Source organism: Dryas octopetala, chromosome 2, assembly GCF_963921425.1.
Source record: "Dryas octopetala chromosome 2, drDryOcto1.1, whole genome shotgun sequence".
In the NCBI taxonomy this organism is placed as follows: Eukaryota; Viridiplantae; Streptophyta; class Magnoliopsida; order Rosales; family Rosaceae; genus Dryas; species Dryas octopetala.
The window spans coordinates 3,794,974-3,867,062 of NC_141367.1; the positions used below are offsets into that span (position 1 = coordinate 3,794,974).

General features: G+C 36.2%; 3 protein-coding genes across 3 annotated transcripts; all 3 read right to left on the reverse strand.

Moving 5' to 3' along the window:
• Positions 1-10,367: 10,367 nt before the first annotated feature.
• On the reverse strand, positions 10,368-13,644 carry SAG18 (senescence associated gene 18). The gene is made up of 7 exons (XM_086233190.1): positions 13,493-13,644; positions 12,517-12,616; positions 12,301-12,421; positions 12,063-12,184; positions 11,554-11,675; positions 11,301-11,460; positions 10,368-10,714 (listed from the first exon to the last, which is right to left on the reverse strand). The coding sequence occupies exons 1-7, from the start codon at positions 13,617-13,619 to the stop codon at positions 10,600-10,602; spliced, it is 867 nt and encodes a 288-aa protein (XP_086089316.1). The 5' UTR covers positions 13,620-13,644; the 3' UTR covers positions 10,368-10,599.
• A 10,901-nt stretch (positions 13,645-24,545) lies between these two features.
• On the reverse strand, positions 24,546-28,214 carry LOC147292566 (Leucine-rich repeat protein kinase family protein). Its single transcript, XM_086233689.1, has 2 exons — positions 25,839-28,214; positions 24,546-25,456 (listed from the first exon to the last, which is right to left on the reverse strand). The coding sequence occupies exons 1-2, from the start codon at positions 28,099-28,101 to the stop codon at positions 24,942-24,944; spliced, it is 2,778 nt and encodes a 925-aa protein (XP_086089815.1). The 5' UTR covers positions 28,102-28,214; the 3' UTR covers positions 24,546-24,941.
• Positions 28,215-29,390: 1,176 nt separating this feature from the next.
• On the reverse strand, positions 29,391-30,176 carry LOC147292567 (uncharacterized). Its single transcript, XM_086230883.1, has one exon. The coding sequence runs from the start codon at positions 30,174-30,176 to the stop codon at positions 29,391-29,393; it is 786 nt and encodes a 261-aa protein (XP_086087009.1).
• Between the last annotated feature and the right edge of the window lie 41,913 nt (positions 30,177-72,089).

The following is a 72,089-nucleotide window of genomic DNA, read 5'->3' on the forward strand; positions in this document are numbered from 1 at the left end:
TCAATAAAGAAATAGCAAAGGTCTGTCTTCAATGATAGTGATTACCTAAAAGATAAGAGAGTTACATAAACTAAAATGAAAAGACTAACAACAGAGTCGCTTTGAATATTCAGAGGAAAAGGGTTAGCCGCTTTGGGATATGTTTTTTGTTTTTTGTTTTTGTTTTTGGGAGGTTGATAATGCCTATATTCCTTCTGTAGCTTGATATTTATACCACCTTCTGAGGTTAGGGTTTGCCATGACCACATATGGATGGACTTCACGTGTAGGGCCCTTTTGATTTTCTTTTGAACCTCACATAATCTTGTACTATTGTCAGCTTTATGCATGCCACCTCTTGTCATTTCTCAGCTGGAATAGTAATATGATAGTGTCACTTTTCGGAACTTGTTCCCTTAGGTGATGTCATGAGATTCCTATGGTCGGCTTGTTAACTCCAGCCCACTTCGTTGAATGGCCAGCTTTGGCCAAAGAGGATGCTTTGGGCTGGGAGGATGTATTCTTTGGCCTTGAAGTCAGGGCTCTCTGTTGACTATTGATGACATGTCTCATAGCCTTTTTCCAGTTGGTAATTTTAAGGTTATCCCTTACAGTTATCATCCTTAGCACCATTAACGTTTTCAAAGGATTTGACATCTTGAAACCTAACAAGACTTGGAAAAATATATACATCGGTGTTGGAAGTTTGTAAATGGTATATATGTTGTGATGAAGAGGAGGAGAACTTCGGAAAAGGCACCACCGCACGGCGTGAATGTTGCCAATGGATATGGTGGTTTTAGGCCATAACATGCAGAACGTATAGAATAGTTTGCCGGAGGGAAGAAATTGGTTCTTAATTTTGAGCTAAACGAGAAGGTTTTGAGTATAACGCTTATATCTTATCATCATTTAATAACAAATTAATAATAAAATGGTATACAGACATTGTTGGTAGTCTATATATACCTTATCTATAATTTACTGTATAAATTTTGATAGTCATCGAATGTGAAGGTGTGAGATTTTATATGCTTTTAATAGATTGATTTTACTGTGAATATATATAGCATATCCATTAATCACGTACCTTCTCAACACCCCATCTATATATACTGTGAATGAATTCCATGGAATTTCTTTTTCTCTTTTCTACTGTCTATGTCTCATTTCAACCTTCATCTTCTCCACCCTCGCGGCTGAGGTTGCTGCCAGGCTGTCTGGGCCTCCTCTTTATATATATTCATTGACAAGCGAGTGAACCGGTTCGGAGACAAACCGGTTCATTTTGTAAAACCAATAGAAGCTGTTCGAGAGTAGCTAGCTACCGGTTAATTAATTGGTACATTCCAATTTTCTTACATTTTATTTTTGTGCCTATACTTGGGCACTTTACAATGTACCTTTTACATTACAACATAGACAACAATGGGACTCCTAACTTGGAAAGTACCATCATCCCACACCAGCAGAGACACTTTTGGATTTACCAATTGACCCTTTTATTTTGAGTGAAAAAGATTTGATATGAAGTCCTGCTGGGGCACCCAGTACATTAGCTTTATATGTGGAGTTTGGTGACCCAACAATTGTGGCAGTCCTATGAAAAACGCAACTAATGGATTCTAGATGCGAGGTGAAAAGCGCAAAAGAAGGATAGTTTAGGTCATTGACTGGTGTTCCATGATTAGATCCTGAGCAGCTACTATCGCCTGACGTTATAACTTGCATTAAGTTGGGACAGTAGCCCTGTGCACACAAAAATTTAATGTGGTCGTGTTGAACAAAATTTGTAAATAAATAATAAATATTACCCAACATAATTTCACCCAAATTCATTTATGGAAGGAGGGTTTTATTATTTTGGGTACGACCCATTCAAGATGGAGTGCATCTCTTAATTACAGTCCCTTGACTCAAGGGAATACCCTTTGATTCCAATTGCAATGAAACCGACAGATCATCTTGCAAGTGTTTGGATTTCCAATAGGTAAACGACCCATTGAAATAGAATTTATTTGTGATTGCGGTTGCACCTGTATTTTAGGCTGCCTACGTACCCACTGCAGGATCAAACCACACGTAGTTCCGAGGTTTTAGGATTTAAATGGGTGGATGACCCACTTAAAAGATTTGTGTAATTTGGGTAGGGTTTAGAGCCCTTGGATTTGATTTGAGAAATTAATTCAGGAACTTTTGTGTGTAAAACTAATTTCTGAAGGATTTGGGTGGATTTGATTTGGTGCGAAATTAATTCAAAGAAATTTATATGAATTAATTCCTAAGGGAATTTAGAAAAATTTTGTGAATGAGGTTGAGTGTGAATTTTACTCACATTGCCTACGTACCCATGATGGGATCAAACCGGACGTAGTTCGGTGAAAGAATTTGACTTGATTGGCTTTGTGCCATTTTTGGAGTTGAGTTTAGGATTTAGATTTGAGATATTTGGTTTTGTACCAATTTAAGAGAGATAATTTTGTACCATTTGAGAAAGGTGGTTTTGTACCAATTTGAGAGTTTAAATTTGGGGTTTGGATTTGGTTTCGGTTTTGTACCGATTGAGAGACTTGGTTTTATACCGATTGGAGAGTGTTGGTTTTGTACCAATTGAAGAATTTGGGATTTTGAGGAAAATGTGCCCATTAATATTTTTTTGTATCATTTATTTGTTAAATGATATATTCTTTTATAATGGGCTAACATGAATTTGAGAGAGTTGGATTTGATATGTGCCCACTATATTTTTTGTATCAATTATTTATTAATTGACACACTTTATTTATTAATGGGCAAAAATGAATTTGGTTATGTGCCCACTATAATTGTTTTGTATCAATTATTTATTAATTGATACATTTTATTTTTTTAATGGGCAAAAGAGAATTTGGGAGACCACCGGACTTTGTTTATTTTAAACCAATTTTTTTGTTAATGGGCATGTTAGATTTGACAACAAACCCTTTGAATTTGATTGCTCACTGTTTGATACTTGGCATATATATTTTTTTGTATTTCATTATATAAGCCAATTACAGTAGATGCAATTCAAATAAGAATTGGCCTCTACTTCCTTGTAGGCCCAGTTGGTGAGATTTTGGAGGTACATCTCCTTTGAGCATGCAAGTCCACTGGCTTTGATAACCAAAGATGATGGAAAGCAACCACATTCTTTTTTTTTCTTCCTGGAACCAAACTTAGAAAGCCCCACAATATGAACTTTATTGCTGCAACTTAAATTAAGGCCTTGGAATGATATATGTTGCTCTCTGACCGCATTGCAATACTTTGGTGAGTTGAATAGCAACTTAAATGCCACATGGCAGCAAGCCTTTGGGCCAATTCTCAGAATCTCAAAGTGCAGCAGCCCCATGTCTTTTGGGCTCTAAATTTAGCCTGCGTGAGCTCACATTAATCCATTACTCCCCCCTTTTTTATTTTTGCTGCACATCCCACCTATTAGACTTGGCAATATTGATCTTGTATTCTGCTCAGGATTGCAGCACCATAAAGAGATGGAAGTCAATTTATTTTTTTTACTTCTTTCCTCGTGTGGTGCAACCTCTGCGTGGCTGGTATGTTAGACTAGCAAGATAGTTTATGACCTTGCTTTTGTAGGCTAAAACCTTCATTTCTTTGGTTTGCAGGTACCTATCGCTTCTGCTTTGGACCATTTTAATCAGCAAACTAACTGCATTTTTTTGTAACTCAACGCACCATGGATTCGGCCCAACCCGTTCGGTGCTTGAGATATATGGATTCAGCAGAATCCTTTATGGTTTCAGCCGAAACCAATTTGGAGATGGATTCAGCCAAATCCTTTGATAAATTTTGGTGGTTTCAGCCGAAACCGATTGAGAGAAAATGGATTCAGCCGAATCCTTTGATGAATTTTTGTGGTTTCAGCCGAAACCGATTGAGAGAAAATGGATTCAGCCGAATCCTTTGGTAAACTTTATTGGGGTTTCAGCCGAAACCAAATATTGGAAGGAGCAATGAATAAAAGAAGTGTCATCTACCTAGCAGTGGCAAAGCTTTGGTGATGGCAGATAGACGTTCTTCTTCTTCCTGCAGCCTTTCGGTGTCTTCTCTCCTCTTTCTCTCCTCCCCTCTTTTCTGAATCCCTTATGCTCTATTTATAGAGTCCATGGGAAGTCCAAGTGATGAGATCAGATGGAGATGAGATAACTCTCTCCATTTAAATTTAAACTCATCAGATAAGAGATAATTAAGCTTTCAGATAAATCCACATTATCTCACTTTTCAATTTGTTTTCATTTGAAATTAATGTGGCACATGGCATATGGGGATCTTATCTCAACCTCAACCTTTGTATTTTTTTTTGAATTTTTTTACGGTTCAACAGATGCCCCCTCAAGCATCGTGCGTGGAACGGCTTTGCACGTGCGAGGCTTGAAATTTCTTCTTTTTTGAGATCCATTTATAAAGACACGCTTAAGGCTTCTTTGCAACTTGTCCATAACATAAATGGAAGACTTTGTAGTACACAGCAGTTTAATCACGTGCAGATACTATTGGTGGAGAAAAGTGAATTTTGAGATTTTACGGCTGCATCTAGCTTTTGAGGCTAAATTGCCTACGTACCCTTTTAAGGGATCAAGCCATACGTAGTTCACCCCTTTTGATTTGGGGAAGAAATTTTTTTTTTTTTTGTTGGTGGCTGCATCTAGTTTTTAAGACTAGATTGCCTACGTACCCCTTTGGAAGGATCAAGCCAGTCGTAGTTCAGAAGAGAGTTTTTTTTTTTTTTTTTTTTTTTTTTTTTTTTTTTTTTTTTGTGCCTTAATTTTTGCTTGAGCTGCCCTTTTGGATTTTTAGCTCAACAGGCCCTTTTTTTTTAAGCTCAACCCTAACTTTTGCTTGGACCGCCCTTTCGGGTTTTCAATCCAACGGGTTTGCTCTAACTTTTGCCTAGACCGCCCTTTCGGGTTTTCAGCCTAGCGAGCTCCTTTTTTTTTTTTTTTTTCTTTTTTTCTTTCTTTCTTTTTCTTTTGAAACATGTGGCTTTAAGTTAAATCCACCACTATCTCATTGTTGTCGATCATCTCTTGGATTATGTCCTTGAGAACGTTGCAATCCTTTGTAGAATGACCAGTAACTTGATGATACCGACAATATCCGGAGCTATTTGCCTTCTTGGCTTCATTCGGTCGTTTTGGCTCTGGAAGCTTGATAGCTTTGGCTTTGAGAAGCTCAAAGAATATTTCCTCGACATCCTCTTCGTCAAAGGTGAATTTGGCTTCTTTCCTTTCTTTGAGCATTAGCTCCCTTGGTTCCTCTTTTCCTTTGCCTCTATCAGACTTTTTGTCAATTTCAGCAAAGGTAGCCATTGACTCGGTCTCCTCCTCACTGTCCGTTGTCTCATGTCTTAAGTACACCTCTTGGGTCATGGTTTTCTGGCGCGCAATTTGTTTTTCAACGTTGCATGCCTTTGAGACTAATGCATCAAACGTTTGGGGTTCTCGAGCGCAGACAAATGACGCTATCTCAGGCAAGAGATTACTTGAACAAATTTGTACTGCAGATTGTTCACTTAATTTCTCTATGTATTGAACATTAAGGCTTCTCCATCTGGCAATGAACTCATTAACATTCTCATAGGGACCTTGCCTAGCTTCAGTCAAGTCAAGAAGTGTGACTTTTTTCTTGGCGTTGACAAATTGAGCTAGAAATGCTTTTTGCATGTCTTCCCATGTGTGAATGGAATGTGGTGGTAAATGAGTATACCAGGTGAAAGCTGATCCTTTGAGCGACTGAACAAATTGCCTTATGAGCAAGGCATCTGACCGTGAAGTCTCCCCACAAGCTGAATAGAAATGAGCTAGATGTTCAAGGGGAGAGCCGTTTATCCCATCAAACTTATCAAAGATTGGTTTATGATAATTTTTAGGGAATGGGCATGCATCGTAGTGGTCCGGGTAAGGTTTCAAATACCCAAGAATTGGTAGATTTTGGGACATCAAAGCTTTCTTGATTCCTTCAGCTACCAGTGACTCTATGTCCTTTTTAGTAAGCGGACATGTGGAACCCTGTCCTTTTTCCGATTTTCCACTATTGTTGACATTAGCCTTGGCTAATTTAGCAGTCAATCTTGCTATTTCTACATCATGTTCATCCTTCAATTTTTTCATTTCTGCCTCTTTTTCAGCAATCTTTCTTTGCAGTTCTTGATTTTGTTCCTCAATACTCATTGCGCTAATAACCATAACTGACATGTATTCGGACTTTACGTCCTCATTTGTCTTGGACACATGAGACTGGGTTGTTGATTTCTTTAGAGTTTCCTCTTCTTGAAAGAAAGACTCAGCGTTTCCATACAAAGGATTGGAAGACCATGCTGGGTCTTCATCTTCAAAGGTATCATTTGGGATCGACATATCCTCTGGGTACCCATATGACATCGCCCAAACCCATGCAGGAATGATGGGGACTAGGTGGGGTCTTGGCTCGACTTGGGACTCAAGAAATGCCCCCTTCATCGGGTCCACAAACTCGTTCATTGTTGACTGCCCCCATGGGTATGGTTCTTGAACATCTCTACCATGCCCCATGTGTGGGTCGGTAGAATGTGAACCAAAATCTTGTACTTGGGATTGGGCACTTGTGTCAATGATGTCTTTTTTGATGGGTGGTGGAAGTGTTGTTATAGCTTCCATTAATGCTTGTTGTGTAGATTTGAGGGTCTCGGCCTTTCGGCTTGTTGGAACCTCCTCTTCTTCTTTGCTGGAAATTATCATGGTTGACTCTGTAATGGTCAAGTTGATTGGTATAGACCCAATCAAAATTTGGGCAGTCTTGGTGACTATGTGACTTTTGGCCTTGCTGGCTTTGGCTGTGGTGGATGTTGCTCCAACAGCTACTTTTGAAATGGCTTTAGCAACCTCCACAGCACTAGCTTTTATGGCTTTCTTCCTTAGAGCTTTTGTCATCCGCTTCTTTGAAGTTTTGGTGGCGTTCTTTGATGAAGTCCTTACTTGTTGGGCCTTGGTGACCTTAGCTTTGACTCCAGCATTTAGCCTTGGAACGTTGCTTGAAAATGGTGCTTGATCGGTGACAAATGTGGTACGGTAACCAGCATGTTTCGAGCATCCGCTCTCTGTTTGAGAGGCTGAGAGCTCATGGAAGTAGATTGTGACTTGTGGTGCCATTTGATCTATCTCTCTGTCTCCTTTGACTTTCCTTGAAGGCAAATGCAATATAAAGGATTAGTTCCATTATATTGGAGATGAAAGGGAGAATGGGTCCCACCGGGCGTGCCAAAAATTATGTTGAACAAAATTTGTAAATAAATAATAAATATTACCCAACATAATTTCACCCAAATTCATTTATGGAAGGAGGGTTTTATTATTTTGGGTACGACCCATTCAAGATGGAGTGCATCTCTTAATTACAGTCCCTTGACTCAAGGGAATACCCTTTGATTCCAATTGCAATGAAACCGACAGATCATCTTGCAAGTGTTTGGATTTCCAATAGGTAAACGACCCATTGAAATAGAATTTATTTGTGATTGCGGTTGCACCTGTATTTTAGGCTGCCTATGTACCCACTGCAGGATCAAACCACACGTAGTTCCGAGGTTTTAGGATTTAAATGGGTGGATGACCCACTTAAAAGATTTGTGTAATTTGGGTAGGGTTTAGAGCCCTTGGATTTGATTTGAGAAATTAATTCAGGAACTTTTGTGTGTAAAACTAATTTCTGAAGGATTTGGGTGGATTTGATTTGGTGCGAAATTAATTCAAAGAAATTTATATGAATTAATTCCTAAGGGAATTTAGAAAAATTTTGTGAATGAGGTTGAGTGTGAATTTTACTCACATTGCCTACGTACCCATGATGGGATCAAACCGGACGTAGTTCGGTGAAAGAATTTGACTTGATTGGCTTTGTGCCATTTTTGGAGTTGAGTTTAGGATTTAGATTTGAGATATTTGGTTTTGTACCAATTTAAGAGAGATAATTTTGTACCATTTGAGAAAGGTGGTTTTGTACCAATTTGAGAGTTTAAATTTGGGGTTTGGATTTGGTTTCGGTTTTGTACCGATTGAGAGACTTGGTTTTATACCGATTGGAGAGTGTTGGTTTTGTACCAATTGAAGAATTTGGGATTTTGAGGAAAATGTGCCCATTAATATTTTTTTGTATCATTTATTTGTTAAATGATACATTCTTTTATAATGGGCTAACATGAATTTGAGAGAGTTGGATTTGATATGTGCCCACTATATTTTTTGTATCAATTATTTATTAATTGACACACTTTATTTATTAATGGGCAAAAATGAATTTGGTTATGTGCCCACTATAATTGTTTTGTATCAATTATTTATTAATTGATACATTTTATTTTTTTAATGGGCAAAAGAGAATTTGGGAGACCACCGGACTTTGTTTATTTTAAACCAATTTTTTTGTTAATGGGCATGTTAGATTTGACAACAAACCCTTTGAATTTGATTGCTCACTGTTTGATACTTGGCATATATATTTTTTTGTATTTCATTATATAAGCCAATTACAGTAGATGCAATTCAAATAAGAATTGGCCTCTACTTCCTTGTAGGCCCAGTTGGTGAGATTTTGGAGGTACATCTCCTTTGAGCATGCAAGTCCACTGGCTTTGATAACCAAAGATGATGGAAAGCAACCACATTCTTTTTTTTTCTTCCTGGAACCAAACTTAGAAAGCCCCACAATATGAACTTTATTGCTGCAACTTAAATTAAGGCCTTGGAATGATATATGTTGCTCTCTGACCGCATTGCAATACTTTGGTGAGTTGAATAGCAACTTAAATGCCACATGGCAGCAAGCCTTTGGGCCAATTCTCAGAATCTCAAAGTGCAGCAGCCCCATGTCTTTTGGGCTCTAAATTTAGCCTGCGTGAGCTCACATTAATCCATTACTCCCCCCTTTTTTATTTTTGCTGCACATCCCACCTATTAGACTTGGCAATATTGATCTTGTATTCTGCTCAGGATTGCAGCACCATAAAGAGATGGAAGTCAATTTATTTTTTTTACTTCTTTCCTCGTGTGGTGCAACCTCTGCGTGGCTGGTATGTTAGACTAGCAAGATAGTTTATGACCTTGCTTTTGTAGGCTAAAACCTTCATTTCTTTGGTTTGCAGGTACCTATCGCTTCTGCTTTGGACCATTTTAATCAGCAAACTAACTGCATTTTTTGTAACTCAACGCACCATGGATTCGGCCCAACCCGTTCGGTGCTTGAGATATATGGATTCAGCAGAATCCTTTATGGTTTCAGCCGAAACCAATTTGGAGATGGATTCAGCCGAATCCTTTGATAAATTTTGGTGGTTTCAGCCGAAACCGATTGAGAGAAAATGGATTCAGCCGAATCCTTTGATGAATTTTTGTGGTTTCAGCCGAAACCGATTGAGAGAAAATGGATTCAGCCGAATCCTTTGGTAAACTTTATTGGGGTTTCAGCCGAAACCAAATATTGGAAGGAGCAATGAATAAAAGAAGTGTCATCTACCTAGCAGTGGCAAAGCTTTGGTGATGGCAGATAGACGTTCTTCTTCTTCCTGCAGCCTTTCGGTGTCTTCTCTCCTCTTTCTCTCCTCCCCTCTTTTCTGAATCCCTTATGCTCTATTTATAGAGTCCATGGGAAGTCCAAGTGATGAGATCAGATGGAGATGAGATAACTCTCTCCATTTAAATTTAAACTCATCAGATAAGAGATAATTAAGCTTTCAGATAAATCCACATTATCTCACTTTTCAATTTGTTTTCATTTGAAATTAATGTGGCACATGGCATATGGGGATCTTATCTCAACCTCAACCTTTGTATTTTTTTTTGAATTTTTTTACGGTTCAACAGGTCGGCTGCATCAACATCATATACCAAACCAAGATATGGAGCCCTAGCAGCGTCTATATGGCCAGCTCCATATGCAAATTCGCCTTCGGGCTTAAGATTGGCACTCATAGGTTTAACTGCCAAAAAGGGTTACAAGTGGAAGATACATATGTTTAGGTTTGTTGCATTAGTTAGATAAGGTGATTAATGAATAGAGGTTAATATTCTCTTGTTAGATATGTGACATGTTATTATATAATTGTCCGACTGAATTATCAGCGATCCTAATTCCTATTCTAAAAATATCATAATTAGGGCAAGAGAATATTTCCCATATATAGTCTTACCAGTAGTGATAAGAGCCGACATGGTAGCAGCAGGGGACCATTTGGGGTGTAAAGATTTGATGTATGCGGCAACACCGGTAGCATGTGGGCAAGCCATTGATGTGCCGGAGACTATATTGTATTTTACTAATCTGAAGTCACCTAAAAATGATCATGACCACACCAAACAAGAACATTCACATGCCACTGAACATAATGGAAATCACATCCCCATAACCAAACTAAACGGGTTGTATGATTATTTTTGTATATTTACAATATGGCAAAAGTGTTTGTATCTGTGTAATTTTGGAGTAAAAACACGATTGATATGCCCTATCGAGTCGATGTCAATGAGGTCAGTGTTTGTCTTTTCCTTTTTTTTTTTTTTTTTTTTTATCATATTCTGTCCAAAACTAAAACAGAAAATATTAACCAAGTTATTGTGATTCCACAACTGGTACAGTCGAGTAGGTACAAGTGTAACTCTCTACCGAGCCATCATTCTTTCTATATTCTGTCCAGGAAATCTTCCATGTCTTGAGCAAACTTTGCCTGCATACATATAAGAGAGAGAGAGAGAGATTAGCACACTGCAAAGGCATTAGCTATAAGACTGCTTTTACAGCAAGGTTCAAAGGAGTGTGTAAGGTGGTGGCTAGCATATTAGTTCTATTTGAACCCAAGAAATTTACTCAGTTAACACACCACCCACCCCCCCCCCCCCCCCGGCGCCATAAGTGAAGTGGACCCCTCACATTAGAGAGAGAGAGAGAGAGATTAAAGTTTTACTACATATATGTAAAGAGAAGTCGCTTCTTAGACGAAAATCCTTGTCATTCAAACAGAAAGCCATGCCATTTGAATGACTATTCTACACCTTAAAGTAATAAACTCTGTCTAACCTATAAACAAAAACTTAAAAGAACCATGAAAGCCTCATTTTAACAGCTAGAGATCCTGTCTGATATGTACATATATGTATTATATGCATTCATGCTAAAGGATGTGTGAAAGTTCAAGTAATTTCATCATGAAGCTTCTTTTTAAGGAGATTCCATAAATCTATATGACAATGACAAAACACCATTTATGTTATAGTGTAAAAAAAAATATAATATAAAAGGGTAATAAGTAATACCTTTTTGTTTCAATAGTCCTCTTTGCAAGCATGAGTGTCAAGAAGACAGGTACCATTGCAGCGCACAAGTGCTTAAGGGTGTGCCCACTAACAATATGATAAGTCCAATTGTAGATCACTTTATCACCAGCCTCTTCTACCTTGGCTAAAAGATAAAATCCTGCAACAATGGGAAAAGTTCATACCCAACGTAGTGAAAACACTAGAGATTTTAGGAAATATCAAAGGAACCTATGTTATTAAAAACACAAACCTGCTGCCCAAAGCCAATATGCAGAATGAGTGTACATTGGAGGCAACAAGATAGCCATTAGAGGAATGGCAATGCAAGGAAGAAACTGGACCAGAGCATATGGACGGAGATCATCAAAGAACCTGCAGAAGGAAATTACAGCAATCATATTTGACAGAAAATGAGGTTTAGAAAAACAATGAAACCAGGTTTGTAGACTCCAGAATGTATGCTTATGGTTAACCTCAAAAAGCAATTTTAGCAAGGGATTGAAAAGTCAATAAGAATCTACATTTGAGACTGTTTCAAATCCTACAATGGCTTCACCAACAGCCTGTTACTCCCAAAATTCTATAATTCCAATTTCACTGCATGCAAAAGGGCATGCAAAATCCAAACTCATTTTCATATAGAAAACTAGTCACATACTTCATTAGCTACAATGGAGGAATCCCAGGTCCTCTACAATGGAAATAGAGCTTAAGCAAAATTAAACATTATCATAAAAAAGAATGAGGTAAAGCGCTTGCCTCCAATAGAATATGCTAATTATACCCGCCAGAACTAGAGGTATGATGGAAATTGTTCCCTTCCACTCATCAATCCTTTCAATGATAAAGATTGCAATGATGGATGTGAATGCAACTGTCATCTACAGTTATCATGAAGAAAGAAAAATAAATAGTCAATTAATGTAAAATCTGATATCTTAATAGTAGCTGATATTCTATCAAACAAAATCGCCTTTAATTGAATGATCAAACTCACAGGCAAGCGATCCCATACGAGTGTAGCGTCATTTGGCTTAAGATGGTAGTATGCAGATCCAAATGCAACAGCAGCCACCCCAATGTAAAAACATGTCCAACCCCAAAGCTCACCTTGCAAGCTGCCATTAAATATCAAATCATGACCATTAATTGTACAAAAAGAGCTTTTTATCATTCTAGGCATTGTAATCAACTGAAAGTACAGAACCACTACCTGAACTTAAAATAATCCCCATAATAGCAAAGGACAAGACCAATGAGACCAATAACCAGGAAAGGGAAATTTGAAACCACGTTGAGGGTATTGGGAATACCTGGAAATAAAAATGAGCCTGTCAGTTTTAATAAATGGATCCAGAAAAATAAATAAATAAAAAGCATTAAATTATGGTCAAACGAAAAGCATGGAACCACAAGAAACCTAACAAACATAGAATTAAGTTAAAGATGTATGTTTTCTCGAAACGCAAGTGAATCGCTAGCATTACCAGAGAGCCATAAACTAAACCATAATGGATAATCAATTATACTAAAAACTTTAATTGCCATGGAATCTACTAACTTATGAGAGAACCTAACCTACTGAACAAAATTCTACTAGAAATCACTATCAAATTTAAAGTTTTGAATCATAAACAAAATCTTGGTTTGACTCTAAGCTGTTCACTAAACCCTAATTGCACAATCAACTTATAAAAACAGTCAACATCTAAAATGGGCAAAAGCAAACTTACAGATGAAGCCCAATTTTCTGCCATCTCTCACAAATCTATGTTCTGTACCAAATTACTGGTACATCTCTTTATTCACATAGGCTCTAAACACATCATCAAATCTTTAGAAAATAACTGCGATTTTTAAACCAACAAATAAAAAGCAATCGCATACTTTAACTATCAAATCAAATATATATTTCACTAATTCCAGTACTTAATCACAAACCCATCTACTTCCACAAACTAATTTCACACCCAACCAGAGTTCTGACGCATTCAAAATAACCCAAGGAAACTCTCTATCTCTAAAAAGACTAAAAATAATTTTAAAAAAACATATGGGTTTTCAATTTCTGCACAAACTAGTCTTCGCAATCCCTAAAGCTTATCCCAAATTCTCAATGCATCTATAAAATGCGAAATGCAAACACACATATATTTATATACATACATATAGAGAGAGAGAGAGCTGACCCAAAAACTCGCGCTGGTCAGCGAAATCGTGGTAAGCTTGAGACTGAGGGATGGCAGGAGTAACGATCATCAAGACCACAAAGCAGAGGATGGCTACTCCCCAAGCGTACAGTGTCCTCTTCCTCATCTCCAATTCTCCCTGATTCTTTAACCAGTTTCCGAAAAGAAGAAAAGTACAGTTCGTACATGCCCATTAGAAAAGAAAAAAAATAAACAAACGATCCCCAAACTTTTATCAAAATTTCATTTTGACCCTCAAACTCTCATAGCACTCATTTTGGTCCCCTGATTTTTATAGAACTCATTTTGTTCCTCATATTTTGAGATGCGTTTGGTAGAGACATAGCCCAACATCCCTTTTCGTTAAAAAAGTGGTCACGTGGATTGCAAGACCACCAAGAAAAGCACGTTATGGTCACATGAAAGAATTCCACTAAATCATCTACCAGTTGGCTTTAAGTATTTTGGAATGATGGCATTTTGAAATTTTTTTTTTTTTGGTCGAATGTATTTTGGAACGATGGTATCAACCACCTGTTGGTGGTGGGGGATTTTTCAGGGTCTCAATTTTGCGTGGGATGAGGGTCACAGACAAAGTTCTTGTTGAATGTGATTCTTCTACTGCGGTTAAGCTTGTTACAAGTCCTATTGGGATTTGCATCCTGTTTTCAGTCTTATTAGTTCTTGCAGGGCTCTTCTTGGCAGGGATTGGAGTTGTTCTATTGTCCACATTCTCAGGGAAGCAAATTCTGCAGTTGATCACATGGCTGATTTGAGCGTTGGTCTTCCCCTATGTTTCCATTTGTCCAGTAATCCTCCTTCTTCTATTGTTACTATTTTTAGATAATGACCCCCTAGGTCTGGGTAGGGCTTGTGCTCGTGCTCTGCCTGTGTAGTTTTTGTTTTTGGGAGTTTAGGTCCATTATATTACCCAATATATATATATATATATATATATATATACACGAGGAGTGCTCTAAAACTAACTAGTTAGCAAGTTAATACGAAGCTAACCATACTTTTGGGACCACCACATAACTAATCTCATAATCCGAACCGTCAATTATTTAGGTCATACTTCAAAGATTATCATTACAAAAAATCAACTAAATCGGAAATTATTTAGTCATCTAATTGAAATCAAATAAATAGACGATCAGTGTTTTCGATAAAAACATATAAATAATTGTTATTATAATCATATGACTAAATGATTTCCGATTTTGGAGATTTTTTACAGAGATAATCTTTGAAGTAGGGTCTAAAAAATAGACGATTCAGATTTTGAGATTACATTGTGGAGTGGGCCCAACTTAGTGGTTAGCTTTGTATTAACTTACTAACTAGTTAGTTTTAGAGCATTCTTGTATATATATATGTATATATTTTTTAGAACACAATATTAGAACCCGTTGGGAATTCTATGAAATGTATTATGATATGCAGCTTTTGACTAACTTGAGGGCTTTATTTTCTACTTTTAGAATATGTTATTTACGCAATTTTAGTATAAGTGAAATATTCAAAAATTGCTTGCAATCTTAAAAGTGTACCAATGTATATTTAAGTAATTTTGGACATAAGAATATGTGTTTATAGTTAACTAATTTGGGCTACAGAAATTAAAAGCATAGTTATATATGTTATATTATATATATAATAGAATTGTACGACCTACTCCGTATTGTAGTTTGATGATTGAAATCATCTATTTTCTAAGTCTCAATTCAAGGATCATCTATGCAAAAAATTAAACAAATCGAAAATCATGTAATCATTTGATTAAATGCTCATCATTTCAAGTGTTTACAGAATTACCATATTTATCTATTTATTCAATTAATCACAATTAAATGTTTTAATGGTTTTTTATTTATCTAATTTTTTACAAGGATAATCATTATACAGAGACTTAGAAAATAGACGGCTTTATCATCAAATTACAATATAGAGTGAGTGACACAAGTGATACCTCATTATGTCAAAGATGAGGTATACCTCAACGGAATTGCTCTATATATATACTAGCTCCTTGATACACACTCCGCACTCATCAATTGGTTTTTCCATCGGCTAATAACTTATCTATTTGTAATAATATAGATGTTGTTTAGTTTAGTTTTTTTTTTTTTACTCAACAATAGACATATTTTTTAATATAAAATAAACAAATAAAAATTATAGAAATCAATGAGGGTATTATGAGTAAAATAAAATATTTATTGTTACTGTGATTTACTGCAGTTTTCAAAAGTATCTACAAACATGTTTTCTATTTTTGCTATGAGGAGTTGAGAATTGTGAGGAAAAACAGTTTTTAATTTTTTTACCAAACACCAAAACTGCTATAGGTGATTGAGAATTGTTATCCACGGTAACTTTTGGGTCATTCACTACAATTACAAATAGAATCTTAAGCCTTCTAAAAATACTGACAAACAAACCTTAAGTTTTTAACGGAGCCAATCGTCTTTTGCTTGTGTCATCAAAAGAAAGAAAGCCCATTTCCATTTAAGGCCTAGCTATTTGTTCTTTCAAGAGGCCTATTTGCTTATGGCTTTATGCTTCGGCATATCTTTTCCATAGCTGGCCCTTCAATCTTGTAGGCCTTGTGCGGGTGCACAGCCCACATCTGTCTAGAACTGGATCTTAGTGTGAGATTATTATTTCTTTTTAATGGAAAGAATGAGGGTTTAAACTTTCCACTCTGAAAAATATTACTGAATTAATAGTTAACTAATGTATGTTAGTTTGTAAGATTGCATAGATTTTTTTTTTTTTTTTCCATAAACCCCATAATTGAGGGATTCAATTATACAGGTATAAGTTTACTATTTTATTTATGTGTTATAACTTATAAGATATGATATATCCCACTTAAAGTAGCATTGTCTTCAACTAAATGTTTGTTGTACTCAGATTTCTTTGCAATGAAGTCATCTGTCATCACATTAGTCTCTCAAGTTTCGGTGAGATCTCCCATGTTGTCTGGACGGTGGATTAATCTTTTCGGTTCCAACATCATCACTGATCAAGATTAGAAAGTAATGCCCGAAGATTGTGCAAGCAGCTTAAAACAATATTATTTTCCACTAAAGATAACAATATTATTACAATAAACACCAGCCTTTAAGGATTATTGTCGGGAGAAAAAAAAAAAAATCAAGGTTGGTTATCACGTCGTGTCATTGTGTTTAGGTTTATGTGGTTTTGTTTTCGTGATTCTAACTCAATTAGTTTATGTAATAAGACCATATCACGATTCTAGAGTAAGAAAAAATTATATGTTACAAAGAGACGTATAATATATAAATATATGTTTAATTTTTTAATTTTGACAGATTTATTTTTTTATACTTTAATATAAATTTGTTAAACATTAAATATGTTTGTATGTCATACAATATTTGTTTAAGACAAGCTCATATACTAAGTTACTATATAACTCTATTTATTTATTAGTTATTGCTTTTTGATTGACCCATATATTTTGTGGGAAAAAAAAGGTTAAGACTGAGTTTTCATATTTCTAAATCAATTTATTGATCGTTCACTTCTTATAAAATAATAATTCACTATTTACAAATCATTAAAAATAGGGTTTTTTTTTTTCAAAGCTCATTGTGGAAAATACCATGATAGGCCGGCAACCTTCAAAGAATTGGTGAAAAGCCATTCGCTTTAATGAAAAAATGCGTTGGGCAGAGCCCAGTCCACGAAGAGTTTGTTCCCTGTGTTTTACAATGTTGCAACTATTAAACAATGACTATACTCACTGTGGAAAAACAACTATAAAAAAGGCAAAAACATGATACTTATAGTATTTTTTTTTTCTTATATAAACAAGTCAAAAGTTCTTAAATAACAACATAAAACACAAAAAATCACCATTGGAGTCACAACAACCCTTGCCATGTTAAAGTTACTGTTGAATAAGAACTATCGATGCAGAGTTATTGTCGAACAGTGGCTATCGTCACTATACAACGCCTCATGTACACTTAACACCTCTTTTTTTTTTTTTTTTGGTGTCAATTTGAGTGTCTTTTTTTAAGTTGAGTTTATTTATCATTAGGGGAACATTATTTGGAAACATTAGGTGGGTTTATTTAACATTAGAGGGTGTAAAATAAATAGAAAGTAAATTAGCAAAAAGCAAAAAAAACAAATTATAAATTTCACTCATAAACTCATGCAATTTTTTCCTAACGCCGTATGTAACTCTCACAGAGTTACACCCTAAACCCTAAACCCTAAACCCTGTTAATGAAAGGACTATGGTAGCGCTAGGTTCTTAGCATGGTTAGGTTTTCTTGTATATTACGTTTGTATTACTTTGGGCTCAAGTCAATCTCTTGTACATGTTTACTATAAATATCTCTTGTTTTGTAACAAAAATAAATTATAAAGTCTTTATAGGCTTATATTCTACAACATGCCCGATATTTTCCACAAATAGATTTTTTTTAAAAAAACATGGTGGGAATAATTTGGGTGTAAAAAAAATTTTCAATACATAAGAATTATCAGAGACAAATATATATATATATACATACTTTTATTAGGACGTCAGTTCTTTAGTTAAAGAATGAGCATGAGTATTTTTATGATATTGTTCCATTTTTAGGCTATTTTTGACAAAATTCAACATTTTAATGTATATGGTTCTATATTTTAAATTTTTAAGGTATGAAATTATTGTTCGAGGTATTTGTAGGTTTTAACTCATGAGTTAACTCTCAAGTTTAGGATAGTAACTCAAAACTCGAGAATTAAAATCTGAAATATAACCAAGAAATAAGAGCTCAAAACCATAAGAGTTAAAACTGAGGAACATATCTTGCTTAATGATTTATACCCTAAAGTATTAAACCCTGCTAAAAATAAGATCAAATGATGAAAAAAAAAAAAAAAAGCTATAAAATATATGGATAATTTTAGTTAAAGGACTCAAATTATATCTCATGTCTCTATTCAGGTCATGAATTTTACTTTGTGTCAATTGAGGACTGAAAGTTTCATTTTGTGTCAATTAAGGACCATGCTTTTTTTTTTTCTTTCAGTTTTTATCTCAACTTTGGTCAGACATTGGACCCATCAAACCTCTACCAAATTCAGCAAACTTATATTGAGTTTAAAGCTATGTATCTTCTCTTTACAACCATATAAAGATCACTCAAATCAAACATTTACAACTCTAGATAATCGGCCCCAAAATAAGGTACCCAAAATTGTCAAATCAAACCATTGAGAAAATATCTGGAAAACTTTACAGTTTCGGATACCCTAATTTGGGGCCGATTATTTGGAGTTGTAAGAGGTCCGATTTGGATGATCTTTATATGATTGTAAAGAGGAGATGTATAGCTTTAAACCTATTATAAGTTTGCTGAATTTGGTGACGGTTTGTTGGGTCCAATGTTAGACCAAAGTTGAAATAAAAACTATAAAAAAAAAAAACAAAAAAAACAGGGTCCTTAATTAACACAAAATGAAAGTTTCAGTCCTCAGTTGACACAAAGTAAAAGTCATGTCTTGAATAGAGACATGAGGTATTAAAAAACAGACGTCTTTCAGAAATAGAAAGAATGACTATATATATATATATATATATGAGTACTTTAAAACTAACTGGTTAGCAAGTTAATACGAAGCTAACCATGCTTTTGGGACCACCACATAACTAATCTCATAATCCGAACTTTCAATTATTTAGGTCATATTTCAAAGATCATCATTGCAAAAAATCAATTAAATCGGAAATCATTTAGTCATCTAATTTAGATCAAATAAATAGACGATCAGTGTTTTCGATAAAAACATATAAATAGTTGTTGTTATAATCAAATGATTAAATGACTTCCGATTTTGGAGATTTTTTATAAGGATGATCTTTGAAGTAAGGCCTAAAAAATAGACGGTTTGGATTTTGAAATTATATTGTGCAGTGGGTCCAATATGTTAGTTAGCTTTGTATGAACTTACTAACAAGTTAGTTTTAAAGCATTCTTTTGTATATATATATAGGAGTGCTCTAAAGCTAACCAATTTGCAAGTTAATACGAAATTAACTATGTTTTGGGCCTATTACATAACTAATCTCATAATCCGAACCGTCTATTTTTTAAGTTATATTTCAAAGATCATCATTATAAAAAATCAACTACATTAGAAATCATTTAATCATCTAATTGTGATAAAATAAATAGACGATCATTGTTTTCGATAAAAGCATATGAATAATTGTTATCATAATCAAATGACTAAATGACTTCTGATTCTGGAGATTTTTTATAGAGATGATCTTTGAAGTAGGGTCTCAAAAATAGATGGTTTGGATTTTGAGATTACATTGTGCAATGGGCCCAACAAGGTAGTTAGCTTTGTATTAACTTGCTAACCAGTTAATTTTAGAGCATTTTATATATATATATATATATAAGCTCCTTCTATTGAGGTATACCTCACCTTATTTATGTTAAGGTATACCCTATTAGGGCCCACACGAGTCGTTTTGCGTCGATCCGAACCGTTCATTTTTACATCTCCATTGATAGATCATCCTTGCAAAAAATTAGCCAAATCGGAAATCATTTGCCTATCTAACTTTGATCAAATAAATGAACGAATCAAATATTTTTTATGAAACCGTCCATTTGTTTTATCAAAGTTAGATAGACAAATGATTTTCGATTTGACTAATTTTTTGCAAGGATGATCTATCAATGAAGATGATCCTTGCCAACGGTTCGGATTGACACAAAACGACTCGTGTGGGCCCCAACAAGGTCATACCTCAACATAAATAAGTTGAGGTATATCTCAATAGAAGGAGTCTGTATATATATATATATATATGTGTGTGTGTGTGTGGCATAGGATCATGAGACATATATTTTGACAAACACTTTTACAAATGTTTTTGAGCCTTTAGATCTTAGAAGATCCAAGGGTCTAAAAAAGACTAATGTATAAGGTATTTATTCATTAAATGATATGACATCTTATGTGGAGTATAATTAATAAAAAATAATAATAATAAGAGAAACTGAAAAATAAAAATAAAAATCATAGCAGGTCCGTCACCATCATAGCAGCACATCATCGCCAGGTCCATCACCATAGCAGGCCACCACAAAATCGACACATGAACACCTTTGAACTCGAAGTGGACCGATCCTCAAAGGGGGAGGAATAAGAAGAAGAAGAAGAAGAAGAAGAAGAAAAAGGGGCAGGAAGAAGAAGGGAAAGGGGGAGGAAGAAGAATGGAGGAGGGAGAAGAAGATGCCAGGGTTTATAATAAAAAATTGGCATAAATTTAATTTAGAAACATAACTATATATGTTATTTCAAGGGGTCCACGAACTTTCAAATATTTCAAATATACACCTGATTTATTATGTAAATTGAAAAATGAAATTCCGTCCATCGATTTATTGAGAGATCAGTTAAATGTCAGCTTAGCTTTTGCTAACGGGGATTAATTGGCGACGTGGCACCAACTCAGCAATTTCTCGCCAAATGAGCAACACATGTCCACTTGACACGGGCCCACACACCCATCACCTCTTTCCCGCTCGTCGAACGCTCTCCTGATCATTTAGTCTCCAAAAAACATTACGTTTCCCCCAAATTCGAATATAAATCTCTCACTTGTGTTCAACGAGCGAGAAAGAGATGATGACTTTGTGGACCTGTGTCAGGGGTTAGGTGGACCTGTGTCGCTCATTTGGCGGGAAATGAGCGACACGGGTCCACCTAACCCCTGGCACGGGCCCACAAACTCTCACTCTCTCTATTATTATTAAATTGTGGGCCCATGTCGCTCATTTGGCGAGAAATGTTTGCTGAATAGCGCCACGTTGTCAAGTAATCCTGGTTAGCAAAAGTCAAGCTGTCATTTAACTGATCTCTCAACGAATCAATGGACAGAAATTCATTTTTCAATTTAGATAATAGATCGGGTGTATATTTGAAATATTTTAAAGTTCATGGACCCCGTTGAAATAGCTTATATAGTTATGTGTCTAAATTGAATTTATGCCTAAAAAATTCAACCCATTAAAAAAAACAGAAAATACCTAAAAAGAACATCAACAACAGATAGACCCCCTCCTTCCTCCCCCTTTCCCTTCTTCCTCCTCAAAACCCCTCTTTTCTCTGTTCTTTCTCCATCTTTCTCACTTCCCAGTGACGGAAAATCTGTCACAAAACACTCTTGGCGTTGGATGCTGAAGATGCCATTTGGATTCAGTCAACATCATGGTGGCCGACGACAATGGCGGACCGGCGATGATGTACTGGGTGATAGGGAGGGAGAAGGAGAAGGGTCTGATAGATCTCCCCCTCCCTTTTTTTTTTTTTTTTTTTTTAAGTTTCTCTTATTTTAAAATTTTATTTTATTTTTTGTATAAATTATACTCCACTTTAGATGCCGTATCATTTAATGAGTAGATACCTTATGCATCAGTCTTTTTTTAGACCTTTGAATTTTTAAGATCTAAAAGCTCAAAACATTTGTTAAAGTGTTTGTCAAAATATATATGCCACCTCCTCTCCTTCCCAAACAAGAGAGAAAAAAGAATAAAGTAAAAGTAAACGAGTAAGGTGTAAAGACCAAAGTTAATATTAAAGCCAACAAAGGTTGATACTTAAAATGAGACTTGTAGGCAAAATGTTTTTGGTACTTTTTAATGTCAAAATCTAGGTTTAGAATCGAGGGTGCTTTAATTAGAAACTTAAAATGAGAAATAAATTTAACTCAAATCTCAGCCGGTCCAAAAAATTAAGTAAAAACTCAAACTGTTCACGGAGCGCTCGATGGAACAGATGCATCTGCAACCTAACATGTATTTGAAAGCTGCATCTACAACATATAACTTGCATTTACAACCTAAAACATGACATCTGTAATCTAAAAAGATGCATCGGTAACTAAAAAAGACATCGGTAACCTAAAAAGATGCATCTGCAACCTACAAATATGCATCTGCAACCTAAAAATATGCAAATGCAAAATGAGCTTGAATTTAATTTTTTATTTGGCTGGATTTCTAGTTAAAAATCTTTCAATAACAAGACTTGAGAGTAATTTATTATATAATGAAATTGAAGACTTGGAGGGTTAATTTGATGGAGCTCCATGTTTTGCTTATTTTTCGGTGTTGATTTCATGTTTACATTTAAATATTAAATTTTATATTCAAATAGCTTAAATATGACTTAATTTTCTGAATTATACTATTCAAGCTAAAACTCATAACATATTTGAGCATCGCTTTATCCATTTCATTTAATTACCACCTGGAGATGGCCTTAGTTTTTGAACTCAAAACAACATAATTTTAGAAATAGCACAACATATACAAAAAGCAAAGATCACTAGAAAATCTTATTAGTTTCTTAACTTGGATCATGATGTTTCTTAAAAAATATAGGAGATTCCTAACTCAACTTTTTGTAAGTTTGGAAAGGCAAGCACTGCCAACGCCAAAATGGTTTTGTGGAGGAGCAAGTAAAGCAGTTGAACCCACATCTGTCGAATATGACATCGAATGGGTTTGCACATGATGCAACCTAATTTTAGTAACAGATCATTGTCCTTTTCTGTGCACGTACGTATTCTAAATTATCGTAACATTTTATCAAACTTGAGTAAGAATATAAGGCACCTTGTTTGGGTTATAAATGTGCTCATGTGATTTTTAGGTGTGAATTTAGTGATTCACCAATCTATCAATAATTTACAGCCACTGCAATTTAATTTGGAATTTCTACTATATTTTAGTTTTAGTCATCTATTACAAATTTAAGGGTTAATTATGAGTCCATAAATGCAATCTCATATACGCTAAAAAATGTGATTCATAATGGCAGTCTTGTGTTCCTTGCAGATCTCCTTGAATCATATTTCCCTTCAAGCAGGCCACCTAATTATATTCAGAACGCTCCTCTAAGAGGATCTCGGAATGCTTTGATATTTTAATACATATTTCGTTTTCACTAAATAAATTAAAAAAAGAAATATGAATCAATTACCTCTTTAGCTTACACTCTCATGTTTATAATATATGACTAAAATTAAAGGTTGAACAAAAACAAATTTAGAAAACAAACAAGTAATCCCAATTCTGAATTATATATCAATTTCTTAAAAAACCATACGCTAAGAGTCCAATTACAGGACCACATTGTTGAGATTCATCTCATTACACTCTCTCATAATTCAACTTGTTTCTTTTTTAAATACTCATTTAAAGTATCATCATATAAGAAATTAATCAAATTAAAAATTGTTTAGCCAATCACTGAGTTTGACTATTCATTTGATGACAATTAAATGACTTGATTAGTTAAAAATCTATTGAGTTTTGCATAAATGATCTTTTAAAGTAAACCTAACAAATAGACAGTGCGAATCATTCCCCCACATTCTCATTAAAGAATTCTCCTATATGCTAATACATCAACCATCTGGCTATGACGTTCAACCACAAAATCCTTGTCATTGTCATTACATATAAATAAGGAATAATCAACCAGATTGGTCTCTATATCCCCCCTCACGTCTCTAAATTTAACCATCACTTCACATGAAAAGAAAAGGAAAGATATGATATTTAATATAATGAAGTTAAGGTCCCTACAACATGTGCAGCACTACAAAAGTCATCTTCAAGTAAAACGTCCACTTTTCAAGCAACCTAACATAACATGCATCCTTCTAATCCTCTCCTTCCCATGTGCAATTACTTACACCTACAACCCCACCAAATTCACTATAAATTATAAAAGTACTATATACAAACATATATGCACAAGTAATCTCTCCAGCATATATCCAATCATCAACCTACCCCTTTATGTATTAACCAAAATCTTTTTCTTTTTTTTAATCATTGAATAATGCTGGTATAACTGGGATCCTAAGCAGCCCTGTTGTTACACAGCCTGTGGAATCGTTTAAAATCATTTAAGCAGATCAAGGAACCGTTTAAAATCATTTAAGCAGATCAAACGCAATGGATGAATTGTCGAAAGAACAAAGCAAATGTCATTCAAAGAGTCCACCCAACGGACATGATTCAAAGTAATAAACAAATAATACCTTTAATGAGTATTGTAAAAGAATATCATACAACTTTCTTTCATTTCTTTAATTTTTCTTTCTGATCATCATCACCAAATCAATCTGTTAGCTATCAAAGAATCAACAACAGAAAGTTTTTACAGGTTCATGCAAGCATGAGGTCTAGCTTGGATAAAGATCATGGAAAGAACAAGCAAAAACAATAAATACAAGAAATCTGTGATACACGGGTGATCCGCTCGGATCAAAACTGCTTGATGCATTACCTGTTTTCTCTTTTTTACTGGTACCCTCCTCACCCAACCTTTTTGGGTCTCTTTCTCTATGGTTTGGAAAGTGTTTTGATCTTTCATTATATTTTTATCGACAATCCATTGAATCGAATGAGTCAGCAAATCCGGAAGGTTTTGAGGGGATGCTTGATTGAGTTTGAGAGACAGACATATCATCAAACATCCTGGAAGTACCTTCATTGGCTTGCCATCTTTGCAATGCTTGAGGAAGGCTCATGTGCAGGTCAATGCCACTGTTTTCTTCTTCGTCATGGCAGGTAGGTTTCCAGTGCTCAACAAGAGGACCCAAGATGTTGACTGCATGACCCATGTCTGGTCTCTGGTATGGCTCCCGAGCAGTGCAGTGTCCCGCCAGCTCAGCAACTTTGTATATACTCTCCATTGTCTCCTCATCAGGGTCAATAGTTTGGTCAATAGCCTTTGGAATGTTTTCCTTGTTGACAAGGACTCTGCGGAACCATGAGACCAAATGAGCCCTTTCATCTGGCATGGTATCATCTAGGGCTTTTCTACCGCTCATCAGCTCCATCAACACCACTCCGAATGCATAAACATCTACTTTTGTTGTCACTCTGCCGGTAGCTGATTATAAAAACATAGATTCAATCACATCAATATTCTAGCATAACTACATAACTATCATAGAGCAAAGTGAATTCATAATTAATTCAAAGTGAAAAAAAAAGTTGACAAAGTTCTTACAAGGAAAAATTGACCAAGATAAGTTGCAAATTAAACCAAATGACATGTTATCCTTATTGAAGGATGAACTAAACCAAATTACGGCAATAGTAGCATCCATTCCTAGTGCATTCTAGTACAATAAATTATCAGTCCTCTTTTGGAGTTCTAAAATCTCGTTACAAAAAGGCTGATACATATGCATGCTTAAAGCTTAGGAAATGCCATAATTAATTCTTTCAATTAAGACATGAAAAGACAGAAATTGAAGGGTTTTTCTTACCTGCATATTCTGGTGCAAGATACCCAAATGTCCCTGCCAACCGTGTTTCAACAGAATACTTCCCGTCGGGGGCATTTTTAACCAAACCAAAGTCAGCAACCTTGGCCCTCATGTCATCCCCAAGAAGTATGTTTGAGGGCTTTAAATCTCTGTGAATGAAACTTTGTTGAGCTAAGCTGTGCAGATATTCGACTCCTCTTGCCACATCCAATGCTATTGTCACTCTCTGCTTCCAAGTAAGAGGAGGTACCCCATTCTCGCGCCAATCAAACAAGTGCTGTGTCAATGTCCCTTGTGGCATGTACTCGTATACCAGAAGCCTCTCATTGCCATTGATGCAGGATCCTAAAAGAGCAACCAGATGTCTATGCCTGACCTTAGTGAGGACTGCAATTTCTGCCTGAAACTCATTCAATCCTTTAGTTCCTACTGCCACAGATTCCATCCTTTTAACAGCAATTTTAGTCCCATCATGCAATTCACCTTTGTAAACAACTCCAAATCCGCCTCTACCCAATATATTATCCTCACTAAAGTTATTCGTCACTTGTCTAAGAACTTGGATAGAAATTGCAACATTTCCACCCTCAAAAACATGAACCTCACTGCGGTCACCACTGCTCTGGCTATGCAGATCACTTGCAACTCCGTTATACCCATTTGCACTACTCATCACATCACTCTTGGCAATTTCGATCCCAGTCATTGGATTATCCACCCTTCCGAATTTCCTATGCTTTTTACTAACATAACATTTGATGGACACAAACAATACCACCACAACGAAAATAATAACAGCAATAACTATACCAGCAATCATACCAGGTGACACCGGAGAACCATTCGCTCCCTGAGCTGGACTCCCACCAGGTGTAGTTGCATTCGAACCAGACCCGGACGGAGTCCCTCCACCTCCAGAGCTCGGAATTGGTTTTCCAAGCAAGAGGTTACCAGTGGTAGTTAACTTAACGGTAGATGCAAATTTCGGAATTTCCCCACTCAGATTGTTATTGGAAACATCAAAAAGCTGAAGCTGAGGCAAGCTTGTCAACCTATCCGGAATCACCCCCGTCAAGTTGTTATTACTCAACATCAAATTTTTCAGCGATGTCAGATTGGCAAATGCAGGCGAAATGGTCCCATTGAAATGCTTCTTCTCAAAATTCACTGTGATAACATTTCCCTGCGCATCACAAACAATGAAGCTCCAGCTTTGGCAAGCATTGTTTCCATCCCAAGAATCAGCCAGCAAAATTGGGTACCCCAAAGCCCCTGCAACCTCGAGCAAAGTAGTGACCTGAGCATCACAAGCTCCTACAGTGTCTTTACAAAAGCTATTAGTCCCAGCAAAAGTGGCTTTCACTTTGGGATCAAACACAGGCAGAGGACCCTGCAGCTTGTTGTTGTCCAGAGAAACGTTCTGCAAAGCAGTTGCGGACATCAAAGTGGCCGGCACAATACCCGAAAGCTGGTTATCACGAAGCTGAAGATCAAACAAAGTTTCACACTTTGAGAGGTCTGGAATCGGACCAGTGAACTGGTTCTTATGGAGCCAGACCTGGGACAACTGGGTCATGCTTGAAAGAACTTCAATGGTACCAGAAAACCCAACTAGCTGATTGTTAAGCCAGAGGTTTTGAATCCCAGATCCAGCAAAGCTATTGGGCAAAGGCCCAGTAAGATTATTGTAAGAAAGTCTCACATTCTGCAAGTTTGGGAACGAATCAAAGACATCAGGCAAAGACCCATATAAATTTGCATTACCTGCAGTCAAAGTGACCAAGCTTGAAGCTTGGGTGAGCTCAGTGGGGAAGGTCCAAGGGTCAAGGTTGATGTTTTGGCTGATGCTCAAGGTCTGCAAGCTGGTGAGTCCTTGGAAACACCCAGAAGGAATGGAAGTGAAATTGTTGGTGTCAATGAAGACTTCTTGGAGAGATGTGAGGTTGGCCAAGGCTGGGAAGGAGCCAGAAAGAGAGTTGCTTTGGAGTGAGAGGGTGGTGAGCAGAGAGAGAGAGTTGAGGTTTGGAGGGAGAGAGCCTGAGAGGGATTGAGAGGCTAAGTCTATGGAGGTGACTCTGTTGGAAGAGTCACATTTGACTCCTTCCCATTTGCAGTAGTCTGTGGTGGAGGACCAGCCGCTGGGTTTTGGCTTCAGGTTCTCCAGCAGCTTTGACATTACGGCTGAGTCGTCTGCTGTGGTGGTGGTGGTGGTGAGGAGGAGGAGGAGAGAGAAGGCTAGAAAGAGGGTTTTGAGCTTACCCATTTCTGGGTTTTTTTTTTTCTGGGTTTGAGAGAGAGAGATGGGTTTGTTTTTCTTTGGTTTTAGGAGTGAATGGCGGTTTTGTACAGACAACAAAGGGGAAGCAGGGGAAGGGTGCTTTTTGTTGGGGAATGAGCTGTGCTAGGGTGACAGAGTTGCTCACGCTAATCAAACATAGTCTTATTTTGCGGTGGATTCCGATTTTTTTTTCTGAACTTACGTTATGGATCGGACACTAAAAAAAAAATTAAAAATTAAAAAAAAAAAAAAATTACCATGACAAGTAAAATGATGACACCTAAAATTAACACTCTTAGTATTTTCCCTTCTTTTATGCATGAATATACAATTTTCTGTTTTTATAGAATTTTTTTTGTTCGGTTATGTATAGTTTGTTTGGAGAAAAATGCTAGCTACATTTCTTTTTTTACTTTTGTATTTGATTTTTTAAAAAATATTTTATTTTATAGTGTTGTCTTATAATAGAATTTTCTTTTATCATTCTTTAATGATCTCTGCTAAAAAATAAATTAAATTAAAACTCATTTGGTCATATACTATTAACAAATAAATAGACAATTTTGATAACAATTAGTTTAATGTATGTTTAATTGATAACTCTTACATGATGAAACTATTTCTAAATCAAGATTTTTTGTTTTGCTCTTAAAAACATTTGGAATTGAATACTAAAATTTATTCATTAAATAATGTAGTTTATTTATTTGAACCATTTTTAAATAATAAAATTTCTAAAAAATAAAATACTTGTACATTATTTTGTGAATATATATCATAACTCCAACATTTTTTTTTTGATAATAATAAGTTTGGCATTTATTCATGAAGTAAATCTTCATACAAAAGATCTGAGAGCCAAGGAGGCCCAGATACAGAGTCAAGCCAAACATTTGAAAGCAAAGAAGAGAAAGCATGTTTTGCCAGGGCGTGCGCCACTCTGTTGCCGTCACGTTGTCTAAATTGGCAGCGAGCCGCGGGGAAGCAGTTCATCAGTGTCTTGACATCTTCCACTAGCGCACCGTCTGCAGCCATACATGGGTCTTGGCTGTTGATGTCCTGCACCACCCCTTGAGCATCAAGTTCAAGGATTATATTCTGGAGGCCCAGGTCAGCAGCCAACTGTAACCCAGTCAATGCAGCCATGAGTTCTGTTGTACGGGCGGCGAGAGGAGCGAAAACCAGCTTTGTCGCCGCAAGTAGCAGGGCCCCCTCGCTGTCTCTGATGACCATTCCCAGCCCCCTTCGTTCCTCACCCCTTCCTGTGGCGCCATCTACATTAATTTTGATCCAGGCCAGTGGTGGTGGCTCCCAACGGCATAGAGGTTGTACCGACACAGTGGGGGGGGGGGGGGCGGGGCTAGGTTTGCAGTTTCATACTCAGTGGCAAGAGAGACCAGTCGTTCATAAACACTTTCAGGCCGCTCGTCTATCTGCTTGAACACCCATGCATTTCTTGAGTTCCATATTCCCCAGCATAGGTAGGCGAACAGAGTTTGTTCCTCCCTTGTAAGGACTGTCTGCGCATATTCCAGGAAGCTAATGAATCTCCCATCCATTCGTAGCCCAACAGCGGCACCGAAGGTGGAGAGAGCCCATATGCGTTGTGCACTGGGGCAGTTCCATATACTGTGAAGAACCGTTTCATAGGCAGAGTGGCAGCGGGGGCAGGCAGGGGATTGAATTAGCTTCCTTTTAAATAAACCCACCCCACATGGAAGTGCTTCAAGACAACACCTCCATAAGAATAATTTGATTTTGCTCGGGATTTTTAGCTGCCATATACCCTTCCAGAATCGATGGAGTGGTTGTCTCCTGGAGGTCTCGCCATCAAAGTTACCAGAGGATTTTCGATCAAGCCAGTAACCACTGCGGACACTGTATCGCCCATCCCTGGTATAATGCCAAAACAATCTATCGGGTTGTTGCAGTCTGCCGAGGGGAAGGCTGATGATTGCCTCCACCTCTTGTGGCCAGAAATGTTGCTGAAGCAGTGCTATGTTCCATAGCCCCGTTGAGGTGAGGAGATCCTTAACCCGTGTATCAGGAGGCAAGCTCATCGGGGATTGTGGGCATAAAAGTGGTAGGGGTGGGCAGCCATGCATCTTGATAAACTCTGATAGAGGTGCCATCACCCACCCTCCATCGCATGCCTTTGTGGAGCAGAGTGCATGCCCAATGTAGTGACCGCCAAACAAGAGATGGCTGGGTGCCTAGCCCAGCCGAGAGGATAGAACCGGTCGGATAATATTTGCTCTGCATGACTCGACTAACCAAAGAGAGTGGATTCAGCATGAGGCGCCAGCACTGTTTTGCAAGTAAAGCACGATTAAAGCACCCCCAGCTCTCTGAAACCCAGGCCCCCTTCCCATCTTGGTTGGCAGAGCTTGTCCCATCTAACCCAATAGATACCACGAGTCAACTTCTCTTTTCCCCACCAGAACCGAGCAATAAGAGAAGTAATAGTTTTTTGGACCCCGTTCGGCATTCGAAAAATACTCATGTAATATGTAGGAATCGCCTGTAGGACTGCCTTAATAAGAACCTCTTTCCCGGCCCGTGAGAGGAAGCGTTCTTTCCATCCTTGAACCCGTTGCCAAACCCGATCTTGTACTATTTTAAATAGCTTCTTTTTTTCCCGTCCAGCCACAGTAGGAAGGCCTAAGTATTTTTCGTGGCAGGCGACGATAGGCACATGTAGACATTGTGAGATGATCACTTTAATTAGATGATCCGCATTTGGGCTGAAACATACAGCCGACTTCTCATAGTTGACCTTTTGTCCCGATATTTCTTCATAAGCATGGAGGATGTCCCTGATCGCAAGGCAGGCTTCAACAGTGGCCTCAAGAAAAAGTATGCTGTCATCCGCATAAAAGAGGTGGGTTATAGGAGGGGCATTCGTAGCAACTCGGACACCCGTAATTCTTGCATTGTGTTCGGCTTGGTGAATTGCCAAACTCAGACTCTCCCCGCAAAAAAGGAAAAGGTATGGCGAGAGTGGGCACCCTTGTCTCAGACCTCGCTTCGGGGTGATAAGACCCAGCGGGTTGCCTCGCCACAGGACTGAAAATGACACCGTTGTAAGACAATCCATAACCCGGTTAATCCACTGCTCATGAAAGCCCAGTTTTCGTAGAACCGCCTCTAAAAAGTTCCATTCCACTCGGTCATATGCTTTTGCCATATCAAGTTTAATGGCCATTTTCAGAGTGGCATTCACTCGTGTATGCTTGATGGCATGGGTGGTTTCGAATGCAGCGATCACATTATCCAAAATCTGTCTACCTGGAACAAAAGCACTTTGATTCTCAGAGATAACATGGGGTAGCCAAACTTTAAGTCTGTTTGCGAGTGCCTTGGCAACTAGTTTGTAAAGGACTGTGCAAAGGCTGATGGGCCGGAATTCAGTGACCCGCTTGGGCTCATCAAGTTTGGGGATTAAAGCTATCAATGTGTGATTGACATCCCGAACACTCGCATCGCCATTGAGGATACGCAAGCAGAAAGTGGAGATGTCGTCACCAACAATATGCCAATAGCGTTGGTAAAAAAGAGCCGGCATTCCGTCAATCCCTGGGGCCTTGGTGGGGTACATTTGCTTAAGTGCCATTTCAATATCTGTTTTCGAGTATGGAAGTATAAGCTGGCGGTTCATTTCAGCAGTGACTTTCGGTTCAATCAATCCCAGAAATCGTTCCATATCAATACCACCTGTAGAAGTGAATAGAGTGGAAAAATAATTACAAAACATAGTACCAATCACATTCGAGTCCGTAACCCAGTTGTTCCGATCATCCAGCAGTCCCATTACTGAATTTTTTCTCCCCCGTGCCTGGGCCTGTGCATGGAAGTATCTGGTATTTTTATCTCCCTCGGTAAGCCAAGTAATCCTCGACCGTTGTCTCCAGTAAGTCTCATCCCCAGCTATCAAGGTGTCCAGTTGTTGTTCAACTCTCATTTGTTTTTGGAAAGAGCCCTCGTGCAGTGGTTGTGCCTTGATGTGTCTCAGTTCAGTTCGAAGGCGGTTGATAGCTTTTTTCCGGGTCCCATAAAACCGTTGACTCCAAGTAGAGAGGTGCCCAGCGCATTGTTTGATTCCATCCATCACCGACTGCCTCTGCCGAGTCGCCCAACTCCAAGTGTCCGAGATAACTCCAACATTATTGCTGAAAGAGAAAACATAGAGAATTGGTTACTAGAATTACAAATGCATCAGTGAGATTAATTGATTTAGTCATCCAATTAATTAACTGATCCCTTATTCCCTTATTAATAAAGTAAACTTGTAACAGAGATTGGACATTATTTAATAATCCAATTATTTGTTAGATATAACTATAATTATCAAAACAATATTCCGTTCAGATAAAAAAAAAAGGGCTGCTATTTGCACATCCCTAAATTTTTTTTTTTGCACACCCTTTTTGAAAAAAAAAAAAAACTCAAGAAAAAAGACCATTAGGCCCTCCCCTCACCCACACACCCCATCCGCATCTCCCCCCCCCCCCCCCCCGCGTACACACCCCATCCCCATCCCCATCTCCACTTCATCTCCATCGTTTTTTTTTTTCTTCTTCACCATCGAAGCCCACCCCCCACCCTTTCTCTTCTTCTTCTTCCCCCCACCCCAACCACCTCCCCCCGAGCCCTCCCCTCCTCTTCTCTCCGACTCCTCTCTCCTTGCCACCTCTCAATCCCTCATCCTCCTCCTCCCCGCATGCACCACCTACAAACAGCCACCACCTGCAGACAGCCAAAACAGCCACCACCACATTCTCTCTCTCTCTCTCTCTCTCTCTCTCTCTCTCTCTCTCCTCTCACCCTAGCAGACAACCAAAAATATAAAAAAAAAAAAATTGCAGCGGGTCCGGCGGACCAGAGCCGAACCCGGTGGTTTCGTTCGACAGGTACCCACCAAATAGAATAGGATTGTTCGGTGGTACTTATCGAACGAAACCACCGGGTTTGGCACTGATCCACCGAACCCGCTCTAATTTTTTTTTTTTTTAAGTTTTCTTCCATCCAGCGCGCGATGGTGAGCTAGCTGGAGGAGCAGTTGTGGAGTGGGCAAGAGAGAGGGGGTGGGTCTGGTTAGGGTGGGGGTGGGGAGGGAGGGAGGTGGTCGGGGTAGGGGGAAGAAAAAGAAGAGAGAGTGGGGCTGGGGAAAGAGAGAGCAAGAGAGAGAAAGGGAGAGAGGAGAGAGGGGCAGGGAGGGGGTGGGGTGGTCGCCGGTGGTGGTAGGCTACTCAGCGTGGTCGGGGATGGGTGTGTGCCAGAGAGAGGAGAGGTGGGGAGGGAGGTGATCGGGGATGGGTGTGTGGCTGTGTATATGTGTATGTGTGTTTTTTCTTTCTGTTTAGGAAGGGTGTGCAAAAAGAAAAATGGATGGGCTATAAGGTCTTTTCCCTTGAGTTTTTTTTTTTTTTAAGGAAGGGTGTGCAAAAAGAAAAAAAAAGGTGTGCAAATAGCAGCCCTCTAAAAAAACCAATATTTGTGTTTATATAGAAATTACATAATTAAGTTTCTGAAGGATAATTAAAAAAATATTATTGTTATCATTATACTTTTTTTATTTCTAGTGGACATTATTATTAGTTTTCTTATTCTTTTTTTATCAAGGAAAAATTAGGTTTGAATTTGGGTCTCTAACATTAGAGAGATACTATTAGACTAGTAGCTAGTTAGTATTTTTTTCTATTCACTAAAGCACCTATAACTATTAGGGTTTTTTTTAATAATTCCATTTAGACAACAGTAGTTTTTAAAAAACTCAAATGTGAAAGTCCCAATTTCCAACCGGCCCACTTTTTAAAAATCAGATACCACTGTAACGGTGTTACTGTAGCGCGTTACAATACCTTTGAGAATTGTTACTGTATAACAGTAACTATTTAAATTACAAAAATACAGTATTAATTGTTACTATTTGGTAGTAGTAATCATTGTTACTGTGACAATTTGGAAATTTTCTTAATTTAAAAAAAAAAACCATGAAAAAAAAAATAACGTGAACTTATTTATACGAAGTAGACTTATTTGTCATTCAACTTTTTAGATGAGTTTTTTATACAAAGGGCTCTAAAAGTGGACTTAATAGCCCAACATGTGTTTCTACTTCTAATAAAAAGTAGCCATCAAAAGAAAAATGTATCCAATTAAGTACATTTTAGTTGAAAGAAAAATGGCTATTTATATTAGGGAGGCTAAAAATCCCAAGTAAAACATGATTCTTGATCAAGGAATTGTCTCCCTTAAAACCATTACACTGTTTTTTGGTTAGTAAATTACTACACTTTTACCTTCATGATAAAGGTACTCTTATTACCCAATGTACATGATGAAGACATAATAAGGCCATCCATTTTCCAATTAATCCCTTAAGAAATAAGAAACATGAATGATTTGGTATAAAATTCATCATTTAAGTAGCACTTAGTACTTACATTCCTTTAAAATATAAACCTTTCTTCTTACCCAACAAAACCATGTGAAACATTTTGTATATATATAGCAAGCATTATGTTCTTTTATACTGCCTTAAAAAAAATAACCAATTAGCAATTTTTTTTTTCCCCCAGTAATAAACTATTAAACTTTATGTGGGGTCATACGGATACATGTTGATGAGGCCCATAGATGCAAAATGATAGTCTGGATTTCAATTGGCAGTGGGACCCGCCATACGACAACTGGTGCTTAGTAGATAACGCGTGGACTTAACTCAATACCCACCGTCTGATTATTCTTTGGTATGCGGATGCCTCCATTTTTAACGCCATTTGCGGAAGACTTGGGCTGGGCATTTCTCAGGCCAAGCCGGCCGAGCCGGCCGTGCCAGGTCGTGGTCAATGGGTCTCTAAGGCTCAGTCCAGCTTCAGCTTTGCATCGTTGGGTTAATGGTGGGTCGGCCAGTAATTTTTTTTAGGTCAAAGTTTATTTTTGATCACTGTAGTTTGTGTTAAATTTTACTTTGATTTATGTAGTTTCAATTGTTACGATTTGGTTATGTAGTTTACAAATCATTGCAATTTAATAATATATTAACATTTTCGTTCATAAAATAATCAAATTTGTTATGTTTTCGATTATGTACGTTACAAACCATTTCAATTTTGGTCATGTACTTTATATACCGTTAACGATTTAATGACCAATTTAATGAATTAATAGACAAAAATGCTAATGTGCCATTGAATTGCAACAATTTGTAAACTATAAGACAAAATTCATAATAAATGAAACTACATGGATCAAAGTAGAACCTAACTCAAATTATAAAAACTAAAAGTGAAATTTAGGTTTTTTTTTTTTTTTTTAAATAAATAATTTAGGATGAAACCCCCAATTCCTACAATAATGAATATAGTTAAATGCACCAATCGTTCACTTACTTTCACGTTTTTTTCAGGTTGGTCCACAATTTTTTTTTTTTGTACCAAGTTGGTCCACTTTCTTTTTGACATTTACCTACTTGGTCCATTCCGTCAATTATGTTATAAATTCTGTTAAAATGAAGGACAAAATTGTCTTTTAATATTAAATAAATTTTTAATTATATTTCTAATTTGAAAAATATTATAACTAAAAAAAAAACCCAATAATTAGATTTAAAAAAGAAAAAAACAAAGAAACCAAGCCCATCGTAAATCCCCAGCCACCCCTCTTCCCTCCCTCAATCTCATTTTCTCATCTCCAATGGTGGAAGCAGAGGCAGATCGAGATGGGGTGAAGTTGACGCTCAGCCAAAGGGGCAGATCGAAAATGGATTTGGCTGCAAATGAAGAAGACGAAGCTGGATTAATTTGCACATCCAGAGAAAGAAAAGAATAGAGACAGGGGAAAATAGAGGGAGAGAGAAAATAGGAGAGGGGGAAGAGGGGTCACTGGCCTGGTGTGGTGGTGGGGCCAGTGCAGAAGGTCAGTGAAAGGGGGGAGAGGGTGGAGGGTGGTGGGTGGGTGAGTTGCCGATGGTGGATAGAGGGTTGTGGGTGGTGGGTATGGGCTGGGCACGGGTTGGAGAGGGGAGGGGATAGTGTGTTTGATTTTTTCTTTTTCTTTTTGTCCTTTGCTTTTTTCCCAATTTTTTTTTGTTTTCTACAAGTGAGGGTGGAAGTGGTGGGGAGGGAGGATGGGCTACGGGTTGTGGGTGGAACCTAAGTTTCTTCTTCTTTTGTTTTTGTGTTTTTTCAATTATTTTAATTTTATTTTTGTAGCTGGGCATGAGTGAAGATCATGGGAAGTTGCAGAATAAGAAAGAAGAAGAAAAAAAAAGTAATGGCTATGGGTGTGATCAAACAACAAGAAGAATTTGGGTTTACTGCAAATGGATTTTGAGTTTATGCAACTTTTGTTTATTGCAATTAAATGGATTTTGGGTTTACTGCATAATTTTAAATTTTGTGTGTGAATTGCAAGCCAAATGTATGAAGAAGAAGAAGAAGAAGTTTAATTTCAGCTCAGGAATATTCTAAGAATGTTAGGAAGCAGTGTGAAACAGAGTTGGTGATAACAAAATCAAAGAAGTCTAGAGTTGGTGATAACAAAATCAAAGAAGTCTGAGTCAAAGGCTAAAAATCACCTTGAAACCAATGGAAGCAAAAACGGGGAGAAACATCATTTACAAATGGATGTTGGTACTTTTACACCCATTGCATATCGAACTAAGAAGAAGAAGAAGCATAATTGTGGGGACTGTTATTTTTCTTTGTTGATCGATCTAAGGGTGTGGGATGTTTTTTGTTTGTTTTTAAAATTTAATTATTGGGTTTTTATTTTTTATTTTTAGTTCTGATATTTTTTAAATTAGAAATAGAATTTCAAATTTATTTACTATGACAAGACAATTTTGTCCTTCATTTTATCAGAATTTATAATATAATTGACAGAATGGACCAAGTAAGTAAACATCGAAAAGAAAGTGGACCAACTTGGTACAAAAAAAAGATCATGGACTAATTTGGGAAAAACGTGAAAGTAAGTGGACCAATGGTGCATTTAACTCATAATGAATATAAACACAATACAAGCTAAGAAAATTACTTCCGATCCAAAAATATGTGACACAGAAAAAGTCAAACTTTTAAATAATTATAATTATTTGTAGATTACTGCTATATGTTTTCGATCAATTTCACTCATTTAGTTAAATTCCGATTAAAATTCTACCAAGTGCCTTATGCAATTGGTCATAGAGGCCAACCCAATTCCGTTTTATATAGGAAGTGATAAATTACCACTTGAAAAGACAAATTTACCAATGACATGATGCTCATGTGGTAGAATTTTATCGAAAATTTGACAAAATGAGTGTGATTAAAAACATATTGAACCACAGTGTATACCTAAAATGTTTAAACCACAAGTGTATATATAATTAAAAATTTTGTAGACAAGTGTATAAATAAAAACTTTTGAACCATAAGTGTAACATTGAAATATCACCCAAACTACAGGTGCCATTTGTAAAATTTAGGCTTGTTTCAATTGCTTAATTTCGTCAAGTTTTTCAATCTAAAAAAGTCAAGTTTACCCAACGATGCAAATTTTTCGATGGAAATAAACACATGAGGGGCACATGAGAGACACGTGAGGGAATAAATTAGATTTCTTAGGTATGACAAGATTAAGCAATTGAATCACAATTGAAACAATTATTAAACTACAATATAAAAATTTAGGTGCCATTTGTAAAATCAGCATATCTTAAGCTTCCAAGTGGTTCGGGATGGGAAGTAAGAGTGACAAGACACAATGGTGAGGTTTGGTTTGACAAGGGTTGGCAAGAGTTCTCTGAGTTTTACTCGTTGTCACCGACTGGTTTTCGGATATGAGGGGAGTTCTGAATTTAAAGTTTGTATATTTGAACGAAGTAAGATGAAGATTGACTATCATGTGGATGATGATGAAGAAACTGAAGACGATGATGAATAAACTGAAGATGACGATGATGAATAAACTAACGATGATGATGAAGAAACTGAAGAAGATGATGATTCTCTTCAAATCTTAGACGATTTTCAAAAATGCCCAAAAATTAGGTAGAAATCTCCATTACCTTGTCTCAGCCTTGTAAGGAAAACAGAACAAGTAATAAAGCAAAGAACAACGTCAACTTGCATAATGTGGTTCCACAGTAGAGGTGTCAAACAGGTCGTCCTGGTCCATTTAAGTTAGACTCATTCGTGCTTCGTGTGGTTCCATGTAATAATCGTGTTGCGCTCTTGTCGGCCCAAAGAGCTAAGACCTTGGCCCGGCACGGCCATGGCCCGGAGCCTATTTGTGCTCGTGTTGTGCCTTAAATAGGCCAGGCCATAAGCCCTTTTCTCTCTTTGGTTTTTTTAAGAGTTGAAAAATTATCTTATGTTATTTTTGCATGTTTATAATTAAATATTAATATGTTTTTTCTTGAATAATTAAATTACTTTGTTGAAATCTTGTTAAAAAGGAAAAAAACAATGTTCAATAAGGCGTGCCTAATTTGGGCCAATGTGGTGCTCATGTGGTGTTTGGTTTGTTTTGTGCTTTTGTTGTGACATGCCGGCGTGCTTGGTAGAGTAAAACCTTCGGCCTGACCCAACCCATTTATTTATGTCGTGCTTATGTCAGCAAGCCGGTTTCGTGCTCGTGCCTTGTCATGCCCATTTTAATCGTCTTGTGCTTGTGCAATTGATCGAGTTGCAAGAAAGAGAAGCCGAAAAAATTATGTTCAATCTAATGGCACAATGAATTGTAGAGGCATGTAACTCTTATGATGATACTTAGCCAACAAAAAGATGCAGTGGTCTAGACCTATTGATGGCTCAGAGAGGCCAGAAACTTGTCCCAGAAAGAGCAAGAGTATATAACAGCCACACATCTCTAGTTAACCAAGGATTAGTGTGCTAATATGTGATTCACTATACATGAATGATGTCCACAATTAAAGTTGAAATTGGTAATAATTATATTAGAATGAGAAATTCTGAAAATTAATCAAATTATATTTTGTTGATTTTACTGTAGGCAAGTACAAAATGTCAAAGACTGGTGGGAAGGTTACTCAAAGGCCTTCATTTTGTAGGGTTGCTAAAGGTTATTGTAGCTGCCAACAAGCACTCAAATGAGGTAGGGTCATTGACAACATATTTATCCAACTTTTCTTCAAACATAAATATTGTTTCCAAGTTACATATGTTTGTCTTCTATGGTTGTTTTTGTAGGGTCTAAACTGGCCTCTACATTTTCTCAAAGTCTTTTCTAGAATATATCAACTACGATTCACGCTCACCATCACATGTTGTGATACTAAATACTATTGAACTATATATCTATTTTGTTGCAGCATGTACCGCTAGTGTTTCCCAGAGTTTCATTAAACCTCAACCCTTCAAGGAGACACGCAAACACGTGGCGTTATGGACTAAGATATTGTGAAGTCAATGCAAAAGAAAGATTAAAATTTGACTAAATTAGAGAAAAAAATTATGGAATATATATTAATTAGTTGGTCATTTTTTTAACTTATCGAGTTTTTTCCTGAACAATTACGATGCAGTGACACTTTCCTGTAATATCTTAGTATAATCTTAACAGGGAAAGATGATTCGCTCGCAAGAAATGGTGATTTTCCACCATGCTCTAAAGAAGAGGAAGTCATAGCTCTTGAGAGAGTTAATGCTTTCAAATCTGAAAACCATTTCTTCAAGCTTCTCATGCAGCCCTCTTATATCCTTAAACTTATGTGGTAAGCTTTCTATAGACACCATGTTGTGCCATCACACTTTAGCTGACTTGTATCTGTAGACTGTGGATCATGTCAGTGTGGAAAAAGAACTAAGCTAAGATACATTTTTTTACAGAGGGTAAAATCATATGCGTTCTCTCTTCTAAAATTTGCTTATTATCTTTTCTGCTCTTCCTATTTTTTTTTTCGTGGTTTCCATCCAACTTTACCAAGACACAACTTTTGAATAATTTCCTTCGGATTTCGAATGGGAGGACTTGGTCTGTTGAGTTGAAATATGAACAAGGAAGAGCTAATTCAATTGTGGTTGGAGGGAATTCGACGAGATAATAATTTGGAAGTTGGTGATGTGTGTGTCTTTGAGTTGGTTAACAACATTAGACTTTATTTGACGTTGTCTTTTTTCATACCCAAGGAGCTAGCTGCAAATTGCACCTTATGAACAGGTAAGTAATCTATTGATTTTTTTTAATTTGTGCTCCATTTGGTATGCCATATGCATAACTAGCTTACACATATATGTTTTGTTTTTCTTGTGTTGGGGGAAGGCAACTCGCAGCAGAGGATCAATTTGAATCGAGAAAATAAAAGAGAAGCCGAAGTAGGTGAGTATCTGAACCTTATTGAGCCATGAATTGTGAAACTAGCATGTCTAGCTCTCTTGATGGCTCTCCTACAAAAGAAGGTTGTGGAGGCCTGCAAATTTGAACTATATATATTTTGTTCTCTTTTTTTATTTGTGTGTAATTATCTCATTCCCAATTTGTAGCAATTTACTCTTGGGTAACATTTTTGTTGTTTGTGTGTAAATATCTCATTCCTAATTTGCAGCAATTTACTCTTGGGTAACATTTGCTTTTCTGTGCTCATGTGATGTGGCAACATGCCATGATGGATTAACTTGATATGGAAACATGGTAATCTTCTATTAACATTTTGATCATACCTATTATTAATTATAAACCACCATTGCAAGGTAATGATTCAAATATCTATAGATTTATACTATGTATTACAACATAATTTTACTTAGCGTAGCAGAGGAGTCAAAAAGTAAAAAAAAAAATTATAATGAATTGCTTTTGCTTGGAAAATTGAATTTTCCAATTAAAAAGTTCTTTAAAAAAGAAAAAAAAACATTGTTAAACGAGTTATGCCCATTTTAGACTCATTTCGTGTTCGTGCTCGTGCTCGTACTATGCTTAGCTCGTGTTGTGTTGTGCCTAAATAGCCCCTTTACTTGTGTCTTTCTCATGCCGGGCCGACCCATTTCATGCTTGTGTCGACCCAGCCTATTTGACGCCTCTAAACTAGACAAACGATTTGGATTGGAAAGTAAGACATACTTTTGGCATAATTTTATATCAAGCATTTTTTTTGTTAGAATGGTTACTATAGGTAGCAAATATATATAAAATTAAAGTTGAAAACAATAAGAGGCAGCCCAATGCTCAAAGACAACTAAATAAAACCACACAATAGGCAAAACTAATTGACATAACAAATAGCCCGAAGACCCAACCACAAAAACAAACATGAAAGCTAAAACCCTAGACTTCAAAAAACAAGATAGCAGTCATCAAGTAGTTGTCACAACCAAACCCTATCCCTAAAACAACAAGGTAGCCGTCATCAGGAAGTTGACACCACCAAATTAACGCCACTAGGAAGAGCCACATTGACACTATAAATTTGATGAAAACAAAGGGAAAAAAACAACATCAATTAAAATTAGAGAGAAAATAAATTAAACAAGGTAAATCACACTAGAGTAATTGATTTTTTTAAGGCTTTATTGAGACCCCAAGAAAATCATTTTGCACCCCTCTTGTATTATTTATACTTTTAATCCCATTTGATCAATTTAATTGTAAAATTGACCCTTAATTGCTTTTCCACTGCCTAGAATAAGTTAATATTTTTATTTACATATTTTTATTTAAATACCAACATTGATGTCAATCATAAAATTATTATTTAGATACCAATTTCAGTAAATTGAAAATATTGTTTAACTTTATTTCATGGCATATAATTAAATTTTAAAAACAAAAATGAAAACACAGAATTAATCAAGAAGTTATAAGGAAACATTCGTATTTAAATTAATCAAATAAAAAATACAAAAGCTTTTGTGTGAAGATTTGGCAATTGAATAGATGATATATTATTGTAGCTACAGTATGGTTTTTGTACTTATAATTTAGGCCAAATTTCCTTAGTTCTTTTACCAGGTAAGTACGTAATAGATAGGTTGATTTTTCATTGAATTAATTACTATAGGATACAATATTATAACATATAATATGCCTATTATAAAAATGTAATAATAAGGTAAAAATTTAAAACTGGTAAGGCAATGTGTTTAGCTTGCTAGGTAACATTTTTTATGAGATTGTGATTTACATTTTTGCCCTTTTGTTGTTCATTTAATTGTTAGCAGTGGCAGAACCAAACACATGACTAACCCAGCTAAGAATTCTGCTAAAAGAAAAAGTGATTATATATATATATATATATAAGCCTAGTAGTTATAGAAGTTAAGATTAATGACTTATATAATACCTTTTAATTACTTTGAAAAATTAAACTCATTAAAATTTAAAATAAAGGATCTGAAAAGTCAAAAATTCCAACATTTATCCACATATTCCTCCACTGGCTTTCCTCCTTTATAGAAAATGCAGCAATGTCATGTTTGCATGGGAACCCAGACAACTGCCACTTTCTGCATTCACATGTGTGCAAGTGTAAATCCACTACAAGCTGCTCTCCTGCCCCACCATTGACTTGAAACTTAGGGCTACCAAACCACATGGTTGTATAGGTGGCAGCTTCTATTTTTCTATCTTGCAGCTTGTTCCAAATCTTGGGGCATACTTTATGAGGCTATTTCTTCATCTTCTCTCTCCTCATTTGGATCCTCCTCATCGGCAAACATCTTATCATTTCTAGCATTGTGATAATAGGTTTGTCTCTGGCTTGTAGTATGTTTTGGTTGAAGGCTTCACACATATTATTCATAATCATGTCACACTTCACAAATGTACTGAAGTGGGACTTTGACCACTGGCTTGGTGGTTTGGCAACAAACCATCTCCATGCCCCATCATCCAACAACCTTAATTCCTCCATTGCTTTCCCAAAATGTTGAACACAAGTGGCCTTGGTAGCCTTCCACAATGCATCAGAAAGTACTTTACCTTTGTGTGTTTTCCTAAAATTGGTAAACAAATGTCTAGCACAAAACCTGTGCTCAGAATCGGGGACCACATAATTAAAAGCTCCTGGCAACCCTTTTTGCTTGTTAGAAATAAATGTCCAGCCATGTTGGTTCTCCACTTCTACATCATTCACTAGCAGACCTAAAAAGCATGTCCAAGAGTCTCTATTTTCCATTTCCACCATAGCGTATGCAATAACCTATGTCTCATTATTTGCATCTATTCCCACTGCACTGACCAACTGACCTCCGTACACCCCTTTTAGATGAAACCCATCCAGACTAATTATTGGTCTACAACCATCATTGAACCCCTTCTTGCAAGCTCCCATACACATATATAGTCTTTGAAACCTAGATCCATCACACTTAATCTTGCAAGTTGTGCCTGGATTGGTCCTTCTGAGTTCATCACAGTAGTCCTATAGCAGGCCATATTGTTGTCTCTGAGTACCTTGAATCAGTTCCAGTGCCTTCTTCTTCGCTCTGTAAGCTTTCATCATTGAAACACCAACTTTATATTCAGATGTTGCAGTATCTACCAGAGACTATACTGGCATATTGGGGTCAGATTGAATCATATCAATAAACATCTTCACCATCCAGTTTACAGTAGCATTCTTGTTCTTGTGAATTCTTGTGCACATGTGTTCTTGCATAAACACCTTGATCTGCAAAGTGCTAGTATTGACATTTATCCTATTCATCCTTGATACATACATCTCCCAGGGACACAAACCTTGGCTTGCTTCATCCCCATCACATACGCACCCCAACCTATACTTCTCATTCTTCCAAAAGGTGATGTTCTTTCCATTAATTATTGCATATTGTTTGACTGCATCCCTTAGCACCTTACAATCACTAAACAACATACCCAATTTGAACTGTGGATCCTTCATGTTAGTGGCAGGATTAAACTCTGAATAGTGGACTTGTCTCCCATCATCGTCCTGATCAGAATCTTGCACACTAAGCAGTTCTCCATCAGAACACATGTCAAGTTCGTCATTTTCAAATTCAATTACTGGTATTTCTTCCATCATATTATTCTCACTCTCTCCATTCCTAGACTGTGAAGATGATCCAACCCACTCCTTTGCAAGGTCTACATTAGCCATAAAGTCATCATCATCCTCATCCATGCTGTAGTCACTATCTACAAACCCATAGTCAGGGTCAAGCTCACTATCACTTGAGTCATCATGCTCTGATTACTCTTCATCATTGCCTCTGGATACACATGCTGCTTGTTTGGATATTCTTTTAGATCTTCTAGTAGCATATCTTCTAGTGACTCTTGGTACATCTTCTGCTCCTTGGTTTTTTTGGTTTCCAACAACGTGTTCTTGGTCTCTTCCAAATTGATCATAATGACTGGTGCCTTCCTTAAGCGTTTTGTCCTTCTACCACCATATTTTCTCACCCTTGATGGCCCGGCTATATTAGCACATTTTGCTACATGAGCACCTTTCTCAACACGTAAAGCTTCTAACAAGTTAGTTCCCTCCTCTATTAGAAAATCCCTTGTAGCATGAATTCCATCCTCAAACAATGGAGGTACATCTCCTGTAGCATTTAATCCATCAATGTTTGGGTCATATTCATCTGCCACATCTTTAGCCTCTTCCATGATTCCATTCGCAAATCCCTGGTCTTCAGGGTTATCATTTTCTAGTTCTTCAATGTCTGCACTAACCCTCTTGTTTTCTACCACAACATCAAGATTATGCTCTAAGTATATCTCTATCTCCTTCACATTCTCATCAACAAGAGCACACATATCAAGAACATCCCTATCTGTCTTAAGCAGAGTTAATGCACCATCTAGACCCTTACCTGGCAACTTATAATAATAATTAATTATTTGGTTTTCATACCCTAAGTGAGCTACCATACTATGAAGCTCTGTTAGGGACATTTTGTCATTTTCACAAAAGTCAAAGTAGTCCACCACTCCATATAGAAGATTTCAGCCATTAAACTGCCAGGCACCATTTTGATGGTGAATAGATCTGGATCCACTGAAAATGAACACAAAAATATGAGTAAACCCAAGATTTGGGACCCTTTAAGTTTGGGACCACTATTACTAAATATCTACAACCAAAGAGACATAAATAGACAACACACTGTTTTCAACCAAACTTTTTACACAAAGAATAGTATTAAACTGAAGTACCGTGCATTATTTAATGTGAAGGCATCAACAACCGCATTCTCTTTCCCACCAAACAAACAAAACATAGTTACTTTAGTCCAAACCCACTATCGTACAAACACAGACCCAAACAAGACAACTTTTTCAAAGTCTAGATTCGAAACTTACCGTACACAGGCATTCTACCCAAACGACCGCGAAGAATCCACGCCATGTGGTCAGAAATCGAATATATTCCCTGAAAAGGAATCGATTTTCGCAGATTTTAGATTTCCTTAGATTAGATGGGGAAGATGGAAGTGAAACGTCTAGCCTTTTGCCCCAACTGCAGCTCTTGATATTTTTAAAGTTTCAAAATTTTTTTAGGGATAAGAAATCATGGTATGAGTTTTTCAGGTGTGTAGGGTTCCATGTGTCAAGTTTTGGGCGGGAAAAATCTGCCACATCATCTAAAAAACCACATCAGCTTGTCCACGTTGGCACTTAACAGCACCCATAACAGAACCCTTAGCATAATGCATTTTTTCATGATTTTTGTTAATAGGTGGATGCATTTGAAATATTTTGTTGTTTGTAGACCCGTTTGAAATAGAACCCATAGTTCGTGGTAGTTTTTTGTAATTGAGCCTTTTAAATTCTAATTCTATAATTACTTAACTACAAGGAGTAAAATTTTGGATTTCGGCGAAATTTCAATGGTAATTTCGACGGCAGTTATGAATTTTAAATTTCGACAAAATTAGACAGAAACGACGAAAATTGCTATCAAAATATGAAAAATTTTGAATGAAACTTTACCATATTTTTATTTAACATATTATCTACTACATTGATAAAAAACATTGAAGAAACCAAATTATATAGTAGGTTTCATGTGATATAAAATGAATATAATGCGCGCTGGAGGCAAATACTGTTAAATAAAATTAGTATAATAAATAAATGAAATTAGTATATTTTTTATACTATATAATATATACACTAAACTTTATATACTCTATTTACCTTAATACTCTTTATACTCTATAATCTATACATTAAACCCTATATACTCTATATTCTTTAGGATATGGTATAAGATATTAGAGTTTAGGCCCTTTAGAGTATTTTTAATTATTTTTTATATAGAATTTTATTATGGTTTAGAGTTTAAAAATAACTAAATGAAACCCTAAAAGAGCCAAACGAAACCCCAAACCTTTTTTTTTTCTTTTCCAATTGCCCAAAGGCCCCAAACCCCAATCAACCCTAAACTTTTTTTTTTCTTTTCTTTTCTTTTTTTCTTTTTTTTTTTATTCTTTTTTTTTTTCCTTTCCTTTATGGCTTCCACTTCTTCTCGTGACTCTCTCTTCTTCCCTCTCATTTCTCTCTCCCAGCCACTGTGTCGCATATGGCATATATGATATATCTCTTTCTCTTCTCTCTCCTCCCTTTCTTGCGTCGGCCAATCTCTTCCTCCTTCCCCGATCTCCCTCTCTCCCTCCCCGATCTATTCTTCTCCCTCTCCGATCTCTTCTCTCTTCTCTCTCCTCCCTCCCCAATCACTCCGGTGGCTGGCTTTGTAACCGCCAGCAAGGAGAAGATTGACAGAGAGCCAGAAAAATGGTTGGGTTTGTATGTGAGCGAAATTTCACCAAATTTTCGCTAAATTTCACCAAATTCGATAATTTTGGCCAAATATTGACGAAAAATTGATGAACTAGTGTTAAAGTTTTCATACCCCAAAAAAACGAAATTTAACTCCTTGCTTAACTGTCATGGGTTATTTATATTAGCAGTAAACTGCTTATCTAATAGCACACGGGCAATGAATACCAAATACCACACGAGCACTACTTACCTAATAGCATACGTCACTATTTGGTGCTTTGTATAATATAATAAACATTTTTCACACTTATGAATCAAACAACTAGTACGTAAGTAGTTGATTGGGACTCATTGTGGGCTTAATACATGCATAAAAACTACCATGGGTTTTTATACAACGTGATTTCAAAATTATAAATTAATAGTGGGTTTTTCATTTTTATTTTAAATTGGGATAACTTATATATTAATTTATTTTTTAAAAAAAGTCAGTGTTTGATAGTAAGAAACATTGTCATTGTCAGAAATTGGCAACCCAATAATCACATACAAATGATACTTATAGATATATAGCTTTTGTCATTTTGTTATACAAACATGTGCAAAATTAATAAACCAACATAAGACAAAAAATCAAGCTTATTAAGTCACATCCACTCTAATTTCAACAGTAACAATGATTGTCACTATCAACTACCAAACAGTGGCAACTATTGTTACTGTCAAACAGTGGCAACTATTGTTACTGTCAAACAGTGACGACCATTGTTACTGTCAAATAATGACAATCATTGCGAGTGGCAGTAACAATAAATATGATGCTATATATTCTCAAGCATTGTTACTATCAAATAGTGGCAACCATTATTACTGTCAAACAATGACAATCATTGTTATTGTCAAATAGTGACAATCATTGTTATTGTCAAACAATAACAATCATTGCGAGTGACAGTAACAATAAATTTGATGCTATTCTTAAGCATAGTTACAGTCAAACAGTGACAATTAATGTGAGTGATAGTAACAATGAATCTGATGTTATTCTCAAGCTTAGTAGCCAACGAATCGTTGGTAAATTCTCAAGCTTAGTAGCCAACCCTTTCTTAGCACCTTACAATCACTAAACAACATACCCAATTTGAACTGTGGATCCTTCATGTTAGTGGCAGGATTAAACTCTGAATAGTGGACTTGTCTCCCATCATCGTCCTGATCAGAATCTTGCACACTAAGCAGTTCTCCATCAGAACACATGTCAAGTTCGTCATTTTCAAATTCAATTACTGGTATTTCTTCCATCATATTATTCTCACTCTCTCCATTCCTAGACTGTGAAGATGATCCAACCCACTCCTTTGCAAGGTCTACATTAGCCATAAAGTCATCATCATCCTCATCCATGCTGTAGTCACTATCTACAAACCCATAGTCAGGGTCAAGCTCACTATCACTTGAGTCATCATGCTCTGATTACTCTTCATCATTGCCTCTGGATACACATGCTGCTTGTTTGGATATTCTTTTAGATCTTCTAGTAGCATATCTTCTAGTGACTCTTGGTACATCTTCTGCTCCTTGGTTTTTTTGGTTTCCAACAACGTGTTCTTGGTCTCTTCCAAATTGATCATAATGACTGGTGCCTTCCTTAAGCGTTTTGTCCTTCTACCACCATATTTTCTCACCCTTGATGGCCCGGCTATATTAGCACATTTTGCTACATGAGCACCTTTCTCAACACGTAAAGCTTCTAACAAGTTAGTTCCCTCCTCTATTAGAAAATCCCTTGTAGCATGAATTCCATCCTCAAACAATGGAGGTACATCTCCTGTAGCATTTAATCCATCAATGTTTGGGTCATATTCATCTGCCACATCTTTAGCCTCTTCCATGATTCCATTCGCAAATCCCTGGTCTTCAGGGTTATCATTTTCTAGTTCTTCAATGTCTGCACTAACCCTCTTGTTTTCTACCACAACATCAAGATTATGCTCTAAGTATATCTCTATCTCCTTCACATTCTCATCAACAAGAGCACACATATCAAGAACATCCCTATCTGTCTTAAGCAGAGTTAATGCACCATCTAGACCCTTACCTGGCAACTTATAATAATAATTAATTATTTGGTTTTCATACCCTAAGTGAGCTACCATACTATGAAGCTCTGTTAGGGACATTTTGTCATTTTCACAAAAGTCAAAGTAGTCCACCACTCCATATAGAAGATTTCAGCCATTAAACTGCCAGGCACCATTTTGATGGTGAATAGATCTGGATCCACTGAAAATGAACACAAAAATATGAGTAAACCCAAGATTTGGGACCCTTTAAGTTTGGGACCACTATTACTAAATATCTACAACCAAAGAGACATAAATAGACAACACACTGTTTTCAACCAAACTTTTTACACAAAGAATAGTATTAAACTGAAGTACCGTGCATTATTTAATGTGAAGGCATCAACAACCGCATTCTCTTTCCCACCAAACAAACAAAACATAGTTACTTTAGTCCAAACCCACTATCGTACAAACACAGACCCAAACAAGACAACTTTTTCAAAGTCTAGATTCGAAACTTACCGTACACAGGCATTCTACCCAAACGACCGCGAAGAATCCACGCCATGTGGTCAGAAATCGAATATATTCCCTGAAAAGGAATCGATTTTCGCAGATTTTAGATTTCCTTAGATTAGATGGGGAAGATGGAAGTGAAACGTCTAGCCTTTTGCCCCAACTGCAGCTCTTGATATTTTTAAAGTTTCAAAATTTTTTTAGGGATAAGAAATCATGGTATGAGTTTTTCAGGTGTGTAGGGTTCCATGTGTCAAGTTTTGGGCGGGAAAAATCTGCCACATCATCTAAAAAACCACATCAGCTTGTCCACGTTGGCACTTAACAGCACCCATAACAGAACCCTTAGCAAAAAGGTTTTTTTTCATGATTTTTGTTAATAGGTGGATGCATTTGAAATATTTTGTTGTTTGTAGACCCGTTTGAAATAGAACCCATAGTTCGTGGTAGTTTTTTGTAATTGAGCCTTTTAAATTCTAATTCTATAATTACTTAACTACAAGGAGTAAAATTTTGGATTTTGGCGAAATTTCAATGGTAATTTCGACGGCAGTTATGAATTTTAAATTTCGACAAAATTAGACAGAAACGACGAAAATTGCTATCAAAATATGAAAAATTTTGAATGAAACTTTACCATATTTTTATTTAACATATTATCTACTACATTGATAAAAAACATTGAAGAAACCAAATTATATAGTAGGTTTCATGTGATATAAAATGAATATAATGCGCGCTGGAGGCAAATACTGTTAAATAAAATTAGTATAATAAATAAATGAAATTAGTATATTTTTTATACTATATAATATATACACTAAACTTTATATACTCTATTTACCTTAATACTCTTTATACTCTATAATCTATACATTAAACCCTATATACTCTATATTCTTTAGGATATGGTATAAGATATTAGAGTTTAGGCCCTTTAGAGTATTTTTAATTATTTTTTATATAGAATTTTATTATGGTTTAGAGTTTAAAAATAACTAAATGAAACCCTAAAAGAGCCAAACGAAACCCCAAACCTTTTTTTTTTTCTTTTCCAATTGCCCAAAGGCCCCAAACCCCAATCAACCCTAAACTTTTTTTTTTCTTTTCTTTTCTTTTTTTCTTTTTTTTTTATTCTTTTTTTTTTCCTTTCCTTTCTGGCTTCCACTTCTTCTCGTGACTCTCTCTTCTTCCCTCTCATTTCTCTCTCCCAGCCACTGTGTCGCATATGGCATATATGATATATCTCTTTCTCTTCTCTCTCCTCCCTTTCTTGCGTCGGCCAATCTCTTCCTCCTTCCCCGATCTCCCTCTCTCCCTCCCCGATCTATTCTTCTCCCTCTCCGATCTCTTCTCTCTTCTCTCTCCTCCCTCCCCAATCACTCCGGTGGCTGGCTTTGTAACCGCCAGCAAGGAGAAGATTGACAGAGAGCCAGAAAAATGGTTGGGTTTGTATGTGAGCGAAATTTCACCAAATTTTCGCTAAATTTCACCAAATTCGATAATTTTGGCCAAATATTGACGAAAAATTGATGAACTAGTGTTAAAGTTTTCATACCCCAAAAAAACGAAATTTAACTCCTTGCTTAACTGTCATGGGTTATTTATATTAGCAGTAAACTGCTTATCTAATAGCACACGGGCAATGAATACCAAATACCACACGAGCACTACTTACCTAATAGCATACGTCACTATTTGGTGCTTTGTATAATATAATAAACATTTTTCACACTTATGAATCAAACAACTAGTACGTAAGTAGTTGATTGGGACTCATTGTGGGCTTAATACATGCATAAAAACTACCATGGGTTTTTATACAACGTGATTTCAAAATTATAAATTAATAGTGGGTTTTTCATTTTTATTTTAAATTGGGATAACTTATATATTAATTTATTTTTTTAAAAAAAGTCAGTGTTTGATAGTAAGAAACATTGTCATTGTCAGAAATTGGCAACCCAATAATCACATACAAATGATACTTATAGATATATAGCTTTTGTCATTTTGTTATACAAACATGTGCAAAATTAATAAACCAACATAAGACAAAAAATCAAGCTTATTAAGTCACATCCACTCTAATTTCAACAGTAACAATGATTGTCACTATCAACTACCAAACAGTGGCAACTATTGTTACTGTCAAACAGTGGCAACTATTGTTACTGTCAAACAGTGACGACCATTGTTACTGTCAAATAATGACAATCATTGCGAGTGGCAGTAACAATAAATATGATGCTATATATTCTCAAGCATTGTTACTATCAAATAGTGGCAACCATTATTACTGTCAAACAGTGACAATCATTGTTATTGTCAAATAGTGACAATCATTGTTATTGTCAAACAATAACAATCATTGCGAGTGACAGTAACAATAAATTTGATGCTATTCTTAAGCATAGTTACAGTCAAACAGTGACAATTAATGTGAGTGATAGTAACAATGAATCTGATGTTATTCTCAAGCTTAGTAGCCAACGAATCGTTGGTAAATATATGCCGATCAATATAGGGTTGATTGACATTGAAGGTTTAGTTTCAAAGTTTTAGGTTAGATTGATCGACAAAGGAATGTCAATCTATACACCAGGTAAACTTTAGATTTAATTTTATATTAGATTAATCGACTCCCCGTCCATGGTTTATTATTTAGGGTGTAACTCCAATGCACAAAACCTTTAAACTCCAAGTTTTTTTTTCAAGCTACAATTGATTAAATTAATAAAGAAATGTTTACATCTCTCTCTAATGTGCGTATAAAAGCCAACATAACATAAGTTGCTCTCATAGGCAAGAGAAAAGTACATCTTGAGGTGTAAGAAATATCCACATAATTCATTTATAATCCAAATATATTTAATTGAAGATAAGTATAAAAAGTATTCAGGTATTAAAAATTAAAGCACTACAAATTGATTGTTTTGATTATAAGAGTTTTATTAAAATAAAAAAATGATAATAAATGCAATGCAGTTCTTAAAAAATACAACAAATGGGAATTTTTATAGAATGGAGGGACAAAAGTGAATTTAATGCAATAATGAGTTTTTGAACAAAATGTGATATTTCAAACAGAAAGCATTTAATACAAGTATTTGATTTCATTTATGTTGATTTTAATTTGTTTTTGTGGTGCGATTTTTAGAACGGGTTTTTGGAGATTGATGTAAAGTGAGGCTTTGTGTTGATTTTGTCGATGCAGATCAGATTGTAGATCAAGTGTAAATGCATGTGAAATTGCAAATGCAGCAATTGCAGTTGCAGTTGCAATTGCATTTTCAGTTGCAAATACATTTTTTAGTGCCAATTATATATACCCTTATTACTTATTAGTTTGCTATTACTTGCAGATCAGGTGTAGATCCAAGTGAAACTGCAAATCATGTGTAAATGGAGGTGATCAGGTAGTGAAACTACAAATGCAGTAGTTACACATTCGTTAGTTTGTTGCCTTATTTTGCAATTACTGGTAGTGTTTTTGAATTTCGTTTACAGCATGTGGCCCGCAAAAGAAGAATAAGTTGTTGGGTTTCTATAGAATATGGCCCACAAAGAAATAATGGGGCTTTGGGTGTGTTTGATTAAGAAAAAAAGTTGTTAGTACTTGTTTATTAATGGACTATTTTTAATTTGTGCTCCATTTGGTCTGCCAGATGCATAACTAGCTTACACATATTTTGTTTTTTTCTTGTGTTGGGGAAAGCAACTTGTAAATGTTGGATCTCGATTGCAGACAATGGACCTAGGCATGCCATGCAATCTAAAAGCATTGTCAAAGAGAATTTGGGCAATTCCAACAGTAGTATAAGAATGAGATATTGAAATGAAGTGTGCATATTTGGAGTGCCTATCCACCACCACAAAGATTGTTGTCTTGCCATCAATAAAGTCCATTGAAATATCTTCCCACACTTGTGAGGGAACCAAAAGTGGTTGAAGTAAGCTAGAATGAGCAAGTTGTTCTGATTTTTGTTGCTGGCAAATATCAAAGGCTGCAATGAATTCATGAACTCTTCTACGCATTCCCACCCAAAAGAAATTTTCTGGATTCGCTAGAGTTTTTTCTGGTATCCTTCATGGGTACTGTTGTGGAACTGCCCAATGATGTCATTAATTAAAGAACACTTTGCTGCAAGATAAATTCGAGCCTTGAAATAAACAATTCCATCTTTCAAGTCTCATGGTTCCATAGCTTCTCCCTTTGTAATTCGTTTGATTAGCTCTTGCAAATCTGAAGAAGTTCTCACTTCCTCCTTGACATGCAGCTTCTACCCAATCTGGAATTGGCTGACTTATAGCAGCTAGGTGACCCATTTCATTTGATATTATTTCCGCTTCTTCTCTCCTTGAAAGCACATCAGCCACAATGTTTTTTCCTTTCTTAGACTCAATAACAAAGTCAAACCCCATTAGCTTATAAAGCCATCTTTGTTGGGTTGTAGTAGAGATTCGCTGGTCCCAAAAGTATTTCAAACTCAGTTGGTCCGTCCGTACCAAAAAATTTGGCCCCAATAAATAAGGACACCATTTTTGCACAGCTAACACAAGTGCTTATATTTTCTTCTTATATGTTGGAAGCAACAAATTTTTTCCTTGTAATGCTTGATCGAAAAAAGACATTGGTTTGTCTTGCATTAAGACTACTCCTACACCTGAACCACTGGCATCACACTCCACAATAAACATCTTCGTGAAGTCAGGTAGAGCTAGTACCGAGGCTTTCGTCATGGTATCCTTCAATTGGAGAAATGTTGCCTTAGCTCCTGGAGTCCAAATCAATGAAAGAATCTTTTTTCAACATTTTTGTGTGCGGAGCTACTATTTTTTCATAATTTTGAATAAATTTCCAGTAGTAACCTGTGAGGCCCAAAAAATCTCTTAGAGCCTTCAGCGAATCTGGTTTTGGCCACTGCTTCATCACCTTAATTTTGTCCGGATCCACCTGAACACCTACACCTGAGATTTCAGGGCGAAGGTATTGCACCTTGTTTTGGCCAAACTGACATTTTTCTCTTTTTACAAACAACTGATGAGACCGCAATATAGCCCAGGTAATTTGTAAATGTTGAACATGGTCATTCCAAGTTTTGCTATATACGAAGAATATCATAAAAAAATACGAGAATGTTGTAAAAATATATGAAAGTAGGGTTTGAGGCAGAGATAAATATGATCTATATTTTCATTCATCAGATAACTATCCTTATATAGAGGTAGAGTTTACTAGAGTTTAGTACAATTACAAGTATGCCCCTACAACTATTTACATGAATAGCCACACTAATAAAGTATTTACAACAGAGAATAAATTTTCTTAAATAATCTTGAAATACCTCGTTCATTAAAGCTTGGAAGGTTACAGAGCATTAGTGAGCCATGGTGTGTCCTAAAGGCGGTCTTAGGTCTATCCTTGGGGACAACCTGAATTTGGTGATACCCACTGGACAAATTAATCCAGCTTGGTGAACACCGTAGCAGCATTTAATTCATCAAAAAATTCATCGATAACAGTGATTGGGAACCGGTGAGCTCGATAGTCGATGAACATGACACGTTTGTCCTCTTGACTAGTATATATGACTGGTGAAGAATATGGACTATTGCTAGGTTTCATTACTCCTAAAGCCAACAAACATCTCTTTGACTAGCTTTTCTATCCCCGCCTTCTAGTAATGTAGGTAGTGATACGGCTTAACACAAACACACAAACGGGCTCCGCTCCGTACTTCAATGGAATTATGTGGTCATGGGAACGAGAAGGAAGTAGACGCTAATTAGGTTCCTTAAACACATCTTGAAATTGTTCCAAAACATTTTCAACCTCGTGGGGTTGGCTCCCATTGTTTCCTTCAAGCATTGGTGTTGCAAGGGAATGCATTCTGAGTAATACTCCTCTTGCACACTTCTCGAGCTCCTTAATTACAGAACTTCAAATTCCCAATTAACTTATTTTTGGGAATAGTTAGGCCTTGGAGATTCACCAGTTGTCCTGCCAACTTGAACTTCATTTTCAATTTATCAAAATCCCATAAAATAGACCCAAGTGTTGACAACCATTGTGTGCCCAAAACAATATCATAACCCTCCAATGGCAACAAATAAAGATCCACAAAAATAGTTATACCTTGAAGGTTAAATTGGACGTTAGTACATTTACCTTGGCTAGACAACTTGTCACCTGAAGCCACCATAACTTCCAATTTCCCTATAGTTTTTTGTTGCAGTCTCATTCATTGAGCAAGGGCATCATTCGTAAAATTATAAGTGCTTCCATAATTCACCAAGATAATAGTTGTGATACACCCAATGCCCCCATTAACTCGCATCGTTTTCATGGCACTTGTACTAGTTATGGCATGCAAGGATATTTCTGGCAATGCCTTGGCTTCTTCAAAAATTGTATCTCCTTCGTCCATCAATATGTCTCCATCTCCTTCTTCAGATATAGCTTCAATTAAGAGAATCTTCTTGCACCAATGTCCTGGAACAAACTTCTCATTACAATTGTAACACAATCCCTTCTCTTGTCGCTCTTGTAATTCCACTGGGCACATCCATCGAACAGATGGAATGCAAGTCGTTGTCTCGTGAAGAACTGGTGATTGGCTTCTTTTCTGCTCCCCCGCTGTGGGAAAATTATGCCACTGTGACAGATTTCAAGCTTTATAGAGCCTAGAGAGTCCAATGGGGGAGGATAAAGTAGTGGGTCTGCCAGAAAAAACATCAGCTTTAATATTGTCTTTCAACCCACTAATGAAGAAGCTTACTTGTCGTTCTTGTGAGAGATACCCCACTTGGGACAGCAACGTCTCAAGAGTTTGATAGTCACGTACATAACCCATATGCTGTAATTTAGCCAATTCGCAGAAGAAATCTTGAAATTGGGTTGGGCTAAATCGTGCATGCAATCCATTAAAAAATTATTTCCAAGTTATTGCACCTCCTTCTTGTCTCAAGAGATGAAACCAAAATTGGGAATCCCCTTCAAGATGAAAGGACGCAAGAGCCACGCGGTCTTCGTCGGGAATCCGATGAAAGTGGAAAAACTGCTCTACCTGGCAAACCTAACTAGCAGTTTCTTCATCCCCTTGAAATGAGGGAAGTCAATCTTCACAACCTTAGGATTATATGATGACCTACTTGTTCGGCTTCCATCAGAATGTTGTTCTCTTCGGCTTCCATCAGGATGTTGTTCTCTCTTTGGCCCAATAGAGGCCTCTCCGTCTTCTAGGTTGGGACGAGATTTTAGCTGTGCAGCCTACAGAGAGCTCAGTGAGTTGATCCATGATGTGTTTTTGTCCAGCGGTGAGTGACTTGACATCAGAGGTGAGCGAGCTGACGTTGGCCTCCAACTTCTGCACACGAGAATCCATCCTAATTCTCTGATACCACTGTGGTATGTACTGGGGATCTTGGACTTATGTTTCTTAGAACCTATGGTGAAAAGCTTGGAAAGTAACGAGCAAGTTAGACTAATTGAGGAGCCTACAACCTCGATCACAACTCAACTAAAAGTCAATAGGATGAAATTTATTCGATGCCTTTATTTATGAGAAATTTTAATCAAAAACCTCTTTTAATACCCCATCAACTATTTTGACCTCTAGTCCCAAATATAACTTTTATGACCCTTTTGCATTTGAAATATCAAAAATACCCTCCATATAAACCTCTTTTTTTTTACTGAAGTTTTTTTTTCTTTCTCTTCCTCAGCCAACCATTGCCCCATTGTCGCCGCGCCATTCGCCGTACGAGCCGTCGCCACCCCCATCCCAACAGATGCAACAAACCCAGCAGATTCAGCAGCAAACCCAATAGATGCAGCTGCAAACCCTGGAAAATCCAATGAAAAAAAACCCAGCAATATCCTCTAAATGCGTTTTTTCCTAAAAAAACCTAGATCTGGTTGAATTTTTTGTCGCCAGATGGTTGAATTTATGGTCACCACATGGCTATAGCACATTCCACCATGTGGCGACCACAAATTCGACCATGTGACGACCACAAATTCAACCTGATCTGGCTATAGCACATTCCACCAGATTTGGGTTTTCAAATTTTTTTTGCTTTGTTTTTTTTTGTTTTTTTTTTTTTTTCAGATTGAGTTGGGAGAGAAGATGATGGGTCGCTAGCCGGTGCCCACCACCATCCTCCACCTCCTCCACCTCCCCCACCGACATCTCATCTTTGTCTCTCTTTCTCTGTCTGTCTCTCCCATTCCCTCTCAACCTATTTAGAGAAAAACCCAAATCTGGGTTTTCGAATTTTGTTTTTTATTTTTCAAATTTTGTTTTAGAGAGAAGGGAGAGAGATAGAGAGAGGAGATGATGGGTGTATGTTGGCCGGTGATGGAGGTCGCTCTCCATGGTTGCTGCACCTTGCAAGAAGAAGATGGAGGAAGGTTTAGCTACTACACAGTAACTCGATTTGCCACATGGTCGCTAGGAGGGCCGTCTGGTCGCCACAATATATTTGTATAAGGGTATTTTGGTCTGAAAAAAAAGAAGAAGCAAAAGGGTCAAAAAATTTAGATTTGGGGCTAAGGGGTCAAAATAGTTTGTGGGGAATTAAAACGGGTTATTGATTAAAATTTCTCTTCATTTATTGACGCCCACATCTTAAATAGATGTGTTTACAATTCAGTGCCATAAACTAGAACAATATAATAGCAACAAACAAGTAGCCACAAACAGCAAGGCTGCACCACGTTTGAAGGAAAAATAAAAAAATATCTCAACAACCTTTTCCACTCTTGACCAAGGATGACTTATTCAATTGTAACGTTGGCTCATAACAAGTTCTCAGAGTTTTGCTCTCTAAACCTGTCAAAACCCACATGGGACCAACTATAAAATGCATGTGTTAAACCCATGAGCCTAACTCATCCTCAAAAACCGGCTTGTAAGGAGATCGAGGATTGCTGAAGGCTTATATAGTGCATAACTTAACCACATTCTGGAGATGTGGGGTATTTAACACCCCCCTCAACGCCAGGGTTGAGCCCACTGCTACATGACCGAACTCTACTAAACGAGAGTCCAAATGCCACATAGCAAACCCAACCAGTTCCAGGATACATCGAGTCACTATTGGATACTTCGAATCACAAGAATCAATTGGGCTTAATTAATGCCGAGGAATATAAACCATCAGCTTTGATACCATGTTAAATTGCTTTAGGAGAATGATTTTCTGATAATCTCATTCAACCACAAATGTGGGTATTAGTACATGAGCCTACAGCTAATTATAGGAAAATTACCTACATAATTACAGGGATTGTAGGAATTACAGGAACAACAAGATTTGCTAGTTTTGGATATGAATGCAATTTTAAATTCCAAGTCCATATATTTGACAAAAGTGCAACATAAACTAGCTATCATTTCGAAGAAATCCAAGATGATGATCATGATTCTATTGAAATCTTGGAGGATTTTCATGGAAAACAAACAGTGTTGAGATGGAAGCAACTCAAGATGGTGAACTTTCTCCATTAGCATCGTGGCCTCATGACAAGAAAAAGAGAACAAGTTGCAATAGTAAAGTCAGGGCAGTCATCTACCGATCCGACGCTTGTCGGTGACAGTGTCGGGTTGGAAATTCCAAACCGTCGGAGTAACCGACGATACCGATCCGACTTTGCTTCTCTGGTTTCTTGTCGAAGCTCAACTCATGCAGCTTAACCAAGCTCGAGCGCTACGACAATCTTGACCCAACGACCTGCGAGCTTCGACCTGCAAGCTCAACCACCACCATCCCACAACCACCGCTATCCCACAACCACCACCATCCCACAACCCAACCGATACCTTCCAAAACCAACCGACAACCTTCGAAACCGAAGCACTTGGTAACCGGCCATGTCCATGGCGGGGACAGATCCCTATCTGGCCATACCTCCGCTTGCGGTTCGGTGGTCGATTATGGGAATTCGGTTCGGTTACCGAACTGAACCTACCCCTACTACCAGGTTGTTTGTATACATTTGTCCTCTTTTGTTGTTTTGATCACCGTAGAAAGGCCTCAATCTATGAGATCTCTATTGTTATGTTGAATTTCAACCTCATCTTGAAAAATTGACTTGACAAGGCATCAATCTAGTAGATCTCCGTTTTTTTTTTCTTTTTTCTTTTTTCTTTTTCTTTTTGTGTGTGAAATATATCAATTTCTAATTCAATCTCAACACTATATTCTACAGTAATGATATTCAACTATTTTGTTGGGAAAAATAGCTTAAATTAAAGCCTGTTTTTAATCCCATCTGATTGACTTTCCGAGGAATCATCAATTAGCCAAATTTAAGAGAAGGATATGTTTGCATTTGAGCTCATTAACATTTGAGATATATTACCTTGTATAGTTGTACTAAAAATTCACATTTCTTGTATTCCTTTAACTTTGAAATTGTGAGGTTTAGTGGCATATTATTCCTTTAATTTTGAATTTCAAGGTCCTCTTGGACAATTCATTTGAATATAGGCATCAATCTGCATGATACGAGTAAAATGCACTATTGGTCTACATACTTTTACCATTTTCCCATGTTGGTCCACGACCTAATTTTTGTCTCACTCCAGTCCAATTTGTAATTGACGTGTCCCAATGTAGTCAATTCCGTCATTTTTGGGCAAACGTTCGTTTATTTCCATCATGTGCTGCACGCATGGGCTTTTTGAGAGGGCAGAAAGGTATTTTCATGTGAGATTGAAAGGTCCAATGTGTTATTTTCCTACACTCTTGCCAAAAAAAAGAATTAAAAAAAAAAATAAAACAAAGAATTATAGCAATCAGAAAAGAAACAAAGAATTATAAAAAAAAATTAAGTTTAAGGAAAAAAATAAAAGAGTTTAATAAAAGAAAAGAAAATAAAATTTAAGGATTCAGAAGCCCACCACCATCGACCCTCCCCACCCCACCTCCCTCCCCATCTCCGAGCACCAGGCAGCGCCACCCCACCAGCACTTAGCCCCGACCCACCCTTCCCCTAGCGCTGATAAAGTCAGATCTAAAGGTGTGCTCTGGCTATTACTGTAGGCACGTACTATGAACCAAAAGAACTGCATAAATGAATGAATAATAAAGCAAACTGCTACCTCCTACCTCCAAAAATCCCAGTTGGCTTATGGAATAGTCATCTCCCTTTTTCTCTCATAGACTCTTAGGGGGGTGTCCCCAACTCAGATTTTAATGGATTTTAAAAGTCTTAACAAAATCTAAGTGTTCTCAATTAAGATTTTAATGCATTCCATAAAAATTTGGGTGTTCCCAACTCGGATTTTAATGGATTCCTTAGAAATCCAGGTGTCTTAAAAAATTGATGGATTTCATTAAGTGGTGAATTTGGATGGATTTGGATGGATTTGGGTGGAGTTTAATGGATTTTTTACACATAAAAGATTCCATGAGAATTCCAGCTATTTTCCTTGGATTTTGATGGATTTTAAAATTTATTAAAATTTGAGTTAGAGACACCCCCCCTTTAATTGGGTTATCTCTAGTGTTATTTGCGTAAATATAGAAAAAAGTACAAATGACAGGTAGAGAAGTTCGAGAATACACCAATCTCACCAACCCAAAAGGTATTTTCTTTCTCTAAAATTGTCTGTTAATTTTTGTTTAGAAACCCCCAATCAATCATCATCATCCCCCAAATTTCAAAAACTCCAATAATCATCAATCATCATAATTATCTAAACCCTCTGAAAATATCTTAGAAACCCCATCAATCATCATCATCATCATCATCATCATCCCTTAAATCTCTCCAAACCCACCCTCCTTCATCTCTCTTCGCTTGCTCTCCTTTGCAACCCTAGAAGAAGCTGCCGCCGAGAGAGAAACAGAGTGATAGAGAGAGAGAGAGAGAGAGAGAGAGAGAGAGAGAGAGAGAGAGAGAGAGAAATAGAGTGACAGAGAGAAAGCAAATGAGAGAGAAATAAAGTGACAGTGAGATGCGGCTAGGGAGGGTTGATTCCGGCACGGGGAGGGATGGGGTAGATGGTTGGAGATGGTGGCAAGAATGTAGGAAAAAAAGATACTTTTTTGCCCTCTCAAAAAGCCCATGTGTGCGGCACGTGACAAAAATAAACAGATGTTTTCCCAAAAGTGACGGAATGGACTACATTGGGACACGTCAATTACAAATTGGACTGGAATGGGACAAAAATTAGATGGTGATCTAACATGGAAAAATGATAAAAGTATGTGGACCCATGGTGTATTTTACTCAAAAAATATTACTTTTAATTTTTTTTTTTGGGGTTTGGTTTTGTAAATTGTTTTGCTTGAAATATTTCTGACCACACATGAGTTGAACTTATTATTGGTGCAATTTTACTAATTTTATTCATCATAATAAAATCTAGGCTTAATTATCGATTTACCACCCAAAATTGTAACTCATTCCCACTTTACCACCTGAAAGTTTTTTTGTCCCAGATTACCACCTGTAACTTACATCCGTGTCCCATTTTACCTTGTTCCGTCAACAATTCCGTTAATGCTGACGTGGCACGCTGGATATGCGCCATGTGTCACATCTTTTTTGTATTTTTTGATTTTTTTGATTTTTCTATTTTTATAAACTTTGAAAATTAATTAAAAATAGCTCCGAACTTAGAAAAATACACGAAAAATTCCTACCGACTTGTCTTAACTAGTACTAATTAAATATGGGGTCAAAATGCCAATTTTCCCTCTAAAAATTTCCAAAAAATTTGGAAAGTCCAAATTTATTTCTAGAAAATTAAAATACTCTAGACTCTTTATAAATTCATAGAATAATCTCCCGAACTCCAAAAAATATGAGGTCTGCATCGTTAGTCTTCTAAAAACTAACAATACCTTTCTCGTGAACACTTGCTACCCAAAAGACCTCTCGGTCTTAGAGAAAAATAAAATTCCCTATAAAATAAATTCTAGAAAAATTCTAGAATTTCTGTAAAGTCTCGAAATAATTCTCTAAAACAAGCTTTTGGTAATTTTTCAAAATATTTTTGAGAATTTGTCCAAGAGTTTACGAAAATTCTAGAATTTTTTTAATAGAGGAAAATTTATTTTAAATTTTTAGAAATGAATTTAGACTTTCTAATTTTTTTTGAAAATTTTTAGAGGGCAAACTGGTAATTTAACCTTATAGTAAATTAGTGCTAGTCAAGACGAGTCTGTAGAAATTTTTTGTTTATTTTTCTGAGTTTGGAGCTATTTTTAATTAATTTTCAAAGTTTATAAAAAAAATTAAAAAAATGCGAAAATAAAAATAAAAAAGATGTGACAGCATTAACGGCCAGATCGTCAGCATTAACGGAATTGTTGACGGAACAAGGTAAAATGAGACACAGATGTAAGTTACAGGTGGTAATCTGGGACAAAAAAACTTTCAGGTGGTAAAGTGGGAATGAGTTATAGTTTTGGGTGGTAAATCGATAATTAAGCCTAAAATCTAAATTAAAATATTTATGTCAATCACATCATTATAAATGGTCCATTGTAACTTGTAAGGTTAAGTATAGAAGACTACAACTAATCATCTTCTATAGCAATAAACTAAGAAAGAAAGGTATGCAATTTTAGAGTACGTTATCATAAGGCTCGTGCAATTTCAAGGATATGGTGGTGCTTGCGTTCTACAACACCGTTTTGTTGTGGTTTTTAGACACAAGTATGTTAATATAAGGTCCCATGCTCTTTGAAAAAATCCCTCAAGCAAAGAAACTCTCCCCCATTGTCCACACAAATATTTTGTATGGTGGTATTGAATTATATTTGAACCATAAAGAAAAAAGATTTGAGAATTCCTTGTGTTTCATTTTTTTGATGCATGAGAAATACCCAAGTAAAATGAGAATAATCATCCACAATATATTATTAAAAGATAATGTGCCTCAGAAAACGAAGTAATTTTTTGGGCCCCCCAAATAACGCAATGAATGAACGAAAAAGGTTGCATAGTGGAAATTGAACTATTGCCAAAAGGAAGACGAGTTTGTTTTGCCAAATGACAGCCTTCACAAACATTATTCAAACTAGATGAACAATTTACCAAAGTTTTCCATAAAAATTGCAAACGGGAAGAAGAAAGGTGACAAGATGGTCGGGTGGTGGAAGGTGTTTGGTTAGACGCCAACGCCACTAGATAGTAAAGCCCGCCACGTTGCTTACCCACACTAATCGTCGTCCGCGTAGCCAAGTCTGGCAAGATACACCAAGTTGGAAAAAAAGTCATTAAGCATTGCAATCCCTTTGTGAGACGAAGTACAGAAATAAGATTGACTTTAAAAATAGGCACACATAAAACATCTCTTAAATAAATGTAAGAATTAATACATAGAGTCCCAGTAGAACTAATGAGTGTCGTCTCCCTACTTAGTAACACCCCCGGTTTCTAGAGGAATTTTTAACCTTCTCTGTAAACAAGTGTAGAGCCGTGGTGATGTGATTTGTGGCTCCACGTACTATCGATAATCCATCGAAGGTCATGGAAGTATTTTGAGCTACCTGAGGACTCGCGAGTGGCAGCATTGGCTAAAGGCTGATGAGAGTCTTTCTCACTCATCATAGTCTGAATTTCCTAGCATAGGAGCTTGGATAAAGTGGGCATGGTAGCTTGTATTTCTTGTAAGGTTGGTTGCGAGTTCACATGGTTCGCCTTGGTGCGTCCTCCTCCTTTGTTGAACCCTCCTTTAGGCTTATTAGATCCATGTCGACAATGCCCGAGCGGGTATTCGTGCAACTTGTAACAAGTTTCAATAGTGTGATGATCACGATTGCAGTGGGTGCAATGCAAAGGTTTTTTGCCGGGATTCGTAGACCCTTGGCCTTGAAGAATTTCTATGGCTGTTGGTTCTATTGGAGCACGAAATGAACCCAATTCTCTCTGCTTTTCTTCTTGTGAAATCAAGGAGTAAGCCTTGCACAAAGTGGGTAAAGGTTGCATGAGTAAGATACGTCCACGAACAACTGTGAGTCCCATAAGAAATTGCATCTAAGCATTTTGTTCGTCTCGCTCCATGTGTTTCTTTATAGCACCACAAAAGCGTGCTGGCAAATGCATTGTATAAAGCCAACTCATCGCATATACCCTTCAGCTTAGTGTAGTAACTTGCCGTTGACATTTGTTCCTGAGAAAGAGAAGAAATTAAGATCACAATTTAACTGAAAAATTCTTTGAGCATTGCTTTGAGGGAATCGTTCTTTGAGATTCTCCCAAATTTCATGCGTTGCAGATGAATAGATCACACTGTCTGCAATATCGGGTTTAATGGAATTGAGAAGTCATGAAAGCACTATGTCGTTGCAACGCTGCCAAAGGAGAAAATTGTTTGACCTTAATTGTTTCTTCTGAGGGTGCTTACTGTCCCATCAAAAAATCCTAACTTGTTTTTCGCGCTTAGGTAGATGCGCATAGAACGACACCATGCTACATAGTTGTCTCCATTGAGAGGCTTGGAGACAAGCACCATTTCGGGATAATCAGAGTGGTAGATAAAAAAAAAAGGACTGGAAGCCTCATTGTTCTTTCCATTAATCCTTGAAGAGGGAATCACAGAGTTTGAACTTTTTGTGTCGTTACCCATGGTGGAGGAATAACAAGAAAAAGAAGAAAACCCGTGATGGCTATGGTGAGGAATGGCGGCAGAAAAAAGAGCTAGGGTTTCCCTTGCTCTTATACCATGTAAAATTGGTAAGAAGCTAGAAATGATATGCCAGAATAATTTTCTGTTATACTCGACCAAATAGTTTTATACAAGAGGTTTTCCATATTTTAGGAAACGGTCCTACAATCTTGCACTATAATTGAGCCTATAATATATACAACATATTAACTACAATTACAACATTCCTAAATTAATTCATGCTATCCTTACATGATAGGAAAGTCAACGATTCTTAAAAAACCGAGCATCCTCCTTACAAAAATTAGCTTTCACAAAGGCCTCGTTCCAATGACCATTGGAATAATTAATCAAGGGAACTAACTAATGCATCCCACAGTAAAACCGGCTAACTGAGACTTGAAAAGTAAGAGGCCTAGGTAACCAAAGGTCACCATAGTTATAAGTCTCCTCACCATTGTCAATTCTCTTGTGGGACCTTGAATTAGTAATGCTTGACTCCATAACAATTAAGGATCTTCAAAACATAAGATGAAACCCTTCCTTCTAGGCTTCTACCACCTCAAAGAAATGAGAAGCAGGAAAATATTGAACGTGCAGGACTTTATAAGCCAAGGACGAATGATTTTGAGTAACCGCTATCCCCGTTTAGAAAGAAAAGCTTGGTTAAAATTAAGTACCCAAGTCTCGAAAGCCAAAACTCCTTCCTCTTTCGCAAGACATAACCGAGACCACTTTAGCCATATATTGAATACCATCCAACCAATAATTCCCAGTCATGGAATTTAACTTGTCAAAACTTTTCTTGTAATCTTGAATGTACTCATAGCATAAGTAGGAATTGATTGAGCCAAAGTCTTAAGTAAAATTGATTATCATGCCCTTGAAAGAAGTTTCTCCCTCCACTTGTCAATCTCTTTTCCCACCCTCGAAACAAAATGCAAAGTTTGTGTCTATTAATTTTTAATTAATGAAGGGTATTTTTAGAGTTTTGAAAGTTTAACCATACTCCTTCTGGCTTTATATATACTAGCCGGCCTCTTGGCCTTTTTAGTGTGTTTTGTTTTTCTTTTTATATTTTGTTCTCATTGTTTTATAACTTCCCACCACTCTCTCCACGATTTTAATGTGGTGGGGTGTCTTTTTTTATTTTTCAAATTTTATTTTAATGGTTATTTTTAATAACTATACTCTCATTTATTAAGTTGTTTTTATGTGATTGTTTTGTTGAATGAAGGTTATTTTAGTCAATCTCATTTTTTATGAAGCCTGTAATACCAAACCCGGCTTTCTTCTAGCTTTATATAATAGTAAAGATAGAAGTTATAGGTCCCGTTTTGGATTACGATGGAGGACCCAAAAATTGTTGTGAATGACAATTCTCAATCATCTACAGCAGTTTTAGTGTTTGGTAAAAAAATTAAAAACTGTTTTTTCCCACAATCAACTCCCCACAGCAAAAATAGAAAGCAGGTTTCTAAGTACTTTTGAAAGCTGCAGTGAATCACAATCAACTCCCCACAGCAAAAACAGAAAGCAGGTTTCTAAGTATTTTTGAAAGCTGCAGTGAATCACAGCAATAATAAATATTTTATTTTACCCATAATACCCTTATTGATTTATATTATTTTTATTTGTTTATTTTAAATTAAAAAATATGTCTATTGTTAGTTATATTTTATATTGTGATAATTAATTATGATATTTTATTTGTACAATTAAAATTATAATATAACTACAAAAATAATAGGCATACTTATTTAACAATGTTGTTCTTAAAAAAATTAATGCTAATAAAAATTGTAGCTACAAATTTAAAAAAAAAGTAAAAAAAACATTTTATTTTTACCAAACAAATAAGTGAAAGGCACTTTCAGCATCATGTTCATTTTAATAATTATACACAGTCACAGCACTTTTATATTAACATTTACCAAACACTTTGAGACTATTTTTTGCACTCACAACACTTTTGAAAATATAGTTTACCAAATACTCAACTGCTTTACTTTACAGCTAACTTTATTTCACAGCTGTTTTACTTCACAGTTGTTTTTTCTCACAGCAATACCAAACTGGCCCATAGAACTACAAAAATAACTCCAAAAAGTAAAAGTTTAATTTGGTAAACGTACATTAATTGATTAATAGCTAGAACTCTTCTATTTCTAACAAACCTGGCCAATCCATTTCCAATTTCTAACAAATTCAAATGTTCATTTCCCACAACGCCCTGCAATTAAAGATCTACATGTATGCTTATGCGAGAGTACTAATTCCATCCCTTGATTTTATGATTTGCATGTTTCCATCCAAGACTATCTTTTATCTTTCAAACATCAACATAACGTGAGATATATGAACTTAATACTCTCAAAAGTCTCATTGATCTCACAAAAATTCATTGTCTCATCTTACTTAGCTCTAAACTCTTATATATGAATAATAAGGGTAGTGATTTCCTTAACTTGTTAATTGTTTCCTTATTTTTCTTATATATCTAATTTTAATAAGACCAATTACAAATAATCAATAAAAATTTTCACAACTACATATTAATCAATGCACTTTTTCATAATTTCATTTTAGTCAGTATTGACCAAAATGAAAAAAATAAATAAATTACAATAAATTAATAAACATACATTACTATTCATATTTAGATTTGTATTAGGCTTTTGTTTGACCGCTACGTAGCAAAACGACTTAGGATTTAACTCCAGGATTTTGGGTTCTACGTAAAACCTGAGACCTAAACCTTAAGCCATAAGCTCCGAAACCCTAATTTTAAACCCTAAACCTTATTTATATACTCTGCACTCCATTTTTATACCCTAAACTAAATCAAGGGCAATGTCGTAATTTTATGGCCATGAGTAATAAAAAAGAGATGGCTAAATTGGTATTTTCCAATGTAGCAAAATATATGACATCATCAAGTGAATTGGACTCAGTGACTAAAGTGGGATATAATTTCAAAGTACATTGACCTTTATGGGAAAAAAAGTTTACATCGACCATTATGTAATATTGAAATGTTTTATTAATTTAAATGTAATTTGCTAATTTTAATATTGAAGAAGTTTTTCTGCAGTTGACTCCATAATTGCATTTTCACAAAGAAGGGCAACAATGGTTTTACCATTAGAGTCAAAAGAAGCTACTTACTATATATTTCAAAGGAAAAAATGTGGGATTCTTCTTCAGGTTCATTGTTTGTTGTTCTGTCTTCTTGGTTCTATGTGGTTGTCATGTGCTCCTCTTAATTTTGTTCAATTGGATAAACTATTTAATTACCACACATCCAACCTTTATCTCCTTTGGTTTCTTACTAACGATGTTCCACATATTAAAGAATCAACTACTTTGCAAACAAGGAGATCGAAAGATAGTACCTAAGGAAATCATTGAATGATATAGGATAGAATGATAATCATCAAGCATAAAAAATATTAAGTATAAACAAGATCATCAACCACGAACCCTAGCCGCCACCCACAAACCCTCTCTTCTCTCTCCTCAACCCTATCTCTCTCAACCTAGTATTTCCAGGGGTGGGGGCGGTGGCTCCTGTATTCCTCACAAGCCCCCTGCTTCTACCCCCACCTCTCCCTTCTCCTTCTCTTTTTCTTTTGCTGTTTTGGTTGGTACTATGGGATAACTTTCCTCCCTCTTTGTGAGAGCTTTTTCATCTCTCCATGTGAGAGTTTTTTCATTTCAATAAAGGAGAGCTTTTCTGATCGCTCTGGTTTGGTTTATCTGTGACGTTGTGCACGATCTGTGCGACGTCAGATCCTGCTTTAATTAGCGATGCTTAGTTGCTCTTTGGAGATCTTTTTTCTAGTTTGTCTCTGGTTCTCGTCACAAGCTGGAAATATGTCACTATGCTCGCCGGTACCGGTCCTGCCGGTTACTACTGCCTGATCTGCCACCTTGATCTACTGTCAGACTCAATTTAGAGATGTTGGTTGGATTGTGGACTCAAATGCAACAAGTTCGCTAATTTTTACGGTGCCTCGCTGGCTCCATTTGGTAGCTGAAGTGTCTGCTCGATGTCAACGTTACGAGATCAGACTCTTATTTTGTTGTAGGCGTTTAGCTTTTTGGTCCTATTATTGTAGGGCTTCTTGCCATAACTTTTGTATTTTTTGTCTTTTTTGTTGTTTTAATGCAATGCTATTGCTTTCTCAAAAAAAAAAAAAAAAAATCATGAACCACTAATAAGTAATCCAGCCAATATGACATATGTAAGTAATTAGTAATCTACTAAGAGCATGCATATGGATTATATATGTAGAATTCAATAAGTAATCCCATAAAATGATCAAAACCGTACTCAAAATAAAAGAAAGCTAACACTATATATGTGATGGAGTATAAATTGAAAGAAGAGGAAGAGGAAGAGGCAGAGAAATAACAATGGTAGCAATAAATCATGTTGAGTGGAGGCTTTAATTAATTTATAAAATTACCAATTGAATTCAATCAGAATACCCACACACACACCAAAAAAAACAAAGAGCCTAAGAATCAAGTTGATGGTCCCATATATTCATGGAGTGGAAGTTTATGAGGTAGACAATTAATATTCTAGGTGGGTACTCTGCCTTCTCCAACACAGGTGGGAAGACTTGAATTTGTATATCATACAAACACTTTTTAACAACTAGATCTTACTGGTTCGGATTCGTTTACAATAGAATTTGGATTTGTGGATCACTAATATTGAATATATTCTTATATCATACGAATTTCTACTGTAGACCAAGTCTTGTTTGTATGGCATCTTTGGTGAAAGCTTTTTTTCTCTACTGCCTCGTATTTTTTTTTTGGGGTCCTACTCTGGATGGATGGATGAAATAGTTTTTATTTTTATATATTTCTCATATTTAGTTCATCTCCTAACCTAATCTCCTTCTAACCATTTTTTGTAGAATCCCCTTCTATATCTAACTAAAATTTGAACAATGTCCCCTATTTGAATTCAAATTGTTGTTCAGATTATTTTTATTTCAGTTTTCTTCCTTTTTAACTGTCTTCTTTGCAATATATTCTCCCTTCTCCTCTATCATACGTAAACATCTCTTCTAATTGTAATCCCTATACACATAAGGCAGATGAAACTAAAGAGTACGTACACAAGTCCACTAAATCCATAAACCTATTTCGATAATCATAGGAGTTGCATATCTAGATTCAACTTCAACTTTGTCCCTCATCCGGCTACAATTCGCACTTTTTTTTTTAATTTTTTTCTATAATTCAACGTACTCAAAACTCATAATACCTCAAGATGTTAGGTCATTGTTGTAATTTGGTTTGTTTGAACTCAAATATCTATGTTTGATGATTTATATCTCTGTGAAATTATTCTTTCTAGAGCAAAAACGGCTTTGTAGTATGCCTATTTGCTTTTCCATATATATATATGTTCTACGTTTTGAGAAAGTTAGTTTTTTTTTTTTTTTTCAATATATATAGTAGAAAATTGCCTTGATTCTTATGCTTATTGTGTGAGAAACGCTTTTTCTCCTCAATCAGTCACTCAGGAAATTTTGATTTATGTTGGAATAGAGAACGAAACTTTTTTTTTTTTCTCCTTAAACTTCTTATCTCATATTTTCTTAGTTATGCTTGGTGAGTTTATGAAAACATAGTACTAATTAAGGGATTTTTCCCATTCAAGAGCTAACACTACATTTCACGTACAACCAGAACTATGATCAAGTTATCGGGCTCCAACACCAAAAGGATAAATAAAGTGGTGACAAATAAAAAAGGAGTGCATAGTGAGAACCACCATTCATTAAAAGACTTTACAAAGTACAATGCTGCATATTTACAAAGACAATGAAAAATATTTTTATTTTAGAAAAAATCTCAAAACAATTATAGTTTTGGAGTGTATAATTTTTTTATTTGTTTGAAACAATGGTTTGTAGACTTAACAGAAATTTTATCAGTATTAGCTTGGAGAGGTCTCAAATTCGAATCCCCCTTCCCCTAAATAAAATAATAAAAAAAAACTTATCTTACAAAATAGATCAGGTTGTTTAGAAGTTAACCCCGTGTGTGGACCAGCAAAAGAAAAGGGAGGAGCAATGATTTTTTTTATTTTTATCAAAAGCGCGCACTATTAAGGAGTGTTTAGACATTTTTTGGTAAAATCAATGTACAACCACCAGTACCAAATTAATTTTGAAGTTTCAAAGTCGAAACAAATATCACGTAAAATATAGCTTAATTATATATTATGTCCTTTCAAAAAATAAAACTACATGTTATGAGTGTTGAAAACCTTATTCACTCGTAGAAATAAGTTAATTGAGCAAATATGTATTTAAAAAAAAAAAAATCTGCATTTGATAGGTTGATGAATCAAGCAAACAACGACGCGTATTAAAACCAGAAAACTTTTATTTTTAATAAATACTTCGTCCATGCACGTACTCCGTTCATGCAAGCACTCAATCCGTGCATGCATGTACGTACACAATCCGTCCATGCACGTACTCAATACGTCCATGAACGTACTTCGACTAAGCACTTTTAGTTTCCTTAACTTTTCTTAAAATTTTCCAAATTTGTTTCAACTTATCTTTTTTATTTATATTTTAAATTTATATGTGAACACGAATTTCACAAATACACACATATATTTTGAGAATATTAGTTATTGTTGTTGTGATATGCATTTGCTTCGCTCAAAGTTTACTTTCTTTGGTCGAACTATCTGATTTCTAGTAGGAGCCATAACTTTAATTGAGAAACTTATATTTCATATATAACTATTTACAAGTTTTAGAGAGAGAAATAAAGTACTAAACATAAAAATATATTTATAATCATTATAACCATTTACAAGTTTTATAATTTTTTTTCTTGTTCCTTATTTTTCACTATTTATGGTATTCAAATAGGAGTTACACATTTAAGTCACTTACCAAACAATAAGCAACTAAAAAAGAAACATATATTTGTACACTTGCCAAATAGATACAAGAGGATGAACCTGGACCAGATACGAACTTATCCAAAACCAAACCCTTCTGGCCTTCTT

Excerpts from the sequence above, each read along its gene's own strand:
- SAG18 (XM_086233190.1), bottom strand. The coding sequence starts at position 13,619 with ATGAGGAAGAGGACACTGTACGCTTGGGGAGTAGCCATCCTCTGCTTT. Across the intron at positions 11,461-11,553 it reads ATATTGGCTTTGGGCAGCAG|GATTTTATCTTTTAGCCAAG; the intron begins GTTTGTGTTTTT and ends CCATTGTTGCAG. Across the intron at positions 10,715-11,300 it reads AGGACTATTGAAACAAAAAG|GCAAAGTTTGCTCAAGACAT; the intron begins GTATTACTTATT and ends ATATGTATGCAG.
- LOC147292566 (XM_086233689.1), bottom strand. The coding sequence starts at position 28,101 with ATGGGTAAGCTCAAAACCCTCTTTCTAGCCTTCTCTCTCCTCCTCCTC. Across the intron at positions 25,457-25,838 it reads TCTTGCACCAGAATATGCAG|CTACCGGCAGAGTGACAACA; the intron begins GTAAGAAAAACC and ends TTTTATAATCAG.
- LOC147292567 (XM_086230883.1), bottom strand. The coding sequence starts at position 30,176 with ATGAGCTTGCCTCCTGATACACGGGTTAAGGATCTCCTCACCTCAACG.